We start from the raw sequence: 72,089 nt of genomic DNA, 5'->3' as shown, positions 1-72,089 counted from the left end.
CATGTTGTTGGTGGTGATGTTGTTGTTGGTGCTGCTGGTGATACTGTTGGTGGTGCTGATGCTGTTGGTGGTGTTGTTCAGCCTGTTGATGTTGTTGTTGTTGGTGGTGGTATTGGTGATGATATCCCAGCAAGTATTGCTGGGGAAAAATTAAGAGATGATGATGCTAATATTGGTGGATTTACTCTAGTTGCTGGATTTAGTGATTTTTCCGGATTTGGTGGTAATTTTAGTGGTGGTGGATTGAGTGGTAGAAGATTTGCTGATGTTGGTGCCGGTACCTCTAAGGTGCCCTCATGTGCTTGTGAGTGCACCACTTGCAAGGACAAAATGGATAAGTTGATTAGAAAGGTGGAGGAATTGGTGCAGGCCCAAGAAGCCACAAACACTTCTATCCAGAGGTTGATATCCAAGAGGGGTATCAATCCATCAAAGAATCTTTCTCACCTTATACTCCTGTTCATGTTCGGAGGAGGGGCAAAGCAATTGCCAAGACACTTGCATCAGTTAGATCAAGAAAATCTGTTGCTACTCCAGTAAGTCAATGAAGACTCCTCTTCTCGATGTTGGGCCAAAAGTGCTAAAGAAGGTTGACATTTTCATGCCTGTACATGCCCAAAGAAAGAAAAAGGTTGAGACTGCAATTAAGTCCAAAAAGAGTGGGAAAATCATGTACTCAATGCATGAATTTGGAGCAGCAGACTTCAAGGCTTTGACAAGCATGGAAATTTGGTGGGAGGATTGGGTAAGTTTCAACACTTGTATATATCTATCTAATTCAGTATGTTGTTGCAACAAGTAGATAATCTGTTACAACAAGTTAACTAGCTGTTGCAACAGTTCCTTTATTTTGTTGAATCTGTTGCAGAAAGTTAACTAGCTGTTGCAACAAGCAGATAATCTGTTGAATCTGTTGCAGCAAGTAACTAATTGTTTTACTACTTTTACTTTAGTATGTAGATGAAGTCCTGATTCTAACGCGTATGAGGCAAATCAATTTCCCTGAGTACTATGATTCCACTGACATAATCATGGACCTCAACTTTTACAACAACATGCTCAAAAGGTATGCAGAATTGACAAAAGAGAGTACAGTTACAAATGTCATGCCTCTGAAGGTTAGACTTGCCGAATTCAAGTGGGATGATGATATCGTCGATTATTGTAGGGGTGTTAGACCCTACCCGGGTGGCTGCTCGTGGGCTGGTGCAAAGAAGGTTTTAACAGTGATGAATATTAACGTCACACATTTTGTCACTCTCGATTTCATGATTGAAGAGGGAGTGGTAAATGTGTATGACTACAACGTTCCTGTCTATGACGAAGATGATTTATTTTGTTTCATGCAACTGGTAATGGAATTGTGGCCCAAGTTATTGAAACAGAGTGGCATGTCTGCACATTTGCCTGCAAAGTTACTCAATGAATCGTGGGAATTTAATAGGCTAAAGAATCTCCCCCGCAATGTCACTAGTAGGGCATGTGGTTCGTGGTCAATTGCTTTTATGGAGGCTTTGCTTACCGGCACAACTGTGACAAAATTCGAAAGTCCAATCAGCGACAACTCTATAGGGAGGATGCAATGGAGATGGGCATTAGGTGTCATTGAAAAGGTGTTGGAGCCCTAAGATGGGCTGATAAATAATTTATTGATTTTGCGTTTTTTGGAGCCCAAATGTGGCATGTTGAACAATTTAAGTATATATTAGGTGTTTTTTGATGACATTATGTAATTTAAGTATATATTATGTGTTCAGTACCTTTCTAAGACATTTTGTTAAGTATATATTAGGTGTTCAGTATTTAAGTTGTGTTCAATACATTATGTTCAGTAGTTTCAGTAGTTTTAAACAAGTCACAAAATCTAACAGTTGTTGAAGAAGTTGCAACAAGTTGATAATCTGTTGCAACAAGTTTGTAATCTGTTGCAACATATGCGTAAGCTGTTGCAACAAGTTGGTAATTTGTTGCAACAGATGGTTCAGTTGTTGCAACATATGGGTCAGTTGTTGCGACAAATCTAACTGTTGTTGAAGAAGTTGCAACAAGTTGATAATCTGTTACAACAAGTTTCTGATCTGTTGCAACAGATGAGTCAGTTGTTACAATAAATCTTCCAGTTGTTGAAGAAATTGCAAAAACTGACACATCTATTGCAACAAGTTTGTAATATGTTGCAACATATGGTTTAGTTGTTGCAACAAGTTGATAATATGTTGTAACAAGTGCATTATCTGTTGCAACGGATGAGTAACCTGTTTAAACAACTTACATATAGTAAACAATAAATATAATTGGTTTTCTTTGTTTACATCTAAATATGGGCGAATCAAGTAGTTCTCATCAAATTACTCTAACGATCGCTCGATTTGGGAAGAATACGCTTAGTTGATCATATATCCCGACTCAGAATACCATCAAATTGGTTAAGAACATATAGTAAACAATAAATATCATTGGTTTTCTTTGTTTACATCTAAATATGAGCGAATCAAGTAGTTCTCATCAAATTACTCCAACGATCGCTTGATTTGGGAAGAATACGATAGTTGATCATATGTCCTGACTCAGAATACCATCAAATTGGTTAGGAACATATAGTAAACAATAAATATCATTGGCTTTGTTTGTTTACATCTAAATATGGGCAAATCAAGTAATTCTCATCAAATTACTCCAACGATTGCTCGATTTGGGAAGAATACGCTTAGTTGATCATATGTACTGACTCAAAATACCTTCAAATTGGTTAGGAACAGATAGTAAACAATAAATATCATTGGTTTTATTTGTTTACATCTAAATATGGGCGAATCAAGTAGTTCTCATCAAATTACTCAAACGATCGCTCGATTTGAGAAGTATACGCTTAGTTGATCATACGTCCTGACTCAGAATACCATCAAATTGGTTAGGAACATATAGTAAACAATAAATATCATTAGTTTTCTTTGTTTACATCTAAATATGGACGAATCAAGTAGTTCTCATCAAATTACTCCAACGATCGCTCGATTTGGGAAGTATATGCTTAGAATTTCCCATCTAATCAATGAAATTACAGTCTAATCCATTAAGGATGTTAGTAGATAAATATATTGATCACTAAATCATTGAATCCCTTTGTTTAACACTAAATATCATTGGTTCCATCTGTTAATCACTAAACATATGTGACTTATATCCTAGTTGTTGCAGCAATTGCATGATCTGTTGCAGCAATTTCATGATCTGTTGCAACAATTACATAATCTGTTGCAGCAATTGCATAATCTGTTGCAGCAATTGCATAATCTGTTACAGCAATTGCGTAATCTGTTGCATCAGGTAACATAGCTGTTGAACAAGTCATATTACTTGTTGGATAAAACACAATAAGTTAAGGAGTTTCTACAACAACTCATTCCATTTGTTGTAAAAACTGAAAACATCAAATAACTTACTGTAACAAGTCATGTCACTTGTTGGAAAACCAAGTTAAGTTAGTTGCTGCAACAAGTCCGATTACTGGTTGGGAAAATCCCAACAAGTTACACAGCTGTTGCAACAAAAATTTTACTTGGTGGAAACTGCTCAGAAATTACAAAACCATAGAACATACATTGGTGATTTGAGCAAGAACAGCATATCATTTAAACCAATTTCGCTAACAAAGAAACATAAAAATGTCATAAAATCCAATTTCACAAACACAAACAAAAGTAATTATTATTACAAGACATTGCAAATTTAACAACTATGGAACAATTCGGTTTGGGAATGTAGTTTTTTTATGGCCAGTTGTTTTGCATATGGAGCATTTGTTTTTCCTCGTTGCAAATGATTCCCCGATTCCACGCCTCATCTTTGTCCGTCTTCTTCCCGGTTTGCTCGGATCAACATGTGGAGGAGGTATTTCTCTCTCTAAAATCTCCATAGGAACTTCCCAAGATTCTTCAGAAGGCACGGGATTCATTTTCTCACAGTATGCAGTTATGTAATTCTCCACCCTATAATATGGAGATGAGTAGTCATAAATCCGCCTTCCAAAGTCTTTACCATATTGGACTCGAAGCGCTGTCATAGCATGTGGGCAAGGTATTTTGTCCAGGTCTAAAACTCTACAAGTACAAGATCTTCTTTGCAGATCGACTGTTGCAACTAAACCGTGACCGATGACGCTGAACTTGTAGTTGGCAATTTGATGGGCCAATAACTTATTACCCAAGTTGACAAATTTTGATTTTGCTTTCCATTAAGGGAACAAAGATGGTTGGTGAGTCGATGAACTCCATACGCCTCTCATGAAATTCTCAGTAAACCTCCTGTTTATGGAATCAAATAGAGCAGTAACGGGAAATTCTCTTTCAACATTGAACATTGAGTTCACCGACTCAACAGCGTTTGTCGTCATAAAATTATACCTGTCAAAATAAACATATTAGTGTTGGAACAGGTGGTTGAGGCTCAGCTGTGTCAAAAATCACAACAAGTACAATATCTGCCGCAACAAGTTACCTATTAGTTGCACCAGATATGTTACTTGTTGGAAACAGATATGTGCAAATACCTATTTCCGGGGCAGAATGCCCTGCTCCATCTGTGAAATCCATCACGTTCAAGATGTTCGGCGGCCCCAGGAACCAAATCTATGATTTGATTGAAATGGTCATTGAATACATCAATATTGTACGCTTTTGCTGCTTTATAAAATTGAGATACGACCGCCCCATTTTGAAAGGTGGTTCTCAGATTTTCCCCTAGGTGCCTCATGCAAAAACCGTAATGACATGTAGGGAAGACAATTGAAACTTCCTTTTTGATACTTAGATGTCTATCAGAAATTATGCACAACTCAAGGGTATCCTCTATATAGCTTCCCATTTGTTCAAAAAAATATTTGTACGAAGAATCACACTCCTTGTCCACTACACAAAATGCCACTGGAAAAATATGATTCTCCGCATCTTGTGCGACTGCTGACAACAACACTCCTTTGTACTTGCTCCTCAAAAATGTCCCATCGATAGCTATGACTTTTTTCATTTGCGCAAAACCAAGCATCCAAGCCTTATAGGCTACAAAAAAGTACTTGAACTTCCCATTTTCATCAACCTTCAATTGTCTTACTTCCTGGATTTGCAGAACGAAGCATATAATGGTACGCATCAAGCACCGCATACCCGTGCTCATGTGTTCCCCTTGTCAAAGCCTTTGCAATCTCCATGCCCCCCTAGACCTTCCAATAACTTACCTTACAACCCAAATCTGTACGGATTGATTGACTCATATCTTTTGTAGATGGGCCTTTACCGTAAGGAAACTTATCTTTGAAGTATTCACCAATGACTTTCGCAGTAGCGTGTGGATTATGGCTCGTAATGTGCTCAGAACCACATTTTGATGCTTTATGTAGGTTCTGATACAAAATCTGTCAGAACTTAAAAGCTTCACAGCCCTCAGCCAACACTTGCACTCTGGATGTACACATCTGAAGCAATACACAGTACGCGAATAATCACCTTCTTGATTCTAAAATCTTTCTTCAAGCAAGCAAGTTTCAACGAAGTGGCTAGTGCTTCCTTGTTCTTAAATGACATTCCTTTATAAAAACCTGTTTCATCATCTTGAACATAGCTAGGCTGTATTGATTGTGTAGTGTCCACTGTATTGCTCGCAACTTCGGGTATAGGAATCAGGTCAGCCCCACTTCCATTATCTAGGATATCCACATCCACCCCATCTAATTCATTATTTAACATATCTTGTGGGTCTTGAGATAAATTGTGATTCTCTACCGGGCTTCCAACAACGTATACCCTTAAAATGGGCCTAGCTACATCATTCAAATAAGCACGCAAACAAACCTAATCAGTTATCTTAAATGGCAAGACCCTATGATTTTCAAAAGAACTGTGCATGTAAGTGATGGCAAGATCTTTTGGTTCACAAGTTAATTCGCAATAGGTGATGATTAGGTTCACAAAATCATCAAACATAACATCTCTTTGGACAGTTATCGCTATCGTCTCTAACGTGTCACTACCCTTCCATCACCAACTATATCGATTGTTCTTCTCGATCCATTCACCATAGCAATCAACCCCTATTATTATTGAGTCTCTCATTAGTGGTGTTCGAGGTACCTGAAGATATTTTGTTTAATAAAAAATTGGTCATGAGAGTACATACCAATCTGTAACAAAATGAAACAGCTGTAGCAGTTGTTCCAACGGATTATTGAATTGTTGGAACAAGTGGACTACTTGTTGCAACAGGAAATAAAATTGTTGCAACAAGTCACTAATCTGTTGGAGTCAGCTTCAGTTTTTTTGGGATAATGTTTCAGACTGTTGAAGATGTCCAACAGATTAGTGAGTTGTTGCAACAAGTGTATTACCTATTGCAACAAGTAGTACACTTGTTGCAGCAAGTCAATAATCTATTGGAAGCAGCTTCAGTTTTTTTGGTTCTGTTTCAGACTGTTGAAGATGTCCAACAGATTATTGACTTGCTGCAACAAGTTGGATACTTGTTGCAACAAGTATTCCACTTGTTACAGCAAGTCAATAATCTGTTGGAAGCTGCTTCAGCTTTTCGGGTTCTGTTTCAGACAAAAACTGAAGCTGACTCCAACAGATTGTTGAGTTGTTGCAACAAGTGGAACACCTGTTGCAACAAGTAGAATAATCTGTTGGAAGCAGCTTCAGTTTTTTGGGTTCTATTTCAGACAAAAACTGAAGCTGACTCTAATAGATCGTTGAGTTGTTGCAACAAGTGGAATACCTGTTGCAACAACTCACTCAGTTGTTGCAGGTTATTTATACAACAATTACAATAACTTCATAATCTGTTGTAGAAGTTGCAACAACCACATTATCTGTTGCAACAACTACAACAACTACTGTAAATTGTTGGAAAATCAGTAGATTTATACCTAGATGAAAAATTGAAATAAAACAACATTGTTGTACTTATCAAATGAGCGGAAAACACTTATGAAGTAATTTCCAGTGCTACACCAACAAAATCCAGTAAAAAAATTGCAAAATCAGGTGGTCACATTTTTTTCTTTGTTGAGCAACAATGGCGGACGAAGAAGAAGAAGAAGAAGAAGAAAGCAGAACAATGGAATGAGAGGAAACACTTATGCAGTAATTCCCAGTGCTACACGAATGAAATCCAGTCAAAAATTGCAAAATTGGGTGGTCTTATTTTTTTCTTTCTTGAGCAACAATGGCAGACGAAGAAGAAGTAGCAAGAAGAAGAAGAAACGAAGCAAAAAATAAGAGCCAACAATGGTGAAAACGGCGCAGGCAAAAATTGGCGTTTTTTTTTTTTTTTTGGCTCTGTAGGGTTTATATGGGTTGGGTCAAAGTGTTAAAAATAAAACTTGAGGGCAAAGTGTAAAAAACAAAGCTTGGGGTCAAAGTGTTAAAAATATAACTTTGGGGCAAGTCAAAACTCCCTAATCACTAATCCAAAGTTTATCACCCCTACACAATTAAAAAAACTAGAGTTACCCCAACTAAATTTTAAAACCTATTTGTCACCTTTAATTAAAAGCCCCAAGATATACTTGTATAAACTTCTTGCTTTAAAAATTCAAGAAACCTATTTGCCAATCGGGCAAGGTGCACCAATTTCTGGCTTATTAGTTTCCCACCTTCAATATGGATTTTAATATTTGGTTGGTGGTATTTTATAATTTATATTGATTAAATTTGTGGACAATTGTGTGTAATCTGGGATTAGTATCGGATATATTAGAATTATGAGTTCTGGTTTTTTGTATTCTATTTCTATTTTCCCAAATCCCTCCGTTAAATGAAAACAAAACATGTGTAGTAGAACTTTAGAAGGTGAGAGATCGCTGGGCTAGGAGGGAATAACTAAGAGAGACGAAAATTAAGGCTCCGTTGTCCATAAATACCAATTTTATTTTTTATTTTTATTTTTGGAATTTTGGAGTTGGAGTTGTGCTTGGCCATAGTTTTTAGTGAAATGTAGTTGTAAAAAAGTGAAAAAATGATTTTTTTTTAAAAATAAGTTTTTAAAATTTTTGGTATTCTGAAATATAACTTCAAGTTGTCTTCGAAATTCTCATGGCCAAACGCTGATTCCGGAAAAAAGTGAAAAAAAAAATTCGAAATAAAATGAATAATTCTTATGGCCAAACGGAGGCTACGTAAGGAGAAAAGTAAAAACTTTGACCGTAGTTACAGAATATTTACCAAAGCAGATCTGATCCATTAATTCTTTAGTAGCACACATGTCACAAATCCAGTGCACCACGGAGGAACGGGAGGAAACTATCACCGGAGGGGATCCGGACACGAATGGATCTTAATGGTAAATTGTGGGATGTTGAGATAAATTTTTGCATTTTGACTTTCAATGTGGTACTTGAAAGGCGGAAAGCTAAGTGCTACCGATGAATAAAAAGACTACATATAGTAAATGAGGAAAAGACTTAAATGGTTTTTTTTTTTTTTAAATTTTATGTGATAAAGACTTAAATGGTGCCTTACTACTTTGAAGGAATATTTCTATCCTTATATAACAGAGTCCGCAACTTAAATAAGTCAAAAAGTTACAAAAGGTATCAAAATACTTCAGTTAAAAAAAAAAAAGTTGTCAAAATATGCGCAATAAGACCAAACTGTAAATTCACGTTTTTTCCGTACTTTGACAAAAGATTAGTCATGCTTAAGAACGCCAGAATATCAATATTTTATATAGAACCTGATATCTTTTTTTGCGAACAATAATATAAGCTCAACGCATCAAGTATACTTGTACGTTTGGATCGTCGTTTTAGGGGTTGTAAAGTGTCCCGAAGTAAGTTTTGTTTTCTTGGAAACTTGAAATTTTGTTTGTTTGGAAACTTATTATCTTTAGATTCAAGTGTTTTATTTCATAGGGGTTGGATTAATTTAGGACGTTGCACGAGTTATTATTAAACACCAATAAAAACTAAGATAACTAATTCTCATTAAGAAAATAATACCAAAAATGATATAATATTAACATAAAATGTATATTTTATTTACAAATACACAATCTCCATCCCCCTAGGTCCCACATATGGGAGCTTTTAGAATAACCTTAGGCCTAAGGCGAACCCCACCACCCTCACCATCATCTCCATCCCCTTTTTTCCTCTTAATCCGTACATGCTCTATGGCATGATCATCCTATGTTCCCTTCCTAAGGGACTTGTTTAAAACATGCTTCCTGTGGGAGACGACGGTGGCCGAAATGTGAGCTTCAGGAGATGACTCAATCTCAACAGGAGATGGGTCCACAGGCACAGAAGAATGAATTTGAAATAACATATAAACAATTTAGTTTAGATTTATGCTAAACTAAACATGAAATAACATATAAACAATTAATAAATACATTATTTTATTATAAAAATAAACCTGTGTGTCGACGGGCTCCTGAGATGGCTGGATAGAGGGCTCATGAGCTGGCTCCTCAGCGGTCTCCTGAGTGGGCCCTGGAGCAGGAGACGGGTCCACAAGCACAGAAGAATGAACCTGAAATAACATATAAACAATTAATTTAATACATTATTTTATTGTAAAAAATCAAACCTGTGTGTCGATGGGCTCCTGAGATGGCTGGTGAGAAGGCTCCTGAGATGGCTCCTCAGCGGTCTCCTGAGCAGGCCTCGGAGCCGGAGATATGTCAAAGTCCTCGAATAAGTAGTCAAAGTCCTCGAATAAGTAATCAAAGTACTGCTCCGTGCCACCCTGTGGATCACGAGCTGGTCGCTCACCCTGTGGATGACGAACTGGGGGCCGTGCAGGTGATAGCCAGAACATGTGATCAGAAAATAAATCTTTCGTATATACAGGTGCTGACGGATGCTTTGAAGTCGATGGCCGGTAAAAAGTCGATGGGCTCTCTGAAGTTGCATATGGCATCGCCTCAACAATATAGTCGAGCAGAGGGTCAGCAGCTATGGGCTGAAAAGGTCTCATCCTAGTCCATACACATATCTAAAAGGGTCATTAAAAAAATATTTTATTAGTCGTCGTTTCAAAAAGCTATATTTAGAATAAAATTACAAACACTTAAATATAGTACCTGGAGGAGCGGGGAAAATGCAGCGACATCGGTCCTCGCGCCCATAGACAATCGACAGAATGCTCGATACATGTAAGGCAGAATAGCAGCGCCCCAATTGTAACATCCAACTAGCCCAGATGCTCCAGAAACGGCAGATACCTCAAGCTCACATGGGAACCCGATGTGTTTGGGAACAGGATGCCCCCGAATATGATGATAACGTAGAGACGGGCACGTCGGTCAACATCTACCTGAGGTGTGTCTTCTGTAATCGGATGCTTCATGTCTACGAAGCGTAAGTGAGTAAAAAAGGAATGCATCGACACTCAAGTCTGTCCCCATATATCACCCTCCTGAGGCGCGAAACCAGTGAGCCTAGTCAACTCCTGCCGATACGGCAACATCTTCTAAGGTTCCTCAATATACAAAGTGTGTCCATCTACCTGGAGACCGTAAATGACCTCCACAATCTGAAGGGTGATGGTGGCCTCACTAGTGCGGAGATGAAATGTATGGGTCTCCGGTCCCCACTCTCTGATCCCAACGGTGGACCTAGAGCTGTATAAAGGCCCGCCATGCATCAGTGACGGCCGTACGCTCGTGCCGCGTATAATGGTCGGGCTCCTAAGTAGCCTGCTCAGGTAAATTTTGTACATGGCCGAACTATAGTAAGACGTGGTCGGGCGAGTGATCCTCAACGATATCCATATGTATCAACATACTAATGTTAAATCAAAAAAACTTATTGTGTCCGATGTCATACGATCTAGTGATCGCTAAACGGGAGAATACTGTGGTGCGTATCCACATCTTGGATAACGCCTCTCCTCCATCTCCGTGCGTATGGCATCGCCTCAATAATATAGTCGAGCAGAGGGTCAGCAGCTATGGGCTGAAAATGTCTCATCCTAGTCCATACCCATAAAGGGTCATTAAAAAAATATTTTATTAGTCATCGTTTCAAAAAGCTATATTTAGAATAAAATTACACACACTTAAATATAGTACCTGGAGGAGCGGGCAAAATGCAGCGACATCGGTCCTCGCGCCCATAGACAATCGACAGAATGCTCGATACATGTAAGGCAGAACAACAGCGCCCCAATTGTAACATCCCAACTCGCCCAGATGCTCCAGAAACGACAAATACCTCAAGCTCACATGGGAACCCGATGTGTTCGGGAACAGGATGCCCCCGAATATGATGATAACATATAGACGGGCACGTCGGTCAACATTCACCTGAGGTGTGTCCTCTGTAATCGGATGCTTCATGTCTACGAAGCGCAAGTGAGTAACGAAGGAATGCATCGACACTCGAGTCTGTCCCCATATATTACCCTCTTGAGGTGCGAAACCAGTGAGCCTAGTCAACTCCTGCTGATACGGCAACATCTTCTAAGGCTCCTCAATATACAAAGCGTGTCCATCTACCTGGAGACCGTAAATGACCTCCACAATCTGAAGGGTGATGGTGGCCTCACTAGTGCGGAGATGAAATGTATCGGTCTCCGGTCGCCATTGCTCAATCATGGCTATCACAAGAGCTCTATCATGCTGTACGCGACCAGTAGTGATGCAACGGTAGATACCGCCCTGATATAATATATCTAAGTCGCGACGATGTGGGGGCCGAGCTGCTAAAATATCCCATGCTTGTTCCATCAACCTACGCCGGAACAAGCGGGTGGGATCTACATCCGAATCCCATACTAGTTGGGACCTATGTTGCTGCTGTAGATGAAATATCTCTGGCTCGAAGGGCCCCGGATGAAGGGGGTGAGATCCATGGAGATGTCATATCTGTTTTACGCATTTTTAATTAATCATTAACATGTAATATTAATTATGTAATCTTTTATCGAAAAATTATACTAAGGATGTTCAAACCTAAACTAGACCTAAGTTAGGGATGTTCAATTATACTAACTAACTAAGACTTTAACGACAAATGATATTAACTATCTAAATTTGCGAATTAATATTTGTTAATTAATTATTATACTAACTACAATTAACTAACTAATATTATATTAATGTTATTTTCAATCTTAAACTAAGGATGTTCAAACCTAAGCTAAGGATTAAATATAATTAACTAACAAATATTAAGGATATTAAGGTTTAACTAAGGATGTTCAATTATACTAACTAACTAAGACTTTAACGGCAAATTATATTAACTATCTAAATTTGCGAATTAATAATTGTTAATTAATTATTATACTAACTACAATTAACTAACTAATATTATATTAATGCTATTTTAAATTTTAAACTAAGGATGTTGAAACCTAACCTAAGGATTAAATATAATTAACTAACAAATATAATCTTAAGGATATTAAGGTTTAACTAAGGATGTTCAATTATACTAACTAACTAAGACTTTAACGAGAAATTATATTAACTATCTAAAATGTGAATTAAGTATTATGCTAACTACAATTAACTAACTAATATTATATTAATGCTATTTTTAATCTTAAACTAAGGATGTTCAAACCTAACCTAAGGATTAAATACAATTAATTAACAAATATTATCTTAAGGATATTAAGGTTTAACTTAGGATGTTCAAACCTAAACTAAGGATGTTCAATCCTAAATTAACAAATATTTCACAAATAAAAATATAAAGATTAACAATTCATTATCATACAGTTAACAATTAGCTAGTAAAAAATTAGAAAATAATTAATAAATAGTTAAAAAATAATTAACAAATAAACAATTAATTAATGAAACTATTAACAAATATTTAATAACTAATTAATAAATAATTAACAAATAAACAATTAGCTAATCCGACAAATAAGAAATACTAAATAAACAATCAACAAATAAACAATTAGTTAACAAACAATTAAGAATTCATTAATAAAAAATTAACAAATAAACAATTACCTAACAAACAATTAACAACTAATTAATAAAAGAAATTTAAAAAAAGGGCAGTGGACTACCCATTTGGGCACCAAAAAAAGTGCATAGTATTTTTTTCGTAATATGCAACTATTACACAACAATCATGCTTAGGATAGTAATATATTTAACAATATAATACAAAATTCATAGTGAAATACCTAAATTGAAGGTGTTTTTTAGTTTTTGAAATCGAGTTTTATACCGCTTTATTCTGAAATCAAAGTTTTGAAACTTGTTCCTTGCCTTGAATATACCAAGAATATTGACTTTTGAGGTGTAAAAAAACACGAAAACAACGCATTTGGAACGTGGGGACCACTGTTTTTTGGTCGTTAGTGGAGGTTTCTCCTTTTTAAAAAAGGAAGGGGGGACGGTCGCGGTGGGGAAGGTGGGGACAGTTTTATTAAATAGGTATTACGCACTAAATTAGTGCGCTATAGGATCAAACTGTAAATTATTTTGGTAACTTTTTTTTGGTTGGGGAATTTTGGTATCTTTTGTCACTTTTTGGGTCATTTAAGTTGCGGACTCTATATACAGGGTGGAGCATAAAACATCCCTTTTAAGTATTCAAAAGTGGACAACTTTAGTCTTTGCCTATAACTTAGACTCGAGAAAAGGCCATAAATAGTCCCTTATCTATGGGAGTAGGTCTAAAATGGTCCCTTAACTATACACTTACCGGTTTTAGTCCTTTAACTATCCAAAAACTTATTAAATTTGGTCTCCGTCTATTGTTTTATACAAACAGCGTACAAACTCATAAACCATCGTGAGATTAATCGTTAAACCATTCCTCAGACCTATATTTCTCTCTCCCTGCTTCCTTTTCCTCAAGTTCGTTCTCTAACCTCAACTTTTTTCCTCAAGTTCTCTCTCGCGTTTCGTAACCGACAGAAAACCGTCCCAGTAGGTTGGTTTTGTTAAAAAAAAAAAAAAAAAACCAACGGTCTCATGTCGGTTTTTTTTTTTTTTATTGAAAATTAAAGAATGAAATGTAGGAACTTGGAATCGAACGTGGGTATGTTCCTTGGCATTACAGGGCTTTACCACTGATATTTTTTATTCATATACTTACATTGATTTAATTTATACTGTTTTTTCGCTCTAAAAACCGACAGAGTCCGTCTCCGTTGATTTTTTTATAAAAAAAATAAAAAATAAAAATAAAAAACCGAAGGACTCCATTTGTTTATTTTAGAAAATAATATAAAAAATAATTATATTTTTTCGAGCATTTTTGTGCAAAAAATAACCGACGCAGTCCGTCGGTTTTCTTTAAAAAACAAAGATTTAAAAAAAATTATTGAAAAAACCGACGGAATCCGTCGGTTTTTACCAGTTTTTTAGTAGTGTTTGAGAAGAATGGTTACAGAAATTTTGTGCCTGAGTTTGTCTTTTCGAATTTTAGAGACTCGAGAGCTACACTAGTGCCATAATGCTTTTTTTTTTTTTATAACAAGAGGAACTTGAGGAAAAAGAAGCAGGGAGAGAGAAATATAGATCTGAGGAATGGTTTAACGATTAATTTCACGAAGGTTTATGAATTCGTACGCTGTTTGTATAAAAAAATAGACGGAGATCAAATTTGATAAGTTTTTGAATAGTTAAAGGACTAAAACCGGTAAGTGTATAATTCAGGGACCATTTTAGATCTACTCCCGTAGATAAGGATTATTTATGGCCTTTTCTCACTTAGACTCTATACTAACGTTAAAAACTGAACCAAGTTAAAACTAATAGAGTTCTGTTAGTGAGTAGCTGCTTCTAAAATTCAATCGCCTTCTGTCCCAAAATCCCATTGTCGACCCTTCCTCTCCAAAATATAGAAATCGTATTTCACCGCCAAACGTAGTGAATAAAGTCTTAGCCATTGAGAAGATCCGGAGAGACTAAGAAGCGAAATCATTAACAGCTCAAAGACAAATTATTGGTTTTTCAATTTTTTTTGCAAACTGTATTCTTGACCGGAAGAAGACGTGAAAATTCTTAAAAGCACAGTCTAATTAAAGCGACTACGACAAAAAATTTCAGTCCAATTATTTTGTAAGTTGCGTTCTTCACAGGATGAACACGTTGAAACTTAAAAAACAAAGTTCAGTTAAAGCAAAGAGAAAGACTAATTGGTTGTCCAAATTTTTCGCAAACTGCCTTCTTGAAAGGAAAGAACGCATGAAAATTCTGAAAAATGGAGAGGACAAAGACTCCCGTTTCATGGGCAAGACGCAAACCAATGTCGTTCATGCATAAGGTGTGCATTATTTTCCATATGGTATCTCTGCTTTTAACTTTATGAAAATGGTTCAAATTGTTAGAGTTTATCCTTATGTGTATTAGTTGTATTAGGATTTTATTTGAGGTTATTATGTATTATCCTTATCTACACATATGCTGTAACTTTGTATTATAAATATAAATCCTGAGGGTGAGAAAACTCACGTTTAACCCTTCAGTCGTTGTCTTTCATCTTGGTATCAAGAGCCATCTATGATCTTTCTTGATCTTTCTTTTTCAATGGCCCCAGAAAACTCCTCCTCCTCTTCGACTCAACAAACTGTGAATCAATCTTCCCTTGGTCTTTCCGTCCCCCCTCCAACAGTTTCTACTATCAAAGGATTTGTCCCTATTGAATTGACATATGTCAATTACCTTACTTGGAAGAAAGTTTTTGTCACAGTTCTGAAAAGTCACAACCTTCTGTCCATTGTAGAGGGAAAAATATCATGTCCCTCACCTGATCACGAAGATTATAAATTATGGATTTAGTGTGATACTATTGCATTGAGTTGGATTAATGCAACACTTTCTATGGCAGTTCTTGACACACTTTTGAACTATGCTTGTGAGACATCTAAACAAGGGTGGGACACCTTGGCATCGCTATATTTGGATCAAGTTTCTTCCTCCGCCATTCATCTTAAGTCAAAATTTCAGAATTTTAAGAAAGGTTCTCTTTCTATGGAGGATTATCTTCAACAACTTCACTCTATTGCCTGCTCTCTAAGGGCAATTGGCAAGCCTTTGACTGATGGCGATCTAGTCACTCAGGCTTTGCAAGGACTATCTTCATCTTATCGTACCTTTGTGTCTGGCTTAAATGCCACCGGCTCACTTCCTTCTTTTATTGCATTACGACCACTCCTCACCAAAGAAGCCCGCATTACTGCAATTTCTTTAGAAGACTCCAATGCTCAATCTACTTTGCTTGTGACTACTCAAGGGCAAACTAATTCTAATGCATTATCTTCTCAAGGACATCAACCTACCAAATGACACTCACATGGACGAGGTCGTGGCAAGAATAACAAAGGTCAATATGGTAGTGGTCGAGGATACAATAACTCTCAATGGTCGAGTTTTCAACATAATTTTTGCCCTCCTTCACCCGCTAATGGTATTTTGGGAAGACCCCCATTTGCTCCGGCTAAACAGTGTCAAATATGTTTTCATTATAATCAGACTGCCTTAGAGTGCAAAAACAGGTTCAATCATTCATTTGTGCCTAATAATATTCCTCAATCATTTGCTGCAATGAATTTAAAGGAGGTTCACCCAATGATTTGGAATCCGGACTCTGAAGCATCGATGCACATGACAAATAATCCTTCTACCCTTACTTCTCATGCTCGATACTCGGGTTCTTCTCAGGTCATGGTTGGTGATGGTACTCTTCTCTCCATTAAATCTACTGGTTCCTCTATTCTTCCTACAACTTCTAAACCTCTTTTCTTAAAGAATGTTTTATATGTTCCTTTTCTTACCAAAAATCTACTTTCTATTCAACGTTTACGTGCTAATACTAACTTTTTCATTAAATTTACTGATTCTGACTTTTTTTGTTAAGGACAAGAAAACCAACACAACATTGCTCCGTTGTAAAAATATTGGGTCTTTTTATCCTCTCCGAGTCGTATCACCTGGCTCCTCCAACTTTGGTCTCTTTGCTAATGTCGTGCCTGCTTCCATTTGGCATCAACCTTTGGGACATCCTGGTCAATAATCTTTAAGTTCTTTAGTTTCTAGAAAATTGATTATTAGTTCTTCTTCCTTTAGCAATAATTCTTATAATGTTAGATTGTCATTTTCTTTATCCAGTAGAAATGCAAATTCTCCTTTTGTTTTAGTTCATTCAGATGTTTGGTATGCTCCTGTTGCCTCAAATTCTGTCTATCGTAATTATATTTTATTTCTTGATGATTACACTAAATTCTCTTGGATTTATTTAATGCGTGAAAAATCTAAATCCTTTGAAAAATTCAAAGAGTTTCATGCAATGATTAAAAATATTTTTCGCACCTCTATTTCCTATTTCCAATTTGATGGGGGAGGAGAATATGTTAACTAGAATTTTAAATCCTTCTTTCTGCAAAATGGCATCGTCCATCGATTTTCTTGTCTTCACACTTCTGCTCAAAATGGTAGGGCGAGAGAAAACATAGACACATCGCTAATGTCCTTCGTTGTCTTATTTTTCAAGCATCTATGCCTTTTCAATTTTGGGCTGATGCTTGTTTATATGACATCTTTCTTATTAACGTAACTCCTCTTCCAGTGTCGCGTTATAAATCTCCATTCGAACTACTTTATGGTCATGTGCCTGATTACAATTTAATTCGTGTGTTTTGATGTCTATGTTATCCCTTTGTGGCAATTAATCAGTCTAAGTTCCACCCTCGATCAAAACCATGTTTGTTTCTTGGTTCATCAGATAAACATAAAGGATTCAAATGTTTGGATCCTTGCTCAGTTAGAATTCTTATTTCTCGGCATGTTCATTTTGTTGAGAACTCCTTCCCGTTTCAGAGTATGTTTCCTACTGTTCCGCCAACTTCTTCATCAAAACCTATCTCATTCCCAACTGTTTTTGATAATCCTAAGCCTTTTACCTCTCCAGTCCATATCACCCGTTCAGGAGGAACTTCAACAGGGAATAGCTCTAAGGATCACATTCCAAATAAGAGTATTCAAACTCCATCTATTCCACAGCTTCCTCTTTCAAATAGAAGTCTTCAGACTCCTCTACATCAGGAGAATATTTCTACCAATTCTCCTCCGTCAACTGGTAATGTTTCTTCTTCCAACTCTGCGTCCCTTTCGGATCAGGTTACTCCCACTCACCGACCTGTAATCTCCTCTGTCGCTTCTTTTGAACGAGATATTTCATCCCCTGCCTCTTCGACGCAGACCATTTCTCCATCCAATAATCTTCAAATATCTCCCTCTCAATCACCTACCGTACAATCTCAAACTAATCATATAATTATTCGTTCTAAAACAGGTTCGCTCAAGCCACGTATCCTTCCTTCTTTAACAGCTTCCACATGTCCCATTTTATCTGAACCTACTTCGTTTTCTCAAGCTTCTAAAGACCCTCGTTGGATACAGGCAATGAGTTCTGAATTTGATGCTCTTGTCCAAAATAAAACTTGGACCTTGGTTCCGCCTCCTCCAAATGCAAATATTGTTGGCAACAAATGGGTGTTTCGGATTAAGTATTGTGCAAATGGTTCTGTTGAAAGATATAAAGCTCGTTTAGTGGCTCAAGGTTTTTTGCAGCAGCCCGGGGTTGACTATTTTGAGACTTTTGCTCCTGTTGTTAAGCCTAGCACAGTGCATTTGGTCTTATCTTTGGCTCTTCATAATAATTGGGTTCTGCACCAACTTGATGTGTCGAATGCATTCTTACATGGTGAGTTATCTGAGACTGTTTATGTGCGTCAACCTAAGGGCTTTGAACATCCAGATTACTCCATTTTGTATGCAAGTTGCAATGTGCTTTATATGGTCTTAAACAATCTCTGAGGGCTTGGTTCCATTGTTTTGCTAGTTTCCTTCTTGATCTAGGCTTTTAACAATGTGTTTCGGATAACAACATGTTCATTTTTCACTCGGGGGCTGATTGCGTTATTCTTTTAATTTATGTGGATGATATAGCTGTTTTTGGCTCTTCAAATCCTTAGTATCACAATTCATTTCTTCAATGAGTTCAGAATTCTCAATGAAGGACTTGGGACAACTTCAATACTTCCTTGGCATTGAATTAAAATGCAATTCTTCGGGACTTCTCTTATTGCTGCAGCGTTATATTACTTCGCTTTTTCATCGCTTCAAATTGGAGAAGTGTAAACCTGTGCTAACTCCACTTCACTGTAAGTTCGATTGGAATTCTACTTCTTCTCATTTGCTTGACGATCCTTCTATTTATCGTCAAATGGTTGGGAGTCTACAATAGTTGTGCTTTACTAGGACGGATATTCAATTTGCTGTCAATATTGCTTCTAAGTTTCTCCACCAGCCACGACAATTGCATCTTCAGGCAGTAAAATGCATTTTTCGGTATCTCGCTGGCACAATTGATTGGGGCTTACAGTTGTATAAAAATTCTTCATTGTCGTTTACTGTTTTCTCCTACTCTGATTGGGCTGGTTGTTCAGCCACTAGACGATCCACAACTAGCTTTTGTAGTTTTCTTGGCTCCAATCTTATCTCTTGGTCGGCAAAGAAACAACCTACTGTTGCGCGCTCAAGTACTGAAGCAGAGTACTGAGCTCTTGCTGTTGCCACTGCTGAAGCTACTTGGCTCTAATATATTCTTCGTGATCTTGGTATTTTTCTTACTTCTCCGGTATCTGCCAAATGTGACAACATTGGAGCCATTCATCTAGCTCACAATCCAGTTTTTCACTCCCGTTCCAAACATGTTGCTTTGGATTATCATTTTGTCCGTGAAAAGATCAGCCATGGTGACTTAGTGGTTTCGCATGTCCATACATCTGAGCAACTTGCTGATTTGTTCACCAAAGTATTGGCATCTACAGGTTTTCGTGAGTTAACTGCCAATCTTCACGTTCATTCTTCTCATTCAGATTGAGGGAGGGTGCTAGAGTTTATCCTTATGTGTATTAGTTGTAGTAGGATTCTATTTGAGGTTATTCTGTATTATCCTTATCTACACATATGCTGTAACTTTGTATTATAAATATAAATCCTAAGGGTGAGCAAACTCATGTTTAACCCTTCAGTCATTGTCTTTCATCTCAAATTTTTTGTGCATTGTGTACTTTAAATCTATTAGTACGAAAAAAGTAATTATGATTATGTGTCTAAAATCCCTGTTAAAGAGACGACGACATTTGATATTTGAAAGTAAAGTTATTATTCTTTTCGCCAAGAGCAACACGAAAAGCAGTGGATAAACAAGATAGCTGAAGGAAAAAAAAAAAAAAAGAGATAGAGTTGAACTTTTGTGTTGATAAGATTAGTAATATAGAAGTTGAGTTTGAAAAAATCAAGACGCATGAGATGAAGGGATAAATATACCGGATAATATATCAGATGGTCACTCAACTATAGCTAGTTTATTCAGAAAGTTACTCAACTTTGTTTTTTTTAACCAGAAAGTCATATAATTATTTCACTCAGAAAGTTACTCAACTTTATTTTCTAATCACAAAGTCACTCAACTATTAGTGTTTCACCTACAATATCACCCTACCTATTTAAGTATTTTTTAATTAAATTTTATATTTTTATTTAAAGCCAAAATTGTAAGAAATAAAAAAGTAAACATTTTAACTATTTTATTGACTCCACGCACTAAAAATATATTGACGAAAGCCTTTTATTTTATCCTCATTTCCTTCTAAATCATCCTACTTGCTAAATCCATAAACCTGCATGGGGTGGGTTTATATGCAATAAAGCCCTCGCCAGGATATGAACAGTGAAATTCATATCTTTTTCGAAACATAATGCCTCATCCACATAACCTCTCTTACACCAAAGAGAAGTACTCATCTTTCAAATTTCAATTCCAATCCAAAACGATTACTGCACTCACCTCGAATCAACGCTGAATTTTGAACTGAAGAAATTGGAATGGGAATATGAATTGATACGAATCGAATCGCTAAGGAAGTGAAATTTGAGGAGGGAATTAATGGTATGAGCATTGATTATACTCTCCCTATACGAATTTATATGGCACCTTTCAAATTTCGAGAACCAAGCAAGTTTTTTCTTGATCGGAATTTTTTTATATGCCTTTTAAATATTTTAAGTTGTTACAATTTATAACATTTTGACGTATTTTTTAAATGTATAATTTTTTTTTCAAAAACCTTAAAGCGTCTATATTTGAATTCACCGTCAAAATTTAAGAAAAGGGAAGTTGGGAATCATCCTACATGCTAAATCGATAAGCTTGCATGGGGCGGTCAATAAAATGGTTTTAATGGGTACTTTATTATATTTTACAATTTTGGTTTTAAATAAAAAACTCATGCCAATAAAAAATAGGTTGGGTGACATTATATGTGAAACACCAATAATTGAGTGGCTTTATGGTTAGAAAATAAAGTTAGAGTACTTTCTGAGTGAACTAGTCATGGTTGAGTGACTTTCTGAGTGAACTAGTCATAGTTAAATGACTTTCTGACTGAACTAGTCATAGTTGAGTGACTTTACGATTAGAAAATAAAATTGAGTGATTTTCTGAGTGAACTAGTCATATTTGAGTGACCATCTGAAATATTATCATAGTTGAGTGACCATCTGAGATATTATCTCTAATAGCCTGTTTGGCCAAGTTTATAAAAACAGTTTATTTTAAAAAGCACTTTTTTTCAAAAGCACTTTTCAAAAAAGTACTTTTGGCTAAAAGCAATTTGTGTTTGGCCAATTAATTTAAAAAGTACTTTTGAGAAGCAATTAGTGTTTGGCCAAGCTTTTAAAAAGTGCTTCTAAGTGTATTTTTCTCAAAAGTACTTTTCAAGAAAGTGCTTTTGGGCAAAAACTATTTTTTTTAGCTTCTGAAAAACTGCTTCTGCTACTCCCCAAAAGCACTTATTTTCTCCCAAAAGCTTGGCCAAACACTTCGCTTTTTTTAAAATAAGCACTTATTGAAAAATAAGTACTTTTGGGGAAAAAATAAGTTTGGCCAAACATGCTATAAATATACCATCTGAGATATTATCACCATTACACCTTGAACAAATATACCATCTGTAATTCTGTATGACTAGTTTTAGCTATTTGTTCAAGGTTTAATGGTGAAAATTTTATAAATAAATGGTTCTTTTATCAGTGGCAGGAGCGGATCCAAGATTTGAATCTAGGAGTTCAATCTTAAGATTTTTAGTATTGAACTCATTATATTTTTAAAGTTAAGAGTGCATATCTACTATTTATTAGAATTTTAATAATATTTTATACATAAATTTATATTCCGTGTCGAAAGTTAGGAAATTGAACCCCACTTACTAAGCTAGATACGCCCCTGATCAGGGGTACTTCTTTTCCAGAATTAGGCCGAAATATCTTTACAAGAAAAACCAGCACATTTCAATTCTGAAAAAACAGCTTCAATAGTAAGCAAACAAAAAACTCTAGTTCAATAAAAGCTTCAGTGCACCAAAAGGAGGTCTAATTCAGCAAAAAAAAAAAAAAAAAAATACAGCATCAGTTCAGCAAAAGTAATAGCAATTCAGCAAAAAAAACAGCAGCGATTCAGCAAAAACAACAGTGATTCGGCAAAAAACAGCAGCGATCAGCAAAAAAGTAGAGACTCAGCAAAAAGTAACTTCGGATCAGCAGAAACAACTTCGATTCAGCAAAAAACAACAGTGATTCAGCAAAAAATAGCAGCAACCAGCAAAAATAGCAGCGATTCAGCAAAACAACGGCGATTCAGCAAAAAGCCCTTCGCATCAGCAAAAACAGCATCGATTCATTAAAAAGAGCTTAAATTAAATAAAAATAACTTCCGTTCAACAAAATAGCTTCAGTTCTACCATCTAAAATGCATGAAAAATAGCCTCATGCATCAACTTTTGTCCCACCTCTCCTCTTCTAATCTACAAAAACAGAGAAATATAATTTAAATTTTATTGTGTGAAATGGACCTTCAATTCAAATATTATACATATTGCTATGACCGGTAGTTTTTCAGGAGATGATGATGTAGTTGATTCCCAAAAGGTACACTCGTTAACATTAGATTCTCTCTCCACATAGTTATTAAACTTGCAAGTTCGCATGTTATGACCAGGCTTATGACAAACGCTACAGTTAACAGATGTATGTTTCCTTCTCATTTTGTTCTACTTGCTCCAAGCCTCCAACTTCAAAAAATTCCTTTTCTTCTCAAGTTTTTCTTTCTTCCTCTCTTTTGTTTCACAATCAACGGAGGCAAAGAAGGAATTTTATTGGATTTAGGCCACAATTGCGATCCATTAATTGGAAGAATAGCACGTTCATAAATCCTCCTGTATGTTTCCACCTTATAACAATCATCGACATAGTTAATAACGTCATCATTTTTAGCCCAAATTGCTGAAATGACATGCTTACAAGGGTATCCAGTTATAGCCCACTTCCTACAACTACGTTGCCGATTGTAGAGGTCTACTACCCAATTATTACCTTTGGCTGCACCAGGGATTTCATAGTTCAATTGATTTTATTTCCGAGGAACAAATTCTGCAACAACTTCCTCATTATCGTGCAAAAGATTCTTGATCCTAGGGCAAACATCACCCAAAATCCATATCTCTCCTTTATCCCTATTAGCTTGCATCTGAGCCATCAATAGATATCTTAATTTCTCAAACAATGTTATAATTGGCTTATCTCGAGCCTCAAGTATCATGTTATTAGAACATTCACACATGTTATTCAACAAGATATCACTCTTAGTATTTGGAGTGAAATGTGATCATGACCATTTATTGGGTGCTTTGTCACTTAACCAAGAAGCTGCTTCTGCATATAAATTGAAAATTTCAAACATGATATCATTAAAGAACTTCTCTGTTGTAGTTTTCGCAACAGCCCAAATTGCACTCCTCAAGAAGGAGCCTCTATATCCAGCCTTCCTAAAATTGTTATTAAGGTTGTCTCACACAGAAGCTATAGCTAACGAAAGGCAACACGTCATTTTTTTTTTTGGTAATTAAAATTGTATTATTTACCAAAGTGATATATGTGCAAATCAGATCAAAAAATAGGTTGGACAGAAAGCCCCAATCCTGCTATGTTGTCATCATCAACACCTGTTCTATCTAGCCTCAGCTATTCTACTTATCATCTAATGAGGATAAAAGTCCAACTGACTCAACTTTTTATGTAAGCTACTCTTCATATAAGCCTTGCAGTACACATCCTGGATTACCTGTCGAATAACATCTCTAGCCGGCCTAGTTTTTGTTTGAAAAACTCTAAGATTTCGTTCAGCCCAAATACAGTACACTCCACATGCCAGAATCATCCTACACAAAATAGAACCAGCAGCTCGTCCTCTAGCATTTGTCACAGCCCAGTCAATTTCTTCATTCCACTCCATAAGACTTCTTGAAATGCCTTGCCAAATCAGTAAGCTTTTCCATACATCAGTCGAGTAAGAGCACCCAAAGAATAAATGATCTGTAGTTTCATTGGCATCATCATATAAAGGACACTTCTGATCTTCTATCATTCCCCATTTACCCAAACGATCTGTAGTAAGCAGCCTCCTTGAAATAGCCAAATAGAGGATAAACGTCCACTTTGGGGCGCCTAAGTTATTACATACTAACCTTCTCCAGTGCACCTTTGCATAGACACCTCGCAGCTTCAAATACATGGTTTTGATGGAGTATTGCTGCATCTGTATCAGGTCTTGTTCCTCGTACCCAGCAGCTGCCACAGTCAAATTAGCCTTCAATATTTTCCTGATGATCCAAGAGGCCTGCTTAGCTTGGGTCTCCCATACACTTCCACCTTTTATGTAGTAGGAATGCACCCATTGTATCCATTTCTTATCTTTTTTCATGCACAAATTCCACAGCATCTTGCTTATGGCAGCCTTATTCCATGTTTGGATATCAAGTAAATTTAAACCACATGCAGATTTTGGTAGACACAGAGTTTCCCAAGCTATTAAAGCCTTTTTTGAAGGCTCAACACTTCCAATCCACAAGAATTTCCTGCATAGTGACTCAATCACTTTGACAATCTTCTTTGGTAGTATAAATACCTGAGACCAGAAGATTTGCACAGAGAATAACACAGACTTGATCAACTGAATTCTTCCAGCGTAGGAAAGAAATCTAGCAATCCATGACTGAATTCTCTCTAGTATTTTATCCACCAACGGTTTATATTGAAAAACAGTGGTCCTTTTGGTGCTCAGAGGCACTCCCAAATACTTAAAAGGCAGTTCCCCTTTGGCAAAACCAAGTTCCCGGATAATCAGCAATTGCTCGGCATTACTAACTCCACCAAAGTAAATGGAACTTTTTTCCACGTTTGCCACCAAACCAGATGCCTTTGAGAATAATTGGAAACATTCAAGCAATGCCTTAATGGATTCAATGTCACCTCTACTAAACAACAACAGATCATCCGCAAAGCTAAGTTGGACTAACTGCAGCTTCTTACATCTAGAGTAATGCTTGAATGTAGAGTGGGTCTGCAGATTCTTCAGGGTCCTAGTCAAATACTCCATTGATAATACAAACATATATGGTGAGAAGGGATCCCCCTGCCTCAGGCCCTTTTTAGCAGCAAATGGGGGTGTGGGATACCCATTAATCATAACGGAGTAAGATACACTTTTAACACATGTCATGACCCACTGTATAAACCTTACTGGGAAATTCAACTAGGTGCTTCCTGCTCTAGATAGCACCATTCAACAAAGTCATATGCTTTCCTCATGTCAATCTTCAGCATACATCTTGAGGAGATACCTTTCCTACCATAGCATTTAACCAACTCATGACTCATAATGATGTTGTCTGAAATTACCCTCCCAGGTATAAATGCAGACTGAGTATTATCCACAATCATATCCATGACACCTTGCATTCTCTGGGTCAGTATTTTAAAGATTATCTTATACAAAGTGAAGCAACATGATATAGGCCTATATTCAGTTATCTTGACAGGTTTGGACACCTTTAGGATAAGCGTGATAGTTGCACAATTGACAGGCCCATACATCTTACCAGTCTCAAAGAACTCCATAATAGCTGCAGTTATATCATCTTTCATCACAGCCCAAGCCTTCTTGAAAAAGTATGCATTAAATCCGTCACATCCAGGGGCTTTGAGATCCCCAATAGCATGGACAGCATTGTGGATTTCATCCACAGTAACAGGTTCAATCAATTTCAGCTGATGTTCTCTGTTCAATACCTTCCCATTTCTCATAATACCCGGATGCACTGCAGGTAGACTAGTAGCAGCAGATCCCAACAGTTGCTTGTAAAACCCCAAGACTTCATCTTCAATGTCAGCCCTAGTATATAACATTTCCCCCTCTGAGTTGAGGAGCCCAGAAAGTTTGTTGTGTGCCAGTCTGTTCTTGACGGAGGCATGGAAGTATGCGGTATTGGAGTCCCCTAAATTGAGCCATTGTATTCTGGACTTCTGCCTTGCAATATTCTCTTCTACTATGTTCCATTTCTCAAGTTGTCCTCTCAATTCCTTGTCATGATTAAACAAAGTAGATGGAGTATTCACATTCCTCATATGTGTCTAAAGCTCAGATATTTGTTGTCTCAAGTTCTGAATCTTCTCTGCCACCCCACCATACTCTGTTCTATTCAGTTGCTTCATTTTCCCTTTAATAAACTTCAGCTTACACCAAACCCTTTCCATTGCACTTCCCCTGACCTGTTTCTGCTAGGACTTTCCTACCAGCATCATAAAGTCATTATGCTCAGCTAGGAAATTAAGGAACCTGAATGGTCTTGAGCCCCCCATCTCTTTGTTCCTCCAGCTTGATAGCTAGGGGAGAATGATCCGAGAATCCATGATCCATGAAAGTAGCTTCTAGGTGACAGTATCTCATGGCCCAATCTGCATTAATGATTGCTCTATCAATTCTGCTGAAGGTGTGCCCATTGGTCCAAGTAAAACTTCTTCCCACTGTCCTCATCTCTGTCATACCAGTGTCCAACAAAAAATCTCCAAAATCTCTAATTTCCACCTCCTGAACAGGATTCCCAAGCTCTCCATCTTTCTCAGACAGGATAGTATTATAATCTCTCATGGCTAACCAAGGGCCCTGTTGTTGAGCTGCAATATTCCTCAAATCAGCCCATAAAACCTTCCTGTCAGCAATAGTACGTAAACCATAGATAGCTGTGAAGCTAAACTCCATTCTCATAGTGTTTATTTGAACTATACCATGTATAAACTGTGCTGTCTTACTAATTTCAACAAAATTAACAAGTCCTGGATCCCAGAGGACCCAGATCCTCTCCTTATTACTACTATCATAATTGTGGCACCAACCCCAGCTTTGGGTGATTTCCCTAATAGTTCTCTCAGCATTGTGCTGTTTAACTCTATGCTCAATTACTGCAATAAGAGCAACTTTATTACCTCTAATAAAATTCTTCAATTCATTTTGCTTGTAGGCCTTATTCAGGCCTCTAACATTCCAAGTAGTGAGCATCATGTTAAGTTAGGAGGATTAGGAACCCCTGTGCCTACGACACAATTCACCTTGCCTATCTCCACATTCATAACATGAGTAGTATTACCCTTTTTTTGTTTCTCCACTAAAGGATCAAACCCATTAGTAACAGTCACCTCTTAGCTGGTATTTGCATGGGTACCTTTAGGAGCTGACTTACTCCTCACAGATAACCATTGTTGCGTGTCACCATCCGCAGCATTCACCTGATGTGCCTGCTTGCTAGTGCCAATATGCTACTTAGCAACTTTGGTGCATCCTTCGTTAGGTTATCAATAGCCATCTCTTTCCCAGGCCTATGCTTCCACTCTTGGTGCTTGAACTGCCTCCCTTTAGGTGGTGGGGCAGTCTGTTTAGGTTGTTTTAGTGGACAATTATGCCCAACCTTCAAGCAAGTGTGACAATACTCCAGCACCCAATCATATGTTACTTCCTGTTTCATCACTCTCCCACTTGGATCCTTAATTTTAAGTTCCCGCACCAGCTTCTTTGTAACATCCATTTTCACCAATACTCGAGCATATGAAATCCTGTCAAAATTGGAGGTACAAGCATCTGCGGACAATGGAACACCCAACCCACTCCCAATTCGACTTAAGGACTCCATCCCCCATCAGCTTACCGGTAGATTAGGCAATTTGACCCAGATTGGTACAGTTCGAAGTACTTCATTTTTCAGATCGAAATCAGATGCCCATACTTTAACTATGATAGGCCTATTGTTTATGGTATACGGCCCTGAGTATAAGACAGCATCTCGATCCGCCATAGTATTGAATCGAACCACAAAGTATCAATCATTATGATAGAACACCTTTGGTTTTGACGCAAAGTTCCAGTTCGCAGCGATGAACCGTTCCATGGCTCCAATCGTAGGTGAATCCCCCACAACATACAAGATCAACGCCTGCTTCCATTTATTATTTTCCCTTTCAATCTCATCCTTGTTCAGTTCCACCACCACTTCACCACTTTGTATTACAGGAGTAATATAGTGTAGGGCCATTCCTTTGGCAGCCAGCTTATTTGTGAACAGAATCGCCCAATCCCTATTAGCAACAGGTTGTCCCTGGTGTTGCTCTCCCACCATCGATTGCCCATTATCCACATCATTATGCTTCGTACCCTTAGCAGCATTTGCAACAGCCACCTCCACTGGTGCAGTGCTTGTTGTCGTCACAGTACCACTAGAAACCACCCCTGTTACCATGGGAGAAGGCGCATGTGACGGTGCCCCAGACCCAGATGGGTTCATCGATGGGGGTGTGCGTACAGTGTCCGTCCTCACACCTAACGGAGGCCAATTTTCCTTTCCCAGATCCGCCGTCACTCCAGTCTTGCTGAGTTCACCGGCGCCGATCTATGGTTGGGTCCCATCTGTAGCCGTATTCTGTCCCTTCTTTGCCCTTCCCATCGCCATAGCTGGCCAAGGCGCACAATAGACGCACTTCTAAAACGCGCGCCGAGAGAGAAAGTTTGATCTTGGCAACACGTCATTAAATGCTTCAATAATACCTTTTTGCGTATCTGACATATTTCCTTCCTTTTTCCTTGTTTAGAGAGAGAAAGTTTTTTTCCTTCCTTTTTCCTTGTTTTCTTTATTTGCCTTTTCTGTTTATCTTCTTCCCGTCCCCCTAAACTTATTTTCCCAAAATAGACAAAACTACTTTTTCTGCAATAATAGAACAAATAAACTAATTCTCCCCAGAGCTTCTTTTTTAAGCAAAACTTCAGAAACTTCTCTTCTTTTCTCGTTTAGTCTCAACAATTTGGCTTTCTTGCCAAGATAATTGCCCCTATTCATTTTCTTTTGTATGACTTCTAACGTAGACTAGCTAATTGAATATAGTTTAAAATTATTTTGTGTAAATAAATAGAAAATTTCAATTTGTTTTCAACCTATAGCTAATAATTTTTCGTGGAATTTGATTTTAAAAATAAATCTAGTGAAAGCAATGATGATATAATATATTAGCTATCGTTTGCAAATACTAAGGATAAAATAAATAAATGATAATGTTGTAGTTTACTTGTTAAAATAGTTTTCTGGTCAAATTTTAATTAGTCGTACATTTATACGTTGTGCCCGCGATAACTTTAGTTAGCCCGCCTGTTGAGCACCCACGACTTCTATATCCTGGATCCGCCACTGCTCACGTGATTCCTTTTCAACAACTGCATATGCAATCGAAAATATGTTATTATTAGCATCTATTCCAACTACAGCTAACAATTGAGTTCCATATATCAGACCTTTTAACCAACAACCATCTACACCCACAAGCTTTCTACAACTTGCCTTGAATCCCTCCTTACAAGCACCAAAACATATGTATATTCTTTGAAATCTATGTGACTTGTTAGGAATTTCATTTTCTGTTAAATTTCACAAAAATAGAACTACCAGCTGGATTTGTCCTCTCAATCTCATTGCGGTAGTCCCACAACATAGAAAATTGATCTTTAATATCACCATCAAGTAATGCAGTAGCCTTTCTTTTAGCTCGATTTGTACTAACATGAGCTTTCAGTTGCCGACGGTATCTCTGAATTCAGACGCTTTCCAATTCTTATTTGAACTAATTTCATCAAGATATCTCCTTAGCTGTTACAACTATGCACTGGATTATAAGTTTTTATTTGAATTTTTTTGTCTCCCTATGCATTCTTGACGCCATGATTTCCCTTTTACAATTTGAATGTATGCATTCAGCTCTCATTTATGGTAGGAGTAATATGTAAAAAGGAACTACGTATTTGGCGTCTAAAATAAGTTAAATTTATTAAGAGTTCAGAGTAGTTCATTGAACCACATTATGTTCACGAATGTAAAAGCCAAATACTAAAAGTCACAATTCATATAATTAATAATAATAATGATGATGATGATGCATGTGCGGCCCCCTAAATTTGTCTCTTTTTTCCGTTTTGACACATCAACTAAGTGTTGTTCCTATTGAATCTTTGAACTTGACCTCAAGCGTGTCTATCAAATTCAATCTGACTTACATAACATATGTGGTGAGTTTCATTTTTTTTTACTCAAGTATGGTTGGTACAAGACCATACAAACCACAATAACTGAAATTAAAACTAAAAATAACTGGAAGTCAAAACATATTTTACAAAGAGAATCAATAATTCACATGAATACATCATCTTACAGGCAGAGCATTATCTTTATCAACATAGTCAAATTCCATACATATATTAGCTTAACTTTCAAGGATACATCATGTGAGATGCTACATAAGTCAGATTGTATTTGATAGACACACTTGATGTCAAGTTCAGAGATTCAATAGGAACAACACTTAGTGAGATGCCAAAACGAAAAAAAGGTGCAAGTTCAGGGGGCCGCATATGAATTAAGCCAAAAAAAAAGGTTTTGTTGTGTGTAAACGAACTAAAAAAACAGGAATTAAATACAGAAATTTTTTGTAACTATAAAGAAAAAATCTATCTCTAATCCTATTTAGGAACGGATTAGCAACAAACTATCAGAAAATTCAGTTAATTACGAACAATTTCGCAATGGATTAGAGATAAAATTTGTAGCTAATTTTATTTTCTTGCTGGATAGACTGGCTAATAAACATTAGTGTATATTGAGGCGGTTAAAAAATAACCTAGACCAACGATTGCTACCGAAATATGCAGCTTGTTAGCTTTAGTCGAGTACTAAAGACTTTTCCTGGAGCTGGAGAGTTTCCCTAGATTAATAGAAGAGTTTTTTTAAGCTCAAGGAATATTTTGCCATGCCAGTACCAATGATGATTTTACCTTCTGTTTTTTTATTTTTTATTTTATTTTTTTAGTTTAATTCTATCCGCCCTGGATTTCACCCTCCCCCGGTGGTGGGAGATTTAGCATACATAGACCCCTACCATGTATATAAATAAAGAAAATGCGAGTATAGTAGAGGGGTATTCCTCATTGGCGTCAGCATTGCATGAGCCTGACGTGGATATATACATATACTGTGATATATCTCAAGTTAAGTTCAAATGTGTATTTGATGAAGCATGGTAAGATGATTTATACTATCCTTAATCAGATAAGCTAAGTAACATGAACAAAATTACCCCCACTCACGATTTAGAAATAACCGTTGGTTGTTTTCCTTGAAATATGGCATTATTATTCACTATATGAACCTATAAGAAGTTTCAAATTAAGAAACGAAATGCAGATACTCAAAATAAGGGATTGAAATGTTGTGGATACAGTAATGTGTGGGCTGTTTTTCTATGAGGCTTTGCAAGTCCTTAAAAGACAAAATTAACATTTAGTCCTGCATCACGCTATATTACACGCGTCAAATAATTGGTTGCATTGATATCACATCACTTGATTCCAAATAAAGAATTTACTTTTACTATTATATACATGATTTTTTTTTGTCCATTTTATCCCTAACTAAAGTTTTAATTACCTTGCAAGTTATCATTCAATTTGGTAAATCTGAACAACTATATGGGTTTTCTTAAATGCTACAAATAGTGATGATGTGGAAAAGGTGATAATGACACCACAAAATATCTATTTATTCAATCAAATTCAAAATTAATTCAAAAGTTATTATCTTTCTTTTATGTGGAAATGATTATTAAATTTGTTTCAAATTATCTTTTTCCCTATGAAATTTACTAAGACAAGTGAAAACGTTACCGTGATGTTCCCTTCTACCTTAGTACATGCTTAATTATTAAATTAAAATTATTTTTTATATATAGCTAAAAATGTTTGAAAAAAATAATTCAAAAATGCATTTAAGTTCTCCGAATAATTATAATAATAAATAATTCGAAACGAGAGTGATTTTTTCACATTTTTGGATATTGGAATGTTTTACAAAAGATGAGATAATCAACGTTTTATATTATTTAGGACAACTGATTAGTTAGGCGTATACTAAAACTACATCGTTTAAGAAATTACAATATAGATTTCTTTACAAGATAAAATAAATTAAATTAAGAAAAATTTAAAAATAAATAATTCTTATCATGCTTTTTTAAGCACAAAAATTAAGAAAAACAAATAATTTATTAAGTTTCCAATTTCTTTCGTCCTTTCAAGATTTTTAATTATTAAATTTTAAATGCTATCCTTATAAGTTTATTTCATTGATGTTTATCATTCAATAATTTGTAGCATTAAATATTTTGATATTACTTGAATAACGTGATTATTTTTTCTTCCAAAAAATGGGTTAACCAATATTAGTTTAATTGAGAATAAAATAATTACATTAATCCAACATAAGTTAAAACTCAATTTGAATCATTAGAAACTTTAATCTTAAAAAATTTCCGTTAAATAAAAAGAGAAGAGCTTTGGTGCATGCATTTGTTTGGAAATAAAAAGAAAGTAAAGTTGTTTTCTACCTTACAAATATTTATATAAATATATAATAAGTGAAGCTTTTGGTCGTCCAAGGGCATTTTCGGTATTAAAAATATGTGTTAAATTTGACGTGTCGTTGATAGTGAACAGACCCACGTCACCCATTAGCTTCGTTATTGTTAGGAGTAATAATCTAGTAAGCAAATTTTGTTTTCTTCCATTTTCATTTAATTCTTGCTCTCTCTTTTGGTGCTTCTTCGGCTTCTTTACTTGCTACTTTTCTCCCGCTGGTGGGTTCTTCTTCATCTCTCCTTTCTTTTTATTCAATTTTTGTGTTTTAAATATATTGATTGTTGTTTATGTTTGTCTGTTTATCTCTCTTTCTGGTGAGTTGTAGTCCTCTTCCTCTTTTCTTTTTGCCTTGTTTTTATATAATTAGTATTCTAGAAACATTGAGAATTATTGAATTACCTTTACAACAGATATAATATTAAAAAACAAAATGAAAAGCTAGAATAACAAACAAACAAAAAAAGAAAAAAACACAAAAAGTTACAAATATAAACTTTAATGTCGTTTGGGCCAAGCTAATGCACTAGTCTATATAATACTACTAAATGATGGAAGCCCGTGCTATCACGGGCCCAATATAAAAAATAGTATCACATTTTTTTTAGACTGTCTAAAAAAGAATGATATATTTTTATGTTTAGAAATCATTTAACTTAAAATTTACCTTTTACCTTTAATGAAATGATTTAAATTTACGCAAATATCTATGACTTGTTTTAGATCACAAGTTTCAAAGATCTTTCCTCTCTTTTTTAAACTTCGTGCCTAGTCAAATTATGTCACATAAATTAGAATAGAGAGAGTACCTTTTAGTAATATAATTATGGAATTTTTATTACAGAAATTATTATAATTCAATTAATTGAAAATATCAATAAATTATTTTACTTAGTCCGCTTCTCCCATATATGACTTTCCTGGTTTGGTTCTCCAATTGAAAGATTTGAAATACACCTTCTCCTACCGAGTTTCATGCCATCATCTATTTCTACTCAACAACACTGAAAAGCGCTTTCATGTGTCAGCATCTGCTGTAGTCTTAAATTTTTAAGTATTGAGCAACTTCATCATTTTAAGAAAATATGTGTATACGTTTCTTGACCGTTTATATTTCGTCTTCTCGATGTTATTCCTCATTATTTGTGTGAGACGTAAATCTTTTGGTTTTATGACATTTTTAGCGGTTTTTGTGTTCAATTTAAATAGTTATTTCTTTGTCCTGAATTTCTCTTCTTTAAATTTTCTCTAAGCGTACCTTTATCATTTTCTGAACTTATTATCATTATTTAAATGTCCTATTTTTTTCTTCTTCACGTGGACCCCATCTTATTATTATTATTATTATTATTTTGCAATTGTCTCCTAATTCTTCACTTGGACCCCACCTTAATTTTTTTTATCTCTACTATTATGGAAGAGTGGGTCCCATCTTAGATTTGTTTTTTTTATTTCTAATATTATAGAAAATTGGGCCCCAACTTATTTATTTTTTTAAAAAATCTACTATTATAGAAGAGTGGGCCCCACCTTTTTTTAAAAAAAATTACTATTATAGAAGACCGTTTATATTTCGTCTTCTTGATGTTATTCCTCATTATTGGTGTGAGACGTATATGTTTAAACTTATACCCAAAGGTATAAGTTTTAAATCTTTTGGTTTTATAACTTCTTTAGCAGTTTTTGTGTTCAATTTAAATCGTTATTTCTTTTTTCCCGAACTTCTCTTCTTTACATTTTCTCTAAGCGTACCTTTACTATTTTCTGAACTTATTATCATTAGTTAAATATCCTATTTTTTTTCTATTGCAATTGTCTCCTACTTCTTCACGTGGACTCAACCTTAATTATTTTTTTTGCAATTGTCTCCTAATTCTTCACGCGGACCCCACCTTAATATTTTTAAATCTCTATTATTATAGAAGAGTGTGCTCCACCTTAAATTTGTTTTTTTTTCATTCCTACTATTATAGAAGATTTGGCCCTACCTTAATTTTTTTACTATTAAAGAAGAGTGGGACTTACCTTATTTTTTTTTCTTTTTAGAAATTGAGTGACTGACGACAATCCTATATAGAAACTCATGCTTCTGTATAGTTTTAGAAATTGAGTGACTGACATGTTTCTATATAGTTAAAATAAAAATATTTCAGTGTTGATTTTAGTAAGCCAGACCGCTTGAAGTCAACTACTCTACCCTAATCTGGATTAATTATAAGAATTCAGATGCAATGCACGAAAAGCGTCATCTTTGGCTAGCTAGGGACACTTCATGCCTTTTTTTTTTCCTTTATATTTTCACCGTTCAATTTTATAAGATAATATTTCTTTAAATATTATATTTTTATTATTCGAAAGTAATTTAATTTTAAACTTTCATTTTAACTTTAACATGTTTTATTGTCAAATAATATCTTTAAAACATGAGTTTAAGTAATATGTAATACATATCTGTCTAAATAATTTTTTTACTATAAGACCTTCTTAAAGATTTGTTGTAACAGATTACTTATTTCAAGATTTCAAATCTCATATTTTAAAGAGGTTTATCTGTACATATCCTTTAAATAACCAAATAATGTAAAAATTTATTTACACTGGCAATATATGAAACTTAAACTCTCTTAAAACATTAAAACATAAGTTTAAAAGTTTGTATTAATTTTTCTTAAACTTCTATCAAGGGGTGTACATGGACTGGGTTGGTTCGGATTTTTTAAACACCAAACCAAACCAATTGTGTCGGGTTTTTAAATTTATACACCAAACCAAACCAATAAAACCTCGGGTTTTCTCGGATTATTCGATTTTCTCGGATTTTTCGAATTTTTTTCCGGAATAGTCTTGATACAAAACATATAACTTTTACTTCAAATATTTCTTTAGTCCTAATAAGGTACAACTATATAATTAAGGTGTTTCTTAAAAAAATAACACAAAATGTGAGAAGAGTGATGACATTGTATTAAAATATTTAATAAAAGCTAATAAAATAGGTTAAAATAAATATTGCTAATTAACAAGCCATAAAGAAAATGACCATAATCTAAAAATACTAAGTCATGCTAAAATAAGTACGGCTAATGACAAAGAAAAAAAAAACTTAAGTTATGTATTTTCACTCTCTAAATCAATTATGCAAAACTAAAGAATAGATATATAACATTATTGTCATTCCTAGCAGTAAATTGAATTTATTTTGTTACATTAGTGTTGAGTTGGTTTTGGTTTGAACTTTATTTGAGTTACGAACATCCATAATAGAATATAAAACGTATTGACATTCAAAATTCTAAGTTCAAGCTTGAATAATATGATAATAGATAAAAAACTACAAAAAAATTATAAATTACATTACAAATAAATTAAAAATTGAATACATGTATTGTCGGGTTGGTTTGATTCGGTTTGACTTTTTTTAGTTAAAACCAAACCAAACCAATTATGGACGGTTTTTTTTTTTTTCAACACCAAACCACTATTCGGGTTTTTTTCTCGATTTGACTCGATTTATCAATTTGGTACGGTTTGTCGGTTTACTTTGTACACCCCTACTTCTATGTAGTTAAATTATTACTCCACATTAAATCAAAACGGTAAGTATTTCAGGACGCGTTGTACTATCTATTTTTAATTCATAACTCGGCATAAATTCTCCATTCCCTAGCGAATCTACCTAAAGAGAAGATAAAAATTCGACGATAAAAATGGTTCAAAGAGCTAAGAGGGCATTGGGATGCTGTTAGCCAAGAAGATACTCCCTCCGTCCGATAATAAGTGTCCCCTTAGTTAAAAACACGCATATTAAGAAACCAATAATGCAATGTGAAGTTTATTTAATCACCCCTATATGATAAAAATAAATTATATTTTCCTCTTGTTTAGAGCATGCACAAGTAGTTAACCTTTGACATTGAGAATCCAACAATACCAAGTTATTATGTGGCTTTTTAAATCATAATTTAGATGTTACTTTAATTTGTCAGTTTTGGCTAAGGGTAGAGTTGGAAAAAACGGGTCAATTTATGTCTTGGTTTCCAAAGTCCTAAGGTGACACTTATTATGAGACAATTTTTTTTTAGCTAAGATGACACTTATTATGAAACGGAGGGAGAGTGTGCGTGTATATATATGCATATACATATATAAACTTCTACTTTTCTTGGACTTCTCAACTTTTCCAGTTTAGTACTCCTTTCAATTATAGATCAAAGATAAGGTCTATTTACATATCAAAGTTAAACTCTCTGTAAGTTTGATTTCGTTAACCCTAATTTCAGTCATCATTTGTGTAAATGAGGTATGTATAAAAAAATAAAAATAAAACGGATACCGCAGATTAAATGAATGTTTCAAAACAAACTGAGCGTAAATTTTTTACAAATTAATTAGCTTGAAGTAGTATATAGTCAGGGGCGGAGCTACATGGTCCCAAGGGTGTTCAGGCGAACACCCTTCGCCGGAAATTACACTGTGTATAGATAAAATACTGTTGCATATCCTGACATATAGATATTTGAACACCCTTAACACAACTTGGAGAGTTAGTCAAGTGGTAAAGGGTGTGCAAAAAGTCTCGCGGGATGCAGGATCGATTCTCTACATTACCTTTTTTTAATTACTTTTTACATAAATAAATCTTAAAAGTCATTATTTAACTAAATATTGTGTCGTTTGATTTAAAAAATTTAGTGCACTCATTCATTGAAAAACAATTATTTACTTCTTCAAGTATGAACACCCTTAACAAAATTTCTGGCTCCGCCACTGTATATAGTTATAGATATGCCTGTTAACCGGTTTCAACCGGAACCGGACTGAGAACCGGTTAGGAAACCGGCCGGTTCCGGTTTCAAAACCGGAACCGCCTAACCGGTTCCGGTTTCAAAACCGGAACCGCCTAACCGGTTCCGGTTTACCGGTTTTAAAGTCCAAACCGGAACCGGTCCGGTTTGGATTGCTTAAAATATTTTTTTTTGTTTTTTGTATTATATATATATATTGTAGTATTTATTTGTATATTGTAGCTATATTTTCATATGTTATACAACTTTATAATTAAAGTTTAAATATTTACTGACTAACAGCCTAACAGCAAGTCAGCAATACAGAATAGTGCTTTTCGTATACATATATATGTATAACTTACATATACTTATATATATGTATAACTTAATATATATATATATATATATATATATATATATATATATATATATACTATATACTCTATATAACTTAATATATATACTATATATATGTATAACTTAATATATATACTATATATATATATATATAGGTATAACTTAATATATATATACTATATATACATATCTACTATATATACTATATATACTTAATATATATACTATATATATTTATATACTATATATACTTATATACTATATATACTTATATATGTGTATAACTTAATATATATACTATATATACTATATATACTTATATATATGTACTATATACTATATATACTATATATACTTATATACTATATATACTATTTTTTCTTTATATACTATATATACTATATATACTTATATACTATATATACTATTTTTTCTTTATATACTATATATACTTATATATGTTTAAGTATACTATATAACTTAATATACTTATAAGTATATTCTTAGTATATTTTAGGTATATTCATAACTTAATAAAAGTAAAAATATGAACACAAGTAAATAGAAGAAAGCTCAATGAGGCCATATATTTTATTCATTCTTGGATAACATTTATTTGCAAGTTGTATTTTTTTTTAACTTGCAAATAATACATGAGTTATACAAAAATAGTACAATAATAAAATCACCAATTTTGAACCATTTCGTTAATTTCCCCCACATCATATTCGTTCATGGAAATATCTTCAAAGTCTTCCATTTGGTCCGGTCCACTAGCTATCAAATCTTCAATTTCTTCCTCTTCGCCTTGCTCCGCTTCTGAGTTTTGGTTGCGTCGCTCCGATCTAATCCAATCTCGAATGCACACTAGTACTTGCAAGCTAAAGCCGGATAGTGAATGTCTATGGTCTCCAATTTGCTGTCTTCCTTGGCTAAATGCGCTCTCCGAAGCCACGGTTGATACTTGAACCGTAAGGATATCTCGAGCCATTCTTGAAAGTACCGGATAGCTTGTCTTGTACTTCTTCCACCATGCTAAGACGTCCACCTCATCCAGTTGGCTGATATCCACATTTGGCTGCATCACATAAAAGTTAAATTCATCAAAGTTTGCAGTAGAAGAAGAAGAAGTTGGCTGTGAATGTAAAACTTTTAAACCCGACAAGCCCTTTTTGCTACTCTGAGAAGTAGTAGGGCGTGGAGCAACAGGTGTAGCACGTTCTTCCAAACTAGAATAATGAGTAAAAACTCTTCTAAACTCATCATCAATAGCGAGATCGGCTTCAGCTAAAGATGGTTGAACTCCCTCTTCAATTTCTAAAAATGTATAAATTTGACTAACCAAATTTTTAGTATAAGACACTTTTAAACAAGGATTTAAAAGGGAACCCAATATAAATAAAGTTGAGATGGGAAAAAAATACTTCTTAAATTTGATTATCATTTCAAAAATAGCCACTTGATAATCGGGTTTATATTTATACTCTTGTAAAACTCTAGCTATTTCCGCTAAGTAGGCTAAAATTCTAGTTACCGTGGGATAAAATTGTCTAGAAAAAGCAAGAGTTGCATTATAAAAATTTCTAAGAGTTCAATACATTCTTTAACATCTTCCCAATGCCTAAAAGTTAACCAATCCTCACTATCAGTATTATATTTGTTGTGAACTTGTTGTATGGGAATCCTATACTCATATGCTTGTTGCAGCATAGTGTGTTTCATCATCATCATCTAAGTCTTCATTAAAAGTGTCGGTAAAATGTTGTTGCATTGCCTCATGACCTAAAAGTGGATTATTTCCACCAACATCAATACCTAAATTAGGTGTTTCTTCCACAAATGTTTCCTCATTAAGCGCACCCCTAACAGTACGACTACTACTACCGACACCACGTCTTAATCTCTTTGACATTATTAAATAGAATTAATTTAAATCACAATCAAATAAATCTCAAGAAAATAAATTACAACAAATTAAATTGCGTAAATTAAATTGCGAAAAATAAATTGCTAGAATTAAATTGCGAAAAATAAAGATAGAGTTGGAACGAAGGTACCAAATTGCCGGATTAATTTCCAACAAAGTGAAGGCAGCTAGAATTGCAAATCCACCAAAGCTACTTCGGATTATTGCAAAATCACCAACTCCACCAACAATATTATAATTGCAAAATTAATAATTGAAAGTTGAAACTATAATAAGACTTTGTGGCTAATTATTGCAAAGTAACAATAATTGAGAGATTGAGATTTGAGAGAAAGATGAAAAAGAGTGAATTGATGTGCATCAAAATGAAAATGAAAAAGGGTTTATATAGGGGTGGGGATGGGTTAAAGTGTTAAAAAAAAAAAATTTGGGGGCCAAAAATTAAAAAATTGACCGTTGCCAACGGTCCATTAAGCCCAACGACTCTTTCATTTTTTTTTTTTTTTAAATTTTTACCGGTTTAACCGATCCGGTTCCGATTTTACCGGTTCCGGTTTCCAAAATATTGGAACCGGACCGGTAAACCATTACACGGTTAACCGGAACCGGTTCTACCGGTTCCGGTTCCGGTTCCGATTTAACCGGTCCGGTTACCGGTTAAAACCGGTAAGGCCAAACCGGTTGCCACGTTTAGTATAGACAAAGACCATTCACCAACCAGTTCCATGTAAATCGTCCATAAATGTAAGAGTACTCTTCATCTTCATGTCTAAAATATTCATTAAACAAAGTAACAAGTTTTGCGTAAGTATGAGGATTTCTCTATTCTATGTTTTAAAAATTAAGTAGCACTTAGTATTCTACATTTTTTGCACTTGTCAACTTTTCCAGTTTAGTACTTCAATTATAGATCAAAGATAATGTTTATTTACACATAAAAGTCAACCCTTTTCTCTCTCTTTCTCTGCATATAAAAACTAAATTATCTACATTTAAAATATTACTATTACTCTACAGGATGATGCTTAACACTACTTTCCTTACCTCAACATGTCATATATATACAAAACTGCAATCACAAAAGAACAAAAACAAAACTAAGTCTACTTCAACTCCCCAACTAACTCACCTCTCAAAATTTCCTCTCTCCATCTCAGCTAAAAAATGTCGGTATCGGAGACGAGGAGGTCTCCGGTGACATTATCGGAGACGAGGTCTCCGTTGCCGCTGTTGTTCCGACGACATTCGAGTGGAGAAATAAGAAACTTAGCTTCACTTTCAAGCAGTTTGTTGCCAGCTTTTGGAACTGTGATGGGTGAAAATTCTGTTAGGCTTAAGAGATTTGTTATTGCTCCTTATGATCGTAGATACAGGTACGTAATCTCTCTATCCCAATTTATGTGAGGGGGTTAGAAGTAGGAGGCTCAACATTTAGTTTTGATTATAAATCCGAGTATAGATTTTTCAAATTTCGTAAAATAAAATTTACATACTTAAAACTACACGAACACTACTACAATTCGACATAGTTAATGATTCAAAATATTATAAAAAAGTTTGAGAAAATTATTATCAAAGATCAAACTGCTTGATCCTTGAAACGATTCAATTTGAACATCAAAAGGCGATTAATCAAGCCGCACAACAAAATCTTCCTACAAGCCTTACAAGGAGGTCTAGGAACTCTGAATAGTTATTTGGACAACGAGTAGGCCTTAGTGATCCAACCGTGCTGAGTGAAAGGGTCGTTGCTCAACGAATAAAATTTACACTAGGAATAATAGGCTGATCTTTCCAAGATCAAGTTGGCATCAAAGAAAAGGTTTGACACCTCAATGTCGGCTCTTCTTCATTCAGGGTAATAGTATGTTTCAAGGGTTGGGTTGTTCGTCCATTAAAGCGCTACATCGTATCATCAGAGTTAAGTTTAATCGCAAATAGGCCATGAAAGGAAAAAAAAAAAGTGGAAGAAGAAAAAAGGGGGGTTGTAGCAAGGGCCTTTAATTGAATCTCCTGTTCTAAAACATTATGCTTCCTCCGTTTCAATTTATATGAACCCATTTGACTGGGCACGACATTTAAGAAAGAGGGAAGACTTTTGAAACTTGTGGTTCAAAATAAGCCTTGAAAATTTGTATGGCTGTAAATGTGAATTTGTTTCCAAATTAGGAAAGAGGTCATTCATTTTGGCACGAACTAAAAAGGAAATAGGTTCAAACAAATTGAAACAGAGGGAGTACTTATTAATAGAGTGAAAAATAGGTTTTAGATTATAAATTCAAGTCACAGATGTAACACTTTTTAATTGTTTTATGTAAAATCTTGGCTTCACCGCGTAAGAAGGGGGTTGACACCATTTGAGTTTTGCATGTGGTAGTTAGAAGTCAGAACTAATCTGACGATTTAGGGACATGTTATAAGCCTAAATCTAAGGGCCTTTAATGAAGGCTAGCTGAGCAGTGTTTTGACTTTATGTTGATTAAAAACCATGTTCAACGGATCTCATGGAGTCTTTTGACACTTTATTGGTTCAGCAGACAAAACTTACTTCTTGTTCAAGTTTCCATTTTCAGAAGTAGAGAGATCATAATTATTATAGTCACTGGCGGATTCAGAATTTACGGGTCGTGGGTGCTTAAATAATTTTAGTATAAATATCATAGTTATAATGGGAGGATGCTCATGGCCATTTTATATAGACCTTTTAAGTATAATCTAAGTATACACATGGAGAGTTAGCCAAACAATGGGTGCTGAAGCACCCATAACCCCAAACGTAGGTCCACCACTCATTCTAGTCCATATATTTCAATTTATGAAATCTTACTTTTGTTTTTAATACTCGCTCCGTTCATGTTTACTAATCCATGTTTGACTTGACACGCTCCTTAAAAATTAATACAATAAAATGGTAAGTTTACTAATCACTCCTAATTATTCTATATTGGGAAATGAATTGAAATAATTAAGGGTAAAGTAGATAAAAATGGTAAACTATATCTTGATTTTTCAATCTGAATATACTTTAAGCATAGTGGACAATTAAAACTAGACTTTAGTGGGGGGGGGGGGGGGGGTGTTTATGTTTTAAAAATAATATTATTTTCTATATTTAGTAATTCTTTAATTTTAACATTAATATCTTTTATACTTTCTTGATACGCTAAACAATCAAACTAAAACACATAAAATAAAAACTTAGTTAGCGTAATTCAAAAGTTTTTTCTTTTTCTTTTCGTATACACCGGCAGTGTCACCATTATATGTTGCTATTTTTTCAAGATTGTAAATTTCATTTTTTTTTTTGAAAGATTACTTGTAATATTAAATAATCTGAATATGAAAGAAATTATACTATATATACATATATAAAATTAAACTCTTACTCTATTTATTTTTTCCTTGTAAAGGGGAGGGGGAACACGCTCCTTACTGATCGAAGGGTCCGCTGTAAGACTGTCGGTACATTTACTTCCAGAATAAATTAAGTTATATAGAGGGAGCTTAAAAAGATTAAGGGCCTATTTGGAAAGCCACCTGTTAATTGGAATTGGTGTAATTACTAGGGTAGTAATTACACAGTAGTATAATTACAACGATCTGTTTGTTTGTCATAACGTAATTACAGTGTAATTACAAGCGCACTGCTTGGTTGCACAAGTGTAATTACACAGTTAGTTTAATTTTAAAATAAAATTTAATTATAAAAAATTTAAAATTAATATTTAAAAAATATTTACCTTTCTAAATGATATTAAATTATTTATTTAATAACACATTGTTTCTTGAAAATATATTAATGAATAATCATATATTTGTAACTAATATTGCAAAAATAATTGATATATATTTTTCAAATTCATAATATTTAATTTTAATTAATTATAAAACATAAAAGAAGATTTTTTTTTGTTTTTGTGAGAACATCATGGATTGAGTGTTTGACAAAAAAATAATATTTATAAATATAATGCCATAACATTATTCAAATGTTTGACACAAAAAATCCATCAAATGTAAGTGAAAAATAAACAACATGCAATGTGGAAGCAAATAACTTAAAATTGAAAATATAACCTAAATTCAAAATCTAAAAGAAAAATTTAACATAATACTCTTATGTCAAATTCCAAGATTACTTAAGTAAGTTTCAATGTAACTTAAGTAAATAATTCAAAAGAAAGGGAAAATATAAGTCTATAACCTCATTCACAACAAAATTCTACTTTAATAACGTTACTTTTTATATACCAAGTTTGTTAATGATTCTTTTTTTCCTAATATTAAGAGGTGTAGTTTCAAAAATTAGAATAATATATGCTAAATGAATAAAATAAAAAAAAACGAACAATTACATGAAACCACAAGAAGTAAAGGTTGGGAATGAGAAGAAAGAAAATGAAAAATAAATAATATAAAAAGAAAAATATATTTTAAAAAATAAAAATAATTAAAAGTAAAAATAAAAATAAATTATAATAATAGAAATAAAAAATACATTTTAAAAAATAAAAAAGAATTTAAAAGTAAAAATCAAAAGAAATTAAACTAAACAAAAAAAACAAACTAAAAAGTAACCCTGTAATTACGGGATGTAATTACACGTAATTCTCAACCCCCCCCCCCCCCCCCCCCCCTCCCCGGAGAATTGAAGAGTGTAATCACACCATCTCAGTTACACCCAATTCTCACCTAACTGTGTAATTACTTGGTCAAACAAATAGGTCAAACTGTGTAATCAGGGACGGAGCTAGCCCTTCGCGTGTGCGTTCGGCCGAACCCAGTAGCTTTTGTCCGAACCATATATTTGTATTAAATTTTTTGTCAAATATGTACAAATTATTAATTAAGAATCCAGTAACTTTAAAGAATTAGAACCCCGAACCCACAAGTTTCGAATCCTCGCTCCGCCTCTGTGTGTAATTACATCCAATTACACTCAATTCCAATTACCTAGGTGGCTTTCCAAACAGGCCCTAAGGAAGTTTTGATCAGCTATTAACAGGGACAAAAGAAATGGTTAGTAGATTTTTTTTTTTTTTTTTTTGTTGCTAAAACGAACGACTTTTCATAAAATAAAATGCAGGAAAGTAAATTGTCTGTACAGAACTGAGATTGATCTAAACGATTCTATCTCTAAAATATCATTGTTTAAATACGGGGTTCAAACAAGAGACGAGATTTCTGGAATATCAGAAGCGAGGGTTCAAATCTAAGTTGAGGCTGAATGCCACTTTTGTAACACTGTATTCATCTTTTTTCTTTCTTTTTGATGTTGACCTTTTGGTGATCATTTTTTTTTAGTTTATTTGTTATTACTTTTTCTATTTCTTGTATATAATTCATTTCTTCTTTCTTTCAATGTTGAACTTTTGCTGATAATTTTTTTCAGTTTATTTGTTTACTTTTTCTATTTCTTGTATATAATTCATTAGGACAAAAAACTTTGGCTTCCAGAAAACTTTAAAGCGTAAGTATTTGTAACGGTCATCAATGATATTATTATTTATCATTGAAAATATGAAAAGTCGTCAATTCTTAGTGACTAGAAGTCTTTTTTGTTTTTAGTAATAATATTAACCATAGTTTTCAATGACTTGTGACTAGTGTTTTCACGTCCAAATATATGTGAATTTATATTGAAAAAGTGAGCATCCACGGCCTCAAAATCCAAGGTCGGACGGGGAGAATATTAATGATACAGTGACATTCATGAACTAGATATTTTTCATTACTTTTTTTTTTTAACCTATATATGGCAAAATGTAGATTGTGGCAAACATTTCTGGTGATACTTGTGGTGTACTCAGCATGGGCATCTCCTTTTGAGCTTGCATTCAACAAAGCATCGACTGGAGCACTCTTGCCTGTTGATTTATTGGTCGACGCCTTCTTTGCTATTGACATTATTCTCACTTTCTTCGTTGCATACTTGGACAAATCTACTTACTTGCTTGTTGAAGAACACAAGAAAATTGCTTTCAGGTATCCTCTATATATATCTATCTTCATTTGGTTCCAATACCTGAAAATCTTCTCTTATTTTTTACACGCATGTTAATCAGTAAATGGTTTTTACGCCTCAATAGGATTAGTAAGGTAAGGTCTAGCCTCGTTGTTTGTACTTTTTCCTTTGAGTTTCTCTTTCATTATATAAATAAAAAACTAGCCCTAGACACTTCCCCTAGTGGAGTTATTTATCTAAAAAAAAATAAAAAATACCTGAAAAGTTTTTAACATGACAATGTGTAAGTAGGTTTTCCCTCTCTTACATCAATAGAGTCTGAGATCAGAGAATACTGGATAGTTTGTGATTAGGTTTGACAGTCTTCATGTATCGGCTAGCTCAACTAGGTAATATGATTTTTTTTGTATCAAAGGCACTTCAATTCTTGATAGTTGCGAAGTTAATTATCTATGAAGGAACATTTCACACACACAAAAAAAAAAAAAAAAAAAAAAAAAAAAAAGTGCTCGCATTTTATTTTTATAAGTTTTAGTGATAATTTTCTATGTAATTGCGGAATTAACTGTTCTATAACAGAGAATTAAAGAGAAATGAAGAACAGTTTAACCTAATCTAACATTTTGATTGAGAGAAGAAGAGGGAAGAAGCTTCGTCTTTTTATTTCTTAAACTGAATGCAAATTACATGACAGTGTATATTTATACAGCTGTTAATCGACTCCATCTGTCAACTCTCTAGCAGTCATTTGACTAGCACATGACTGTAACTAATTGCTTAACAACCAGCTTAATAATACTCTAACTTCCATTACTTTCCCTCAAGCTGGAGAGTGGTACACATCTAACACTCCCAGCTTGGATAATAGTTGATGATGCTGACCTGCTCCAATCATTTAGTCAGGACATCTGCCAACTGCAAAGTAGTGTTAAGATATTATGGTTTGATCAAGCCTGACTTCGCTGTTTCTCTGATAAAATGGCAGTCGATTTCTATATGCTTTGTTGTCTCATGGAACATGGGATTACTAGAAATTTGGATGGCTGTCTTGCTGTCACAAAACAAGCTAACGAGCCTCTCAACATGAACATCAAGGTCCTGTAACAAACTAGTAATCCAAATCAACTCTGCTACAGTTGCTGTCATGCTTCTACTCAGCTTCTGCTGAGCTTCTACTAATAGTTGGTTGCTTCTTTGACTTCCAAGATATGAGTTACTCTCCTAGTTTGATAACATAACCAGTAACAGACCTTCTGGTGTTTGGGCATGCAACCCAATCAGAGTCAAAATAACCTGTTAACTGACAAACATTACCTCTTTTAAGCATAATTCCCTTTCCTGGTGACTTTTTTTTTTTACATATTTAACTATCCTTAAAGCAGTCTCCTAATGTGACACCTTAGGATGCTGCATGAATTGAATCAGCAGCTGCACCCCAAAGCATATATCAAGCCTGGTGATAGTAAAATAGAGTAACTTGCCCGCAAGTTTCTGGTAACTTGTGACATCTTCTAACTCAGCATCTACTTTCTCCCCAACTAGCTTAGCATCTTCTATATCTTCCCTTGTTTGATCTGCTGATCATGCTCTGGTGTGGTAAGCTTGAGATTGATTTCTAGAGGTATGCTAACAGACTTGGCTCCACTAAGTCCAACCTCAGATATCAACTGTAAAACATAGTTTCTCTGATTCAAAAGAATACCTTCTTTGGATTTTAATACTTAATTACCTGGAAAATATCTAAGATAACCCAAATCCTTCATCTTAAAGTGCTGATTTAGAGTCCCTTTAGCCTCATCAATCAGGTACATGTTGTTGCCAGTAATTAATAGATCATCCACATAGACTAAGATAAGCACCAAGACATCCTTGTGCTTCTTTGTGAATAAGAAACTATCATGCATGTTCTGACAGTATCCAGTATTAAGCAAAGCATAGGTGAGCTTAATATTCCACTGTCTTAATGCTTGTTTAAGTCCATAAAGTGATTTAAGCAACTTGCAAACTTTATACTCCCCCTATCTGTTAAAACCTTGAGGCAACTACATAAACACCTCTTCAAAGATATCACCTTGTAAAAAGGAATTGTTAACATCCATTTGAAACAAGTTTCAACCTTGAGAATCTGCTACACTGATACAAGTCCTCACAGTTAGCATTTTGGAAACTGGAGAAAATGTTTCATTGCAGTCCAACCTTTCCTTCTGGCTGTAGCTCTTAGCTACCAGCCTAGCTTTGAATCTTTCTACTTCACCTGAAGCCTTGTATTTTATTTTGTATACCCACTTTGAACCAATTGGTTTCTTTCCAGCAGGTAAATCTACCACCTCCCATGTATGATTTTCTTCCAAGCCTTGAATCTCCTTTTGCATTGCTTCTATCCACTGAGGATCCTGTGCTGCCTCTTTGTAGGATTAGGGCTCAAGCAAGGTTGAGAATGAACTCACATAGGCTTGATATTTATTAGATAAATGAGCATAGGAAATATGGTCTGTAACGGAGTATAAACTGGACTTTGTAGGAATTATATAGTCTTTGGTCCATATGGGAGGTGTAGCAGTTCTGCCAGTCTTTCTAGTTGGAACATGAAGAACAACATGGTTAAATCTGGTGTAGGAACGACATGTTGTGGCTGATCATCAGGTAAGACTGAATCATCAATCTCAATATCCAATAGTACATCAATAGGTGGTTCAGTTGTAACTGGTGCAGGTACATTTTCTGTACAAGAAATGCTTGAAAAAGTTTGAGTAGGAATGGTTATGTGATGAGGAGGAGGTGATAAAATAGGTGTGTTTGTGATATTTACAACATGGTCTTTAAAAAGGAATAAGTGTTCCTTCAAGGTCACATCTCTGCATACAAAGAAAGTTTTATTCTCCAGACCATACAATTTATAACCCTTTTGAGTTTTTGAAAAACCAATTAATACAGCAGCCTTGGCTCTAGCAGCAAGTTTATCACCTTTAGGAAAGACACTAGCAAAACTTAAACAACCAAACACCCTCAAATGATCCAGTTTAGGGCACTTCCCATATAACAATTCATATGGTGATTTACCCTGTAGAACAGGACTAAGAACTCTATTTATCAAGTAATTAAACTGCAGTCGTAATGCACTCTCCCCAAAATCTAGTTGGAATATTAGACTATAGTTTAAGTGCTCTAGCCATTTCTAGGATATTTCTATGCTTCCTTTCCACCACCCCATTTTGTTATGGGGTGTATGGACAGCTGCTTTGGTGAATTATGTCAAAGTTATTCAAAAGTTCAGTACCACTGTCAGATCTCAGAATTTTTATTGATGATTCAAACTGATTACAACCCATTGTGATAAAATTCTTCAGTACTACTACTACCTTCACTTTAGACTGCAAGAAATTCACCCAAGTATGTCTACTAAAATCATCAACTACAATCACAAAATAATACTTTCTATCATGTGTGAGATGCTTAATTATGAGGTCCCCATACATCTAAATGTTCTAGTTGATTTGATACTACTAGTTGGAAAGAGTAACCTGCATTGTTTTGCCAAAGAGCATATCAAACATTCATGCTTGGGTGTCCTGATCCACTTTATTCTTCAAGTTAGGAATGTGCTACTTAACTCCCATTGAGGTGTGTCCTAGTCTCATATGCCAAATTTGTTGATTCTCCTTATTCTTTAGTACTGCTCCAGCTCTTGGTGTAATTTATTTATTTAAGATATAAAGCCCTTAAGACTCTTTACCAATCCCAATCACCTTCCCAGTAAAGAGTTCCTGCAACACATATAAATCAGGATAGAAAATAACTGTACATTTAAGCTCCTTTGGCAACTTTGACACTGAAAGTAAGTTGAACTTGAAATCTGGCACATGTAGGACATTTTTCAGAGAAAATCTTCCTAAAATTTATGCAATTCCTGTATTTGCTATCTGAGTTTTGTTACCTGTTGGAATCTGGACCTTGTTATACTTTTCATCATTCACTGAACTAATATCACTCAAAGGCTCCTTACAATGTGTTATGTGATATGATGCACCAGAGTCAATGATCCATTTTAAATCTTGTCTACTACTGTGCAATGAAGTAGTCATATCTGCCATGTTGAACTTACACTTCTTTGATAAGTCTATGTTCACCATTTCCACCATCTGGTTATACTGATCTTCTGAGAAGTGTCCTCCTCTATAAAACTATTTTCCTGAGCTACTTCCTATCTTCCATGTTGAGTTGTTAGCATGTAGTTTGACTGGTGGGCTTAGATCTTCCATATTGTGCTGGTCTATTGGCATTATAACCTCTTTCATTTTGATTCTGCACAAAGGCCTTTGACTTTCCAGTTTGAGGCTTCTTCTTATGCTGAATATCTGTTGATCTCTTGCTTTGAAAATCTCGTGGATAGTCTACTAACCTGTAGCAATCACCCTGAGAATGTCCCTTAAAACCACAATGTTCACACACTAACCCTTGATAGTTACCTTGTGCTGATTGATACTTTTGAAAGCCTTGATAACTTCCTTATGTTGGCTGATACTTATGAAAGCCTTGATTCCTTCTAGCTAACATTGTTAGTGGTTCCATTCCTGTATCTGTTACTCTTAATTTCCTCTGACTTTCTTCTTGTATGACAATTGACGGACCCATTTTATTAGCAGGATTTATCACTATTTTAGTGACTTTAGCGGGTTGGCCAGTTACTAGAGATTCTCGATTATTCAATTTTCTCATGTTACCAATGAACAATGGTCAAATTGGATCATTTTCATCTCAAGACCTTTTACTTTTTTTCATCATGTGGGAGTTCAAATCAATTCCTTTTTATCTATTTCTAGCCATGTAGGGAGGAAAGAAACGTCTGTACTCAACTACAAAATTTATTTTGACACAGTGGGAGGTTTTGTTTTTCTCCTAATGGGAGTTTCCGATGTTGCTTTATATGGTTCTAATGAACCAACATTAACTTTTAAAACATTAGTTAATCAGTCATATCCTGTGGTTTTAGAAATAATCTTCTATATTGGATTTTTTTTTGCTTTTGCTGTCAAATCGCCCATTATCCCTCTACATACATGGCTATCAAATACCCATGGAGAAGCACACTGCAGTACTTGTATACTTCTAGACGGAATCTTATTAAAAATTGGAGTGTATTGATTAATTCGAATCAATATGGAATTATTACCTCACACCCATTTTATATTTTCTCCTTGATTGATGATAATAGGTACAATACAAATAATCTATGCAGCTTCAACATCTCTTGGCCAACATTCATTCACATTAGGTGCAAGTGATCTAAGGAAAATAACGCTCCTTACTTGTCCATAACTCTCATTCAATCCTACCAGAAATTGCAACATTCTCAAGTTTCTCATGTATTCTATGAATGGTTTAGACTCTTCGCAGTCACATCCAGGTGGAATCATCACATCCAGTTCATCCCACAATTCTAATGATAAGTGATAACTGCATATGTTCCTTGTGTAAGAGAACCTATTTCTTTCCACAAATGAAAGATTCTAGTCAAATTTGATTTATCAAACCTCTCCTTAGAATCATTCCAAATTCTCTTAGAATTAGATGCATAAACAATACTAGTCATCCACAAAACCTAATTTATTTTTTACTAACAATGCTAATCGCATAGATCTACTCCACAATCCATAATTCTCTGGACCTGTGAGTTTTATTGGAATTAAAGCAATACCTAGTATATTTGAGTTTTGTAAATGCAATGGATCATTGTTATCTGCTTGTGTTGTCTGTGTTGTGTTCTATATTTCCACCATTATCGTGAGCTTGCAATTTCAACAATGGAAATTTCAAAAATTGATTGTGCGATTTTGATTTTTTCGAATCTACAACTTCCCGATCTTAACCAGAAGCTCTAATACCATGATAGTTTTCTATGTAATTGCGGAATTAACTGATATATAACAGAGAATTAAAGAGAAATGAAGAACAATTTAACCTAATCTAACATTCTGATTGAGAGAAGAAGCTTCATCGTTTTATTTCTTCAACTGAATGCAAAATTACATGACAATGTATATTTATATAGCTGTAAACCGACTCCAGTTGTCAACTAACTGCTCAACTACTGTGCTTAATAACCAGCTTAACTAATACTCTAACTTCCATTATTTAGCTACGCTATCTCTTATTTTTGTAATCGAGAAATTTTTGTAAGTTATTATTGATGCGCGGTTTGAAACTTTTGGATAATGGGCCTTCCACCATATACGTTGCAACCTTTCTTTTAGGTTCTTTTTTAATTGTTTTTTTTCTCCCTTTTTTTTTTCTTTTTTTCAATGAAGACTAGGTAACAATATTTTTCTTCTGTTTGAAAAAGGTATGTCACACATCTATGGTTTCCAATGGATGTAGCTTCAACTCTACCATTTCAAACCATATACCGGATCATCACTGGGAAAACGAGCCGAGCACAAGTCTTTGGCTTCCTCAACTTGCTAAGACTCTGGCGATTGCGTCGTGTTAGTAAATTCTTCTCAAGGTATCTATTTATTGTTGAGATTATAATTAAGTACATAAAAATATTCTTTTTCTAACAACTGAAGCTTTCAGATTATATGATCACATGTTTTAACAAATGCTCCGAATCAAAGTTGAACTCCACCATTCAATTATGTTCCATAAATATCATCACTTAACATCACTTAACTTTTAAGTTAGACATTATATTGATCAACTAATCCCTTCCCCTTCCTTCCAGGTTGGAGAAGGACACTCGATTCAGCTACTTCTGGACAAGATACTGTAAACTTATTTGTGTAAATACTTGTCCTCTAAGCTCTATACATTACATTGATTAGTTTTACCTGATCATATATATAATAGAGTTTAAGTTTTATGTATTGACAATATAAAATTATTTACTCAACTAGATTAATTATAAGGTAATTATATACCAATTGGTATAGTAAAAATTGGTAACTTAATAGAATGTTAACTAACTTGCTTTGAGAAATATAGTGATGCTGTAAAATAGATTAATATTTTTAGTGTATATAACTAAAAATCTGAATTTAAGTTAGACTATCTGTATAATAAATTTTTTAAACCACATCATGTCACTTTTACTAGTTACAACAAGTAAACGTCTTATTTTCAAGATTACAAACTCCACATTTTAAGAAAAAATATTCACTCTGATTGTGTATAAAACTTAAACTCATAAATAGTATTTCGTATTTCGATAATTGTGAATGTGCAAAAATCTTTACACGGATTATGTATATAACTCAAATTCATATAATACAGGCATATGACTATGTATGTTAATTCTTTAAGTGGTATTGATCTTCATATATATGGCTACAGGTTGTGTTATTTGCAGTGCATTCAGCTGGATGTTTCTATTATTGGCTAGCAACACGTTATCATAATTCAGAATCTACTTGGCTAGGAGCAAATATGCCTGATTTCAAAACAAGAAGTATCTGGGTAGGATACACTTATTCCATGTATTGGTCTATCGTCACTGTCACAACAGTCGGCTATGGCGATCTTCATGCGGTTAATACGGAAGAAAAGATATTCACCATATTTTACATGCTTTTCAACATTGGACTTACTGCTTACTTAATTGGCAACATGACTAACCTTATTGTCCACACCGCTGTCCGAACCTTCGCCATGGTACGTACAATATATGTTTCAATTTATGCAGCTTGTTCGGATTTCGAGAGTCAAATTATTTAATTTTGATCGTGAACCCGGTCATGGGATCTTTAAGTTTTATTTTGAAATAAAATTTATAAATTCGGAAACTACGTAAAAAATACTAGTATAAGCCACAATAACTAATAATTCAAAATATTTAAAAGAAGTATGAAAAAAGTTGTGAAAAAAAAATTGTCCAAGAACTGTCTGACTCCCAAGATAGGTCAATCCTCATATAAATTCGGATGGAGAGAGTAATAAATACAGACAACTTAGTTAACTATACCTTGTTTTTATTGTTTTCTTACTAGACGTGAAAAGAACTAAAACGATAGTTAAAATGGGATGGAAGGAGTATCCATTATGGAATTAAAGACGTAACATGATTAAGACCATTAAATTGTGTGACCATCTCATTAGAGGGCGTCACGTGCTTCTGCTTCTTTTTCATGGGCCAGACACGTTACAAAAATGATTATGAGTGGAGGTGAGAATTGAATTTTGCGCCTCTGCGTACTCTAATACATGTTTTGAGTTTTTAGATCATGAGACCGTTGCACAATTTAACAAAGACTAAGATTTAAAGAGTACTTTTAGTCTGCTACACATACATACCTTTAGTTTAAGATCACGAAATTCAAAAGGTTTTTTCATGATATTTTTAGACTTTGTGCCCAGTTAAACTAAGACACGCAAAATGAAACATTATGGATTTAATGACTTGATTTGATGATTAATTAGTTGTGAATTCATGCAGAGGGATGCAATCAATGAAATCTTGAGGTATGCACAGAAGAATAGACTTCCGGAAGGACTAAAAGAGCAAATGCTGGCACATTTAACACTGAAATTCAAGACAGCAGAACTACAACAAGAACAAGTTTTAGAAAACTTACCAAAGGCTATAAGATCTAGCATTTCACAGCAGCTCTTTCGTACAACCTTAGAAAATACCAACCTTTTCAAAGGAGTCTCCGAAGATTTTATTGTCCAGTTGGTAATGTTTTCATCCCTCCCGTTTAATTCAGTTTATATGACGGTGTTTGATCGGATACAGAGTTTAAAAAAAAAAAAGGACTTGCGACATCTGTAGTCTAAAACATGTCTTAGACACTTATGTGTTTATAAATCATTTGATTAAGGGTAAAATAGAAAGCTTAAAATTAAATTGTTTCTAAACATAGAAAAATGTCATTTTTTTTTGACAAATTAAAATGAAAAACTTGTCACTTAAAATGAGACAGTGGAATTATTAACAACGAGAAGAGGGCATGTTTGTAGTATTTCCTCTGTCCTAATTTATTTGGCCGTATTCGGATTTTGAGAGAGAAACAATTTTATCTTTAGTACCGGTTTTTTTATATGTCTTTTAAATATTTTAAATTATTAATTATTGTGATTTATAGTTCTTTTTATGTAGTTTGCAACTATGGAAATTTCATCTCAAAAAACTTAAAGATATTATATCTGAATTGATCACAATCAAAATTAAAAAGGTTGACTCTCGAAATACGAATTGTCACATAAATTGGGGGAGATGGAGTAGTAATTATCACACTACTATAAGCTTTTGAGAAAAATAAAGCAAAACTACAAACCACCAGCGTTTGTTTCTTCAATAGGCATATGTAAATTGAATTGCTTTCATATATACCTGCATAATCTAATAAACATTTGCTTGATAATGTATGGAAGAAATTTAAATATCGAGCACGATGGTGTTATCAATTAATTAATACTAGCTATTTCTAACTACCTGGAAACAAATAGCAATCGTGTTGTTCTTATTTTAAACTTCAACTACTTCCACAGAACTAATTAAGCAGTGTACTTCCTCTTTTAATATATACTACAGGTATCAGAAATAAAAGCAGAATATTTTCCACCAAAAGTGGATATCGTCATTCAAAATGAGATACCAACAGATTTCTACATTATCGTATCTGGGGCCGTGGTACGTATCATTTCGCTTACCTAGTCAATTTTTAATTTTCTCTTGGTATATATAGACACAGTTTATTAAAATAAACAATAGAATTAGCTATGAATTAGCGATGCATTTTACTATTTAGCTACACAATTTGCCTGTCGCTAATTTCAGTTTTCTAGTATTGATACTAACTTGGGGTACTTAATAATTAACTGACCACTGCAGGATGTTGTAACTTACAAGAACGGAACGGAACAGGTCTGTATTCATCTCACTTCTCTTTTCTAAGGATTTATTAACATTATAAAGATACAAAATTTGCATAAAATCTAATTATGAAGAGAGTGAAATTAAAACCATCTTTTATGTTATACTAACATAGGACCTAAGTTGCTAGACTCTCAAAAAGTGTTGCAGTATTTGTGTCGGATCCTTAAAAAAAGTACTTTTAAAGGATCCGACACGCATCCGATAACATTTTTTAAGAGCCCGAGCAACATACTTTAGGACAGCTAAACAAGCTTACATCAATTTATTCAAAGGGATTAAAAAAATGGAATGTCACAACTGAGATTTGAACGTGTGACCTAAAATAATTTTTGAAACAATTTACCACTATACTAGAATGTAGAATCTTCCCTATGTCAAGAGAATTCAACCGTGCATATACGATTCAAAAAGTAGTTTGTACTCTATTAACACAGTAACATTTCATTGACTAAGGAAATGTTAGAATATTATGTAAATATTTAGTTACCATCTTTATTGATGTAAATATATTAGAAGAATATTCTAGGCCATCATGTAAATATATTAGAAGAATATTTAGTTACCATTATGGTTAGGTGAGTTACCTTCATTATAGCTTAGGATCTTTGTATATATACATATGATGACAAAGATTAATGCAAGCAGATTATTACCTTCTTACATGGTATCAGACTAGGTCACCATTCTGCTCCTCTCTCTTCCTCCGTCTCTGCGTCAACATCATCATCTTTCTCCTACAATCAGCCACCATGACTGATTCCTCCTCATCTGACTCCACCAAGTCCTTCTTCCACCCAGCTTTGGCTGTCTCCAACATCAAAAATCACATATCCATTACTCTTGAGATGGAAAACGTCCAATATGGGACATGAGCGGAACTCTTCAAAATCCACGCCAAGTCCCACAGAGTCCACCATATCATTCCACCGGAGTCCGGGAAAGAAAAGGTGCCCAAAACCGATGCTGAAAAAGAGTTATGGTAGACTCTTGATGCCACGGTTCTTCAATGGATTTATGCTACCATCTCTACTGACCTATTGCATACTATCCTGGAACCCGACTCCACGGCCATGGAAGCTTGGAATAGGTTGCGTGACATATTCCAAGACAACAAAAATTCTCGAGCCGTCACTTGAGCATGAATTTTCTCACACTAATATGGAGGATTTTCCTAATGCTTCCACGTATTGCCAACGACTCAAGATTCTAGCCGATCAATTCAAGAACGTCGGTGCTCCAGTCTCCAACAACCGCCTCGTCCTTCAAATGGTAGCCGGACTCACCGACGCCTATAAGGGGGTGGGTACACTCATCCGTCAAAGCAATCCTCTTCCTCTCTTCGATCAAGCCCGTTCCATGCTCTTTCTTGAAAAAACATGCTTCAACAAATAGTTTTCCACGGGATCCGCTAATGCCAGGATTGCTCGGGATTGCGACGATAATCCCTCTTCTGGAAATAACCACCCAAACTGTCAGAATAACAGTGGTAAAAGGCATCAAAATCACAGAAACAACGGTGGAAAGAACCGTGGCAGAGGCGGTGGCAATAGGGGCAGCAACAACCAAAACAGTGGTGGTTTTGGTGGTGGACGCGGTAGCTAGCAGCAGCACACCACGACTAGCAGCAATAGTGGCAGCAGCCTTGGATGGGGAATACACAACAATGGCAGTGGCCTTACATGCCGTGGCCTGTGACTCCTTGTCCTTATCCAACTACTCTACGGCCACGGACCAACACTCAACAGAGGCAGGCTGGCATACTTGGGCCACGTCCACCACAAGCTTACTCTACCGACGTTCAACCCACTCTAACCGATATCGAGGCAGCGATGCACACACTTGGGCTCACTCCTCCTGATGCAAATTGGTACATGGATACCACAGCCACTTCTTATATGACACATGTGCAAGGTAACCTCTCGTCTTATTTTAATTTGAGCGATAACCGTGGTATCATTGTCCGAAATGGTCATTCAATTCCAATTCGTGGTTATGGTCATACCAACTTAGCTCCCCCCAACCCACCTTTAGCCTTAAAAATGTTCTTCATGCCCCTAATCTTATCAAGAGCCTAGTGTCAGTTCGAAAATTCACCATAGATAACTCAGTTTCTGTTGAATTTGATCCTTTTGATTTTTCTGTGAAGGATTACCGGACGGGGATGCGTCTAATGAGATGTGATAGTCGAGGCGAGCTTTATCTCATCACCACCACACCACTATCGTCTTTTGCAGCTTTAACTTCATCTATGTGGCATGATCGCTTGGGTCATCCGAGAGCACCTATTTTAGACTTCCTTAGGCAAAATAAATTTATTAAATGTAATGGACCGATTAAGTCTCATGTTTGTCATTCCCGCACTCTTGGAAAACAGATTAAATTTCCATTTGTTGCATCTCATTCACAAACATGTATGCCATTTTATATTATCCATAGTGATCTTTGGACATCTCCCGTTTTGAGCTCTTCGGGCCATAAATATTATATTTTGTTCTTGGATGATTACTCTAATATTTTGTGGACATTTTCCTTATCAACTAAGTCTCAAACGTTACCCACTTTCTTAGTCTTTCAAAATTTCATTCGCACTCAATTTGAACGAGAAATAAAGAACATTCAATGTGATAATGGTAGAGAATTTGATAACGGTCCATTCTGGGAGTTTTGTAAATCTAATGGCTTGTCTTTTCGCCTTTCCTGTCCTCATACCTCATCACAAAATGGAAAGGCCGAAAGAAAAATTCGAACAATAAACAACATGGTTCGTACTTTACTCACTCATGCGTTTTTACCTCCTTCTTTTTGGCATCATGCATTACAAATGGCCATCTACCTCCTCAACATTCTTCCTCATAAAGGATTGGCCTATCAATCTCATCTCAAATTACTCTATCACAAAGACCCATCCTATTCTCATCTTCGGGTGTTCGGTTGCCTATGTTACCCCGTATTCCCATCTAATACCATTAACAAGCTTCAAGCCCGTTCCACCCCATGTGTGTTCTTAGGCTATCCATCCCATCATCGTGGTTACAAATGTTATGATTTATCATCCAAGAAAATCATCATAAGTCGTCATGTCATTGATACACTCAAATTACACCTATTAATGGCGTAAAGCGGACGTTGTCAAATATAGTGACCCAAACAAGGTTAGGGTCGAATCCCACATGGAATATGGAGAGAAAAAGGTACTAATTATTTATGTAACTAATCTCTAGAAACTTTAATTTTATTCCGAATGGTATAGAGAAGAGATTTGGTTTGTATTTGCTATTTTGAAGTATTTGGAATTTGTTTGGATTGGGAGAACCAAAGTTGTGTCCCCACGGTGATTAGATGTTATGCTATGGGTATCAATATGATATATTTCTAATGGGTCGGGGTTTTGTATGCACTTCATCTCTAATGCACTTTCTAATATTTTCCAATAGTGAAAAAATATTTCTTTTCATGATTTTCCCAAATGTAGAAAAGTTGTAAGTAAGATTGATTAAATATGCCAAGTAGAACTCATCTTATCCCTAAGTGAGTTCATTAAACGAGGGTTAGCGCCCCGAGTCCTTGTTATATTATTCCAAATCATACCCTAGTTCATCTTTTCAAATAAACTAGGGTTTGTGCATAAGCAAGTGTTTCGAACCACTAACGAACAATGAATGCGAGAAATAATAAAACACATCACAACCCATTACATAACACCCATCATTTGGGTGCACAACTTGATTAAAGAAACTACTCACACATGATGGTCTCAAAAGTAGTAAGCAATAAATGAGACATAAAGCTTACAAAGTGTGATAAAGATGATGAAAAATGAAATCTTGTTGTCTTCACTAAGCTCCAAAAGTGGAGTAATCAATTCTCACCCACCAATAGAAATTTGTTCACGTGCATAAAATGAAAATTGGCTGCTAAAAATGACCTAAAATGTTCTTTAAATAGGCTCCAAAAAACGCACAGCAGCGACTGACAAAATTCCCCCATAGCAAGATCGACAGACCGTCGATCGTTCGATGATCCGTCAATTCCTCCGTCCTTTGTATCTTCAGCAATGTGATCCATTCGACGGTGTCGTCGACCAGTTCGACACTCCGTCCAGTATTCCGTCTTTCTCTCTTCTTGTTGACAGATCTTGAATGATGACACCAACGACGAAGCGTCGATCAGTTCGATGCTTCGTCGATGTCTCCGTCCTTTGTCTTCTTCAACTAATGTCATCACTGAAAAATAGAGCTTATCAACGCTTCGAAGGACGGTCCGTCGGCTAATCGACGGGACGACGATTCTTCATTTCTGGCCAATTTTTCCTTTGTTCTTTGTTTTTGCTTTTGGGACATTATTTTCCTAAAACACAACAAAACATATTAACAAGAACCAGACTTAATTGCAAACAACCAAAATTCATAGTAAAAAGGCGTCGAATGTGCCACAAATCTGCAGCACATCAACACCCCCAACTTAGGATCTTTGCTTATCCTCAAACAAGTCAGACAAAACAACTACAAACTAAAACCACAACTATGCTAAAAATAAAGTAAAAGTGACTACAATGGTGCTTGCTCATCACTACCGGCATGTGCATTTTTCAAATTAACTCCCTCTTTCCTCATTCCCAAACAGGGTTCTTTCATAATAACTTATTAGAATTGACTATGACGCTTCAATCAATGACATCACATTATTAGAAGCATTTATGCGTGCGAGTATTCACCATTATGCCCTCACTTAGATTAGAGAATGTCCCACGCACAATTTTACAATAAGAATCGGGACAAGGATGGATGAGAATAGAAAGCACTCGCACTCACAAAGAAGTTCATGATTTACAAGTGCAGATACCATATGCTTGCCTTTAATTTCAATGCCTAACTCTTTCGGATGGTTCAGTTGTGATCACTATAAGACTTGTTCTTAGGTTGTAATGTAGGCTCGGGACGGGTAGGATACTCATTTGGGAATTAGTGACTCATCCTCTTCGACACTACAGATTTTGACCTTTCTTCTCATGCCCATTCTTCAACTCATGACTAAGATGTAATTTTACTCTTACTAGAATTTACAATATTTTTATGAGATAATATTATTATTCTTTTTTTTAAAAAAACTTTTCTCAAATTTGATCCGTTATCACATCTAGTTCTCGACTATGTAACTCACACACCCCCCATCTTTAGGCTTTTGGCCTTTACTTCACACATATACCACCCCCAGCTTAGGCGATTTGCCTCTTTTCTCTAGTAGTGTCAAGGAGGGAACGAGTGCAAAGATGGAATGAATTCATGAAGCAGGGAAAAGGTTTGTTACGACTAATCAAGAGAAAAAGTCAAAGGCTCAATGTGGGAACTTAGTGATATTCATATAGAACGGGTTTTGGGATTTTTAAGATTAATGTGAATATTAATAAGGAAAGCCTATGATCACTTCACAACCAACTATCCTAAGCAATATAGCACAACCTACCAGGCAAGTTTTAGGTCCACATATGCTAACAATGAACACAAAAAGTTCTCACACTCACAATGGCATAAGGATTTGAACACTCAATTCATACACACTCTAATATCTATGATGTCACAAAAAAGAACCATACATGTCAATTCATTACAACTTAAGATACTCAATAAACTTTCGGAGGGGTCAATTTCAAATCAATCTATTTTCAAGTTCATAAATATTCTTTTTTCATTCAAAATTCATGCCATAAGTTCAAAATGCAACAACCATGAAAGTCACAATTACTTTAAACAAGATTTAACATATATATACACTACAAAGTACATCAGGTTACCCCACCCCCAACAAAAAGAGGATGCATTGTCCCCAATGCATCAAAAATCATACCATCACCCGTGGTGGAGGGGCCGACCTGAGATGCTCTAATCCTGCTGTTGTTGCTGAGGTGTCTCCTCCGCAGTAGTGCGAATAGGAGCCCTCTCTACTGCTGGCTTAGTGGACTGAAGAGGTGGAGCTGACTGGCCCTATGGCTACAGGTCCTGAGGAGCTATTGTAATCGGCCTGACTGGTGTTGGGATAGCACTAGTGCTGGAAGATGCGCCGGTGAACCTCATGTCCAGGCGCGACTATCGAATATAGTCCTAAAGCTCGGGGTGTTCATCCTCATTATCCTCTTCCTCATCCTCATCATCAGCCAATGTGTCAGGCCTCTTTCTCTTGCGACTTTCCCTATGCTCATCCTCACTCACCAAGTCAACTGCTCTGATCAAATCTGAAATGCTGGCGACCGGTGCAGGTGGTGTCGGGTCATCCACAATAACCTGCTCTCTTTTCCGAAGGGCCATAATCTCATCTTGGAGCTGGTCAAGCTTGGTCTTCAAATCTCCCGAAGTACCACACTCACTCTTCTTCTCAATAGTGATTATCCGCATCTCTAAACTGTCAAGTCGCGTATTTACCCTAGCGTGATGCCTCTCCATAGCCTCCTGAAGAGGCTCCAACTCTGGTGCAATCTCTTTCCGGACAAACCTACCCAATTGTTGTAATATCTGGGACACCTGCTGATCCGCACGCTCTGCCCTGATGGCAAACTCTCTGAAGTTGGCTCTGTTGAGGACAAAGAGATCCTCGCAAGCCGATGCTGCGACTGACGGAGGAATAGGAGATGAAGATGGGACAGCAAGCCGAGGTGGTGCCTCTGAAGAAGGGGTAGCATCAGCTACAGATGGTGTGGAGGCCTTTATTGTGGACAGTCTTTCCGTGCCTATATCAACTGTGCCCTGTGGTACTGAATCCATAACATGTTCAGTCTGATCATCCATGAGATCTAGCAATGAAGTACTGGTGGCCTGAGATGTATGGAGGGTCTCATCCCTGCTCCGTGTGATGTCACACACCTTTGTTGCGGGGCGAGTAGCTGCAAATGTATCAACATGCCTCACCTGGGCCAACCTACACAACTACGTGATAAGGCACGGGAATATCAAGGTTGTCGCCTCCTGTGGTATGCTTGCCTGAATGGCTCTACTGATCAGATCACCCAAGTTCATTGGGTACCTAGATAGCATGGTAGCCACAACCACTGCTTTTTCCGGCGTGACAATGTTATCTGCTCCCGTGGGCAGGACCCGATATATGACGAAATTCCACCAAAATTTAGCTTCCAAGCTGATATCCACCTTATGTATTTTGGCAGCCAAGTTTCTCACCCATGGGGCCTGGTCCGCCAGCCCTCTATCCATCATCATCGCAAACCATTCCCTTACAGATTACTCAGCCCTTCTTTCAAACTTATCAGCATATTCCACTGTGGTTGGTGCCATGAAGTCATCACCAAAATAAAACCTGTTGATTGTGCGGGCTGAGATGTCAACATGGACACCCCGAACATACACTATGTCTAATGAAGGAGCGGCTCTCAAAGCTCTCTTGTTCTTGTGTCGCTGCTCTAGCATCACTCTGTAAGCGGCATAGAATTCCCGAACCATGGTCGGGCAATAATCCCCTGGAGGCTGTGTGAATACCCCAAGCTGATAGTGCTAGATGATATCAGTAATACGAGGGTCGCTCTCTAAGCCGCTCATACTGATTTGTTCTTCTTCTTGAATATTTCTCCTCGAATTACCCCCGCTGACTGTAGTGGCCCCTTTTATATAGTACTTTCGGCACCCCTCATAGGGGAATCGGATTGCAACTACCTCCATCTTTTGCAGTCGCAGCTGCTCTTGTTCCTCATCTGAATTTCGCTCAGGAGCTGCTAGTTGCTCTGTTGCTGCCTTGCTAGAATCAGCGGATATGGAGGATGAAGCCCCCTCTGCAGACTGGGAGGAGAGTAAGGTGGGTGATTCTGCTCGGGGAATAGTGGCCTGTGCCCTCAATCTAGTCGTTGGGACCACCGCTTGACGTTCAGAGTCGAGGGTTCATCCCTAAGAGTAAGGTTTGTTTGTCCCCCACCTCGACCTTTTCTGGGACTACCACCCCGCTTGACTGGATTCTTTGGAGGCATACCTGCGAAAAGAACACCCTTCGTTGTTAAGACAACCCATAGAAATATAACAGAATCAGAAAAAAGTGCAAAACATGCGATAACGTTAAAGCTGCCAGCGGTCCGTCGATTTGCTACAAGAGTCGTCGAACAGATCGACGGAGCGTCCAAGTGTTCGTCGAATTGATCGATGAGTCGTCGATCTCTTGTTAGCCACTGGAATTTTAGACTGAAAGACGGATGGAAAGACGCCCCGTCGATTGATTCGACGGGCCGTCGAGTCCACCGTTGAGGTTGTTTTGGTTAAGATTTCTAAGAGGACTCATTCGACGTTAAGTAGGACGATCCGTCGAATGAATCGACGGGCCGTCGAACTGAGCGTCGAATGAGTTCGCAGGCTAATGCTAACAGATTCAATACATTCCTTTGGTCGTGGTGCAAATCTTCACGTAGCTTGGGGTTACTCAGACTTCACCCCACGTTGGCTTGTCTTAGAATAGGGAAAACAATTGGCGGGCAAAACAACTCTGTGGTCGTAATGCCCTCCAAGCCATCGTTACACACAACGCCACAACAACAACAACAACAAGAAGCCCAGTATAATCCCACCATGTGGGGTCTGGGGAGGGTACAGTGTACGCAGACCTAACCCCCACCTTGAAAGGTAGGGCGGCTGTTTCAAAAAGACCCTCGGCTCAAGTTACACACAACGCCACACTTTGTCATTTCATCCAACAGGTGGCGGGAAAAACAACAACAATCTCATGAATGAGGTGTGTTTGTCGTAATGCCCTCCGACTCGGCTAAAGATCAATGACCCAACATCCATAAACAAACCACCCCCAGTAAAAAACAAATAAGCATCCCAGGCGAAATAATAGAAAAAAAACATAGAGCAATTGGAAGGCAAGCAAAAATAATCAAAACAAGCCATGGAATGCGAGCGAACAACTAGCAAAAACAAGGGAGAAAATAATCCACGAACTCACATACCTTTAAATGGAAAGAATATGATTTCATCCCTTAAGGAAGGAAAAACAGTCGAAGAAGCACTACTAGGGTGACACACACACAGAGGGACAGAGTAATAGGGCAGGAGGGGAGTGGTGGTTGTGGGGTGGTAAAGAGAGGGGGACGTGGGTAACGGTTATGGTAGAGGAAGAGGTGGGGAGAGAGAGAGAGATAGAAATGTAAAAGAAAAGAATGAGGAAAGAGAGAAATGGTTCGGGTGATATACTACTGATCTGAACTGACATGTCAAAAGGACGGAGCATCGATTGGTTCGACGCTCCGTCGAGTGAAAATACCCCCACTGACTGTCGATCAGTTCGACGGAGCGTCAAACCTGTTGTCGAACTTCCATTATTTCCAGTGACAAATCTTTCAGGTGGTCCACTCCGACAGTGCAATCGACGGCTCGTCGATCAGATCAACGTTCCCATCGAATGTATCGTGTAACTGCTTTCCTGGCAATTTCTGGGTTCAACACTTAGGTTGCTCAACACATAAACAAACATCAACACAACACAACAACAAAAATCAACGAAATGGAAAAACATATTGCGAAAATGACCATGCGCTGCCTCCCAAAAAGTATTTCTTTTCATGATTTTCACAAATGTATAAAAGTTGTAAGTAAGATCGATTAAATATGCCAAGTAGAACTCATCTTATCCCTAAGTGAGTTCATTAAACGAGGGTTAGCGCCCCGAGTCCTTGTTATATTATTCCAAATCATACCCTAGTTCATCTTTCCAAATAAACTAGGGTTTGTGCATAAGTATGTGTTTGCAACCACTAATGAACAATGAATGCGAGAAATAATAAAACACATCACAACCCATTATATATATATATATATATATATATATATATATATACACACACACAATGTTAGACACCCATCATTTGGGTGCACAACTTGATTAAAGAAACTACTCACACATGATGGTCTCAAAAGTAGTAAGCAATAAATGAGACATAAAACTTACAAAGTGTGATAAAGATGATGAAAAATGGAATTTTGTTGTCTTCACTAAGCTCCAAAAGTGGAGTAATCAATGCTCACCCACCAATGGAACTTTGTTCACGTGCATAAAATGAAAATTGGCTGCTAAAAATGACCTAAAATGTTCTTTAAATAGGCTCCAAAAAACGCACAGCAGCAACTGACAAAATTGCCCCTGATAGCAAGATCAACGGACCATCGATCGTTCGACAATCTATCGATTCCTCCGTCCTTTGTATCTTCAGCAATGTGATCCATTCGACGGTGCCATCGACCAGTTCGACGCTCCGTCGCGTATTCCGTCTTTCTCTCTTCTTGTTGACAGATCTTGATTGACGACACAAACGACGAATCGTCGATCAGTTCGTCGCTTCGTCGATGTCTCCGTCCTTTGTCGTCTTCAACTAATGTCATCACTGGAAAATCGAGCTTATCGAAGCTTCGAAGGATGGTCCATCGGCTGATCGACGGGACGTCGATTCTTCATTTTTGGCCAATTTTTCCTTTGTTCTTTGTTTTTGGGCCATTGTTTTCCTAAAACACAACAAAACATATTAAAAAGAACCAGACTTACTTGAAAACAACCAAAATTCATAGTAAAAAGGCGTCGAATGTACCACAAATACGCGACACATCAGTCGTGTTCGATGAAACCCAATTTCCTTTTGCTAAGCTACATACTCCCTTAGATCGTCACCATTATGATTTTCTGGATGATAGACCCTCTCCTTACGTAATCCACCATTTAGCCTCACAAAACAACCCACCTTTCAGCGACCATACTCCGCTGCCCACTGGTCCTAGCAGCCCATCACCCACGGCCACATCTACCTCACCCTCAGCTGCTACCGCCAGCCCCCGTCCGCCACAATCCACTGTCCTCTCCCAGTCCAAACACCGATCACTAGGAGTCAACATGGTATTGTCAGGCCTAACCCAAAATACAACTTCATCACTCATGCGTCCAAAACTCCCCTTTCTTGTAACCTTGTGTCTGCCTTACGTGACCCGAATTGGAAAATGGCTATGGAAGATGAATATAAGGCTCTTATTAAAAATAAGACGTGAGAGTTAGTGCCTCTCCCACCTAATGTGCATGTTATTCGGTCTATGTGGATTTTTAGACATAAAGAACACTCTGACGATTCCTTTGAGAAGCATAAAGCCCGACTTGTAGGTGATGGCAAAACTCAACAAGTTGGCGTGGATTGTGGTGATGCTTTTAGCCCAGTGGTGAAACCGGCGACCACCCGCACTGTTCTCAGTCTAGCTCTCTCTAATGCTTGGCCTATTCACCAACTTGATGTAAAACATGCATTCTTACATGGTGAACTCGAGGAAACTGTCTACATGCATCAACCCGTGGGTTTCTGAGACCCTACACATCCTGACTATGTCTGCTTACTAAAGAAGTCCTTATATGGCCTTAAGCAAGCTCTCCGGGCCTAGTATAAATGATTTGCTAACTATGTTTCTAGTATTGGTTTCACTCACACCAAGTCTGATCATTCTCTGTTCATCTACCGAACAGGTATTGATATGGCGTATCTTCTTTTATATATGGATGATATCGTCTTAACTACCTCCTCTGATGATCTTCGCAAGTCTATCATGACACTTCTCAACTCTGAATTTGCTATGAAGGATTTGGGACTACTCAGTTATTTCTTGGGAATAGCAGTTACTCATCATGCAGGTGGTTTATTTTTATTTCAAAAGAAGTACGCCGAAGAGATCATAGAACGAGCTAGCATGTCGTCTTGTAGGCCAAGTGCCACACCAGTTGACACCAAACTGAAGTTAAGTGCCACCTCTACCTCGCCATTTAAGGATCCTTCACTTTATCACAGCCTGGCAGGTGCACTGCAATATCTCACGTTCACGAGACCAGACATTTCGTATGCTGTGCAACAGATTTGTCTATTCATGCATAACCCGATGGAAGTCCACATGAATGCTCTCAAACGTATTGTGCGCTATATTAAGGGCACCCTTAATCATGGCTTGCATCTTTATCCATCTAAACCCACCACTCACATTTCGTATACGAATGTAGATTGGGGTGGTTGTTCGGATACCAGGCGTTCGACTTCTGGTTATTGTGTTTTTCTTGGTAATAATCTCATTTCTTGGTCCGCCAAGCTGCAGGCCACCATGTCTCGATCTAGTGCGGAGGCCGAATATCGAGGGTAGCCAATGTTGTTGCTGAGTCTTGTTGGCTACTCAATCTGCTTCTAGAACTTCATTGTCCAATACGACAGGCTACGTTGGTACCATAATCGTGTTAGTGCCATATATCTATCTGGCAATCTTGTTCAACATCAACGCACTAAGCATATCAAGATGGATATTCACTTCGTCCGTGAACAAGTTGCTCGTGGTCATGTACGTGGCCTACATGTCCCATCGCGCTATCAGATCGCGGACATATTTACTAAAGGTCTTCCCTTGGTTCTATTTGAATATTTTCGCGACAGTCTAAGCGTCCGCAAACCTCCCGCATCGACTGCGGGGGTGTGTTAGAATATTATGTAAATATTTAGTTACCATCTTTACTGATGTAAATATATTAAAAGAATATTCTAGGTCACCATGTAAATATATTAGAAGAATATTTAGTTACCATTATGGTTAGGTGTATATTTAGTTACCTTCATTATAGCCTAGGATCTTTGTATATATACATATGATGACAAAGATTAATGCAAGCAGATTATTATATTCTTACAGGAAATTCAATTGATCAACCCCCTTGTTTTACATAGCTGCACCCCTGAGCGACAGATATCAAAACGGAACTCTCAGAATAATTGCGAGGCCTTAGATAATTAATTAATTGAGTATGTCTAATAATTCTTCTGATAAAGAACTTTCAATTACTCTTGTTGTTGGCAGTTTCTATCGAAGTTGGGATCTCAACAAATGTTTGGGGAGATAGGTGTGATATTCAATATCCCTCAACCTTTCACAGTGAGAACTAAGAGGCTTTCTCAGGTTGTACGTATTAGTCATCATCATTTCAAGCAACTGGTACAACCCCTTCAAGAAGACGGACAAATAATTCTCACTAATTTTATTCAGGTGCATTTTGTTCCATTTTCCCTTGTATCACTCTGTTTAATTATACTTATGTGTCACACTTGTTGGTCGCTGATCTTAATAGCATTGTATTGTGTTATATATCAGCAACTTAAGGCGTTGAAAAATGAGGAGCTAGCAGAGATGCCCCTAGTATCAGAATTTCTCGATGACTTAATTAGCGAGGTAATTTATTTTCTGTCATTAACTTGCAAAGCCTATTTATGATCAACTTAGATTCATAGAGTACTTAATTTGAGGATATGTTGTTATGTTAGTGAAAGTGTCTTGAATTTGCCTCTAAACTTCATTTAGACATTAAAACGCCTCTAAACTTCACTAAGACATTAAAACTATGACATGTTCTAGTTGAACACCTTAGCGTATGATAAAATGTTCATATTAGATACTCCCGTATCAAATTTTGAAAAAACTTTTGCGCGTGTTTACAATCTCTCATTACGTAGTCTTATAAGATGTATCACCTCCTTTAGTTATATACATCAGCATCAATTTGAACAAGCTTTGGTTTTAAGATTTATTGAGGCTAATTGCGTATAATCAAAGGAGATGACATATTTTAAGTGGTTAACTTATCTACATAATGAGCATCTGAAAACACGCGTAGAAACTTTTCAAAACTTTAGTTGAAAGTGTCTAAGAAATACATTTTCATGTGGTAAGGTACTCAATTAAAACAAGATCATAGTTCAAATGTCTAAATAAAATATACTGATTATGTTTAAGGACCTATCGATGTATTCAGCCAAAAAGTTACAAAGATTTTTATTCTTTGATGGCATAATTAACTTGCACAACGAGCTTAGTTTATAACTGCAACCAATGCAGATGCAGAGTCCGACATACGAAAGCCTCCAATAATTTCAGTTTTCACTTAGAATAACTTTATATGTTGTCTCATTCTCTTAACAGGAAGTCACAGGGAATGAAGCCGGAACACAAGACCATGCCGGTCAAGTCCAACAAGATAATGGTACGCTATATTTTACATTTTATAGCGGGACTTTTATCATTTTTGAACCCCGTATCTAGTCAAACAAAATCTCATAAATTGAAACGGAGGAAGTACCCTATTACTTTGACATGAAAACTCTGCCCAATAGGAAAGTGTGGCCAATGTAGCTCATTGAGTATAGTGTATAATTGGCCCATTGATTGCTGCTATATTGCCCTTTACCTTTTTCTTGACTTATTAAGGAAACTGATGTGCCCTTAACTTTGTATGACTTAAGGAGCATAATACATATGTGATGGAAATTTTCTTCAGAAGTTCTTATGCCAATATTAGGAGTGATTTTAGTAACTTGATGAATTCTAATCAGAGGCGGACCTAGGGGCACTTAAGGGATTCATCTGAATCTAATGAATCTCTTTAATTTCTTCGTGCATTTACTTTTTTATTTTATTTTAAATTCCTTTTAGTGAAAATCTTGATTTTGCACTGATTCTAATATCTCATTTCGCGTGCAGTGATATCCACAACTAGTCCTGCCCTGTCAAAAAAGCCTGCTACAAGGGTGATAATTCACGGATATCATCCGGATCATAAACCTAATAAAGGAGGAAATGGAGGAAAACTAATCCATCTACCTGATTCGGTTGAAAATCTCCTAAGTATAGCAGGTGATGATGAAATCTTGAAAGATTGTAAAATTATTATTGGTTCATTTGAACATAATTTTTTTCCTTTTTCCTCAAAATCTGTTTTTTTTTTTTTTTTTTTTTTTTTTTTTTTTTTTTTTACAAAAAAATAACAATGTCTGGTTACACATTAGAATGATTTTTTGGTTTTAGTTCTTTAAGATGAACGTTTCAAATTTGTGAGAAGAAACTCCCACTCACAAAACCTTAATTATTTTCAAATGAAATGCATGTACAAACACAACTTCAACTTCAAATACTATAGTATTTTCAAATATCACTCCTTTCATGTTCAAACGCCTACTTAATATTTTTGTCAAATCAACAAGAACATTAAAGGAAAGAAATTATGAGAATATTCAGAATTGTGTCTAACTATATAATTTGGTGGATGCAGAAAGTAAGTTTGGGAAAAGAGGAACCACTATTGTCATGAAGGATGGCTCTCAAGTGGAGGATTTGGTAGCTCTACGAGAGGATGATCACTTGTATATTTTTTGAGAGAAAAAAAAAAGGGGGATCTTATATCAATACGAAACAAATGTACTAAAGAAGTACACACAATGTGTGTTGATAAGCCAAATCATGAGATATGCATATGTTGGAGCTGGCAGAAAATATGTTAATGAGATGAACAAAATAGCTTAGCAATTCTGGAAACACAATGGTGTTATCAATTAATTAATAGCTATTTGTAATTATTTTCGCTTAGTTTGACAGGAAAAGTAGTGATTATTTTTATTTATATGGCTTAAGACCAAACTGACCACTTTTTGAAATACACACTAAGGACGTTATCCATCATATTTACACATTTAGGACCAAACAGAATCAAAATTCATACATTAAGTACCATCTTATTCATTTTCTCATTTCTTTCTGCACTAGTATTTCATATATAGCAAAACTTAAGACAACAAAAATATTTTATAATCGGCTGAAGCACACAATCTTGTAAACACCTAGTATTTCCCAAATACGATAATGTCAAAATTTATGCAAATGTTGTAATTTAATTAGCAGCATGGAAGTTGAACGCAGTAGCAAATCTTTGTTGGAAGGCAAACTGGAATTCCAGCATTAAAAAACGAACACAATCCTTTGCAATCATTATTAAAATTGCATTCGAATGGTGTTGCTCCTGAATCCGAGTGTGCTAAAACCTTCATAACTCTAGTACCTGCCAAAAATAAAATCATGTGCAAAATGTGTAAATTCCAGTATCTTCTCCAAACGCAGCCTTTCTTCTTCAAAAAACAAAAGAAATAATAATATTGCGGGGTGAGGCTGGTTTGAATAAATTGGTATGTGCTAATGTTAATTAAAAAAAAAATAAAGATAGGGGGGGCTTATGTTGGTGATAATACAATGAAAAATACAATTACAATTGAAAAATACATGAAGAAAACAAATTATTTTCAGGCTGAGGCGCGGATATCTCTCTCTTTAAGGAGATTCAAGCCCACAACAATAAATCTTTACCCGTTCAGCAATATTCTTCCTGATTTGTCCCCTTCAGGATACAACAGTCCGACCACATCGTATAACTCAACAAACTCTAGACAAGGTGTTGAGTCCAAAGCTCCACAAAAAAGAACACATTCCTTCAACTAGAAAAACTCT

The 72,089-nt window shown here is 35.8% G+C and overlaps 4 protein-coding genes and 1 long non-coding RNA gene across 9 annotated transcripts in view; 3 read left to right on the top strand and 2 right to left on the bottom strand.

Annotated features, from left to right (window-relative positions):
• The window catches only part of LOC132626192 (uncharacterized), a 6,914-nt gene extending 5,112 nt beyond the window's left edge, over positions 1 to 1,802 (top strand). For 3 of the 5 annotated variants that reach the window (XM_060340972.1, XM_060340974.1, XM_060340976.1), the window contains 2 exons: positions 1 to 745; positions 954 to 1,802. The exon at positions 1 to 745 is cut by the window's left edge and continues 170 nt beyond it. In XM_060340972.1, coding sequence (XP_060196955.1) covers positions 545 to 745; positions 954 to 1,628 — 876 coding nt within the window. In that variant the 5' untranslated portion in view covers positions 1 to 544 and the 3' untranslated portion in view covers positions 1,629 to 1,802. The remainder of the gene's footprint in view (positions 746 to 953) is intronic. The other 2 variants (XM_060340973.1, XM_060340977.1) reach the window with 2 other exon arrangements.
• A 12,976-nt stretch (positions 1,803 to 14,778) lies between these two features.
• LOC132629335 (uncharacterized) lies at positions 14,779 to 17,099 on the top strand. The gene is made up of 3 exons (XR_009578181.1): positions 14,779 to 15,238; positions 16,531 to 16,651; positions 16,832 to 17,099. It is a non-coding gene; the product is annotated as an uncharacterized LOC132629335 (long non-coding RNA).
• Positions 17,100 to 24,073: 6,974 nt separating this feature from the next.
• On the bottom strand, positions 24,074 to 25,471 carry LOC132628355 (uncharacterized). The gene has a single exon (XM_060344140.1). The coding sequence runs from the start codon at positions 25,469 to 25,471 to the stop codon at positions 24,074 to 24,076; it is 1,398 nt and encodes a 465-aa protein (XP_060200123.1).
• Positions 25,472 to 26,505: 1,034 nt separating this feature from the next.
• Positions 26,506 to 28,058, bottom strand: LOC132628354 (uncharacterized). Its single transcript, XM_060344139.1, has 3 exons — positions 27,658 to 28,058; positions 26,711 to 27,407; positions 26,506 to 26,649 (listed from the first exon to the last, which is right to left on the bottom strand). Exons 1-3 carry the CDS (start codon positions 28,056 to 28,058, stop codon positions 26,506 to 26,508), a joined length of 1,242 nt encoding a protein of 413 aa, XP_060200122.1.
• A 12,968-nt stretch (positions 28,059 to 41,026) lies between these two features.
• LOC132626191 (potassium channel KAT3-like) lies at positions 41,027 to 71,177 on the top strand. Its single transcript, XM_060340971.1, has 13 exons — positions 41,027 to 41,313; positions 45,710 to 45,925; positions 52,246 to 52,407; positions 52,627 to 52,684; positions 53,235 to 53,552; positions 54,334 to 54,573; positions 55,432 to 55,530; positions 55,732 to 55,764; positions 68,622 to 68,807; positions 68,913 to 68,990; positions 69,738 to 69,798; positions 70,296 to 70,448; positions 70,864 to 71,177. Exons 1-13 carry the CDS (start codon positions 41,105 to 41,107, stop codon positions 70,965 to 70,967), a joined length of 1,917 nt encoding a protein of 638 aa, XP_060196954.1. The 5' UTR covers positions 41,027 to 41,104; the 3' UTR covers positions 70,968 to 71,177.
• The last annotated feature ends 912 nt before the right edge of the window (positions 71,178 to 72,089 follow it).

Source organism: Lycium barbarum, chromosome 2 (genome assembly GCF_019175385.1).
Source record: "Lycium barbarum isolate Lr01 chromosome 2, ASM1917538v2, whole genome shotgun sequence".
In the NCBI taxonomy this organism is placed as follows: Eukaryota; Viridiplantae; Streptophyta; class Magnoliopsida; order Solanales; family Solanaceae; genus Lycium; species Lycium barbarum.
The sequence above is the reverse complement of the archived record's forward strand: the minus strand, read 5'-3'. Positions and strand labels throughout refer to the sequence as shown.

Bases quoted from the DNA above. Each gene is read 5' to 3' on its own strand.
- LOC132628355 (XM_060344140.1), bottom strand. From the start codon at position 25,471: ATGGAGTATTTGACTAGGACCCTGAAGAATCTGCAGACCCACTCTACA.
- LOC132628354 (XM_060344139.1), bottom strand. From the start codon at position 28,058: ATGGAGTCCTTAAGTCGAATTGGGAGTGGGTTGGGTGTTCCATTGTCC. The intron at 27,408-27,657 runs GTGAATGCTGCG...TTGGAATGTTAG, and splicing joins CTAGCAAGCAGGCACATCAG to AGGCCTGAATAAGGCCTACA. The intron at 26,650-26,710 runs GTTCCTTAATTT...AAGTCCTAGCAG, and splicing joins GGGGGCTCAAGACCATTCAG to AAACAGGTCAGGGGAAGTGC.
- LOC132626191 (XM_060340971.1), top strand. From the start codon at position 41,105: ATGTCGGTATCGGAGACGAGGAGGTCTCCGGTGACATTATCGGAGACG. The intron at 41,314-45,709 runs GTACGTAATCTC...GGCAAAATGTAG, and splicing joins CCTTATGATCGTAGATACAG to ATTGTGGCAAACATTTCTGG. The intron at 54,574-55,431 runs GTAATGTTTTCA...TATATACTACAG, and splicing joins AAGATTTTATTGTCCAGTTG to GTATCAGAAATAAAAGCAGA.